Here is a 57,500-nt window from a genome sequence, read left to right as displayed (position 1 = left end):
ATCAAGCTACACACAAGACCTCATAGTGATAAAATTAAAACATACTTTTAGAAACTTTAGCAAATGTATAAAAAAATCTAAAAATTAAATACCTTATTTACTTAAGTATTTTTTTATTTATTTCACCTTTATTTAACCAGGTAGGCCAGTTGAGAACAAGTTCTCATTTACAATTGCGACCTGGCCAAGATAAAGCAAAGCAGTTCGACACATACAACAACAGAGAGTTACACATGGGAGTAAAACAGTAAATAATACAGTAGAAAACTAAGTCTATATACAATGTGAGCAAGTGATGTGAGATAAGGAGGTAAAGGCAAAAAAAAGGCCATGGTGGCAATAAATACAATATAGCAAGTAAAACACTGGAATGGTAGATTTTCAGTGGAAGAATGTGCAAAGTAGAGATAGAAATAAAGGGTTGCAAAGGAGCAAAATAAATAAATAAATACAGTAGGGGAAGAGGTAGTTGTTTGGGCTAAATTATAGATGGGCTATGTACAGGTGCAGGAATCTGTGAGCTGCTCTGACAGCTGGTGCTTAAAGCTAGTGAGGGAGATAAGTGTTTCCAGTTTCAGAGATTTTTGTAGTTCGTTCCAGTCATTGGCAGAGAGAACTGGAAGGAGAGGCGGCCAAAGGAGGAATTGGTTTTGGGGGTGACCAAAGAGATATACCTGCTGGAGTGCGTGCTACAGGTGGGTGCTACTATGGTGACCAGCGAGCTGAGATAAGGGGGGACTTTACCTAGCAGGGTCTTGTAGATGACCTGGAGCCAGTGGGTTTGGCGACGGGTATTCAGACCCTTTGCTATGAGACTCGAAATGGAGCTCAGGTGCATCCTGTTTAGAAATGATCATCCCTGAGATGTTTCTACAACTTGATAGAAGTCCACCTGTGGCAAATTCAATTGATTGGACATGATTTGGAAAGGCACACACCTATCTATATAAGGTCCCACAGTTAATAGTGCATGTCAGAGCAGAAACCAAGCCATGAGGTTGAATGAACTGTCCATAGAGCTCAGAGACAGGATTGTGTCGAGGCACAGATCTGGGAAGGGTAAAAGTGATAGGGTAATATTGTCACCCATCAGACTATTCTTGATTTAATCTTGGCTTTACATAAACTAAATAATATTCTGTAGTTTTTTTTTCACTTTTTCCTAATTGTAGAATAATAGTGAAGACATAAAAACGACTTTAAATAAGACACGGAATCATGTAGTAACCAAAAAAAAGTGTTAAACAAATCTCAATATATTTTAGATTTTAGATTCTTCAAAGTAGCCACCCTTTAACCAGAGCTTCCAATAGCCTAGAGTTAATAATCTCTTCCCGCAACCTGTTGAGGCTGGCAATTAAAGAGAATGCAAGAGGCTGAATTAAAGAGGTTCCAGTACTGCTGTATTTGAAGCACCACTCCTTTCTGTCTGTTTCTGTTTCACAACGACATTCATTACATGTTCTGTTTAAAGGGTGAACTGGCTCTGGAAGCCAAAACAGCCAAATACTCCATCTAAACGTCAATCAATTCTCAATTGCGGCACGGTTCTAGAAACATAAGTCACTCTACTTTCATATCACGTCAAAATAATTTCAGAAATGTAAAATACACACTTGTTGTACACTGTTTTAACTGGTTTTAACACAGTTGCAGCTGACAACACGTTTTTGGAGTCAGTATTTTATTTACACACAGGTGTTGGGAGACACAGATTGCTAATTAGCATAGGTAGTCCACTCTGTCTTCTGTCTGTTTTCCGCAAACAAGCGATGTACCATGGAACTATGGCCGTGTGTATCAATTGAACCTTTTTTAAAATTATTTCTCGCTCATATGTTTCCAAAACCGTACTGCAAACAATACGTGTTAATGTTTAGACCGAGCATTGCAACACTTAATAAAACTCCCCCATACAGAAGACGCCTTTGTCCAATGACTCGTATGTGTAATGGAATGGAACTGAGAGTCAGAATCAAGGGCTACAATATCCCTTTATTTTCAATCATTTATTTTTCAAGGTCTGAGGCACTTTGATCAAGCCAAGAAGCAAACACTTAGCTTCCTAGTACATATGGAAATTTAAAAAAGTTTATGAAACACTTTTTGGAGGGTTACTGTTAAAATTATTTATATTTAAAAATAGACAATGATGAATGGAGCATTGGCCCCCAGAGCTCATGGGCCCCACGCCTTGCGGAGGCTATAGGGGTGTCCGGTTCGCCAGACCCCTCCCAGACAGTCTAGCAAAATTCTTGCTTGAGAAATTGCTCTTTGCTAAGAAGCTATTTTAGTTTCTTTTTTAGTATTGTAATTGAAAGCAATCACAGTAAGGTACTTAAATGTTAAATAGCAATTATTTGATATTGAGATAAAATGGCTGCATTGGACCTTTAAAGAATGCATCAGTGATTTGTAAACTGAACAAAAATATTAATGCAACATGGAACAATTTCAAAGATTTTACTGAGTTACAGTTCATAGAAGGAAATCAGTCAATTTAAATAAATAAATAAGGCCCTAATCTATGGATTCCACGGCTGGGCATGGGCCCAGCCATGGGCCCACCCACTTAAGAAACAGGTCATCCCACTGGGGAGCCAGGCCCAGCCAATCTGAATTAGTTTTCCCCCACAAAAGGGCTTCATTACAGACAGAAATAATCCTGAGCACCTCCCTCCCCACGCTCATATGATCCCGCAGGTGAAGAAGCTGTGGAGATGTGGAGGTCATGAGATGGCGTGGTTACACGTGGTATGCGGTTGTGAGGCCGGTTGGATGGACTGCCAAATTCTCTGAAAAAACGTTAGAGGCGGCTTATGGTAGAGACGTGAACATTCAATTCTCTGGCAACAGCTCTGTTGGACATTTCTGCAGTAACCATGCCAATTGCACGCACCCTGAAAACGGCACATTTTAGAGTGGCCTTTATTGTCCCCCAGCACAAGGTGCACCCGTGTAATGATCATGCTGTATAATCAGCTTCTTGATATGCCACATCTGTCAGGTGGGTGGATTATCTTGGCAATAATTTTTTGCAACTTTCTGAGAGGTAACACATGGGAATGCCTGTGTCTACCACTTTGTGTAGCCAGTTAGTTATGCTGAAACAGTCATTTCTAAAGGCTTTCCCATGAAACTTTCTAAATTAAATCTTAACTGCAAAGTAGGCTTACCTGGTAGAACAATATGATATCAGGATCATGTGTAACAATCAGGTGGTATTTTGTTTTGCATGCTTGGGGCGGCAGGGTAGCCTAGTGGTTAGATCGTTGGCCTAGTAACCAGAAAGTTGCAAGGTCAAACCCCCAACCTAACAAGGTACAAATCTGTCGCTCTGCCCCTGAACAGGTAGTTAACCCACTATTCCTAGGCTGTCATTGAAAATAAGAATTTGTTTGTAACTTACTTGCCTAGTTAAAATAAAAAAATAGTACAGAAATACTGCTAGCAAAACACCAGTCCCACCAGTTTCGAAATCCAAATCCGGTGTTATTGTGGCAAATAAATGTATTGTCTGGTCATTTTTAAATTGTATCTACCTATCACAGTGGCTGGCGGAACAAAAACTCACGGGCATTTGTTTAGGCTACACCTTGTTCAGTCATGTTACCTCATTAGCAAGCTAGCTAACAGCCTGGTTATTTACCAATATATCTAAACATTTTGGGGCACAGAAATAAAGGAAAATGGATAGATTCTTTAGAAGATACACGGTTCAGAGCAATGAATGAATGACTGATCTCGTGAATGTCTTCACTCACATAATTTATGCTCTTAAGGAGTGAGTGTATAATTTTCAAGGAGTACGTTTACGGTATACTAATGATTAGATATTAAACTGATTATGGCTGAAGGCCAAGTTTGTCATTAGTCATGTAAAACACCCTTCTCTGCTTATTTTAATTGGCGTGAGGTTTTCTGAGCAATCTTTCTAATGATTAGGACATGTAAACACCTTAATCAGATTTACAGCAGTGTATTTGATCATGAGCAGCACAAGCTTCCTTCCATTTGCGCAAGTGAAGTGAATTTGGATAAACTGAAAGTATTGATCTTAGAAATATTTTTCACATATAAACTGTATATGTCTGAACTCAAAATCAAATAGGCTTCACAAAAATAACATGGTCGCTGTGGTAGAACATGTATTTTGATACAGTGTCTTCGCAAGGTATTCAGACCCCTTGACTTTTTCCACATTATATTACATTACAGCCTAATTATAAAATGTATTAAATTGTTTGTCCCCCCTCATCAATCTACACCAAATACCCAATAATGACAAAGCGCCTTTGGCAGTGATTACAGCATTAAGTCTCCTTGGGTATGACGCTACAAGCTCGGCACACCTGTATATGAGGAATTTCTTCTCTGCAGATGCTCTCAAGTTCAGCTATTTTCAGGTCTCTCCAGATATGTTCGTTTGGGTTCAAGTCAAGGCTCTGGCTGGGCCACTCAAGGACATTCAGAGACTTGTCCCGAAGCCACTCCTGCGTTGTCTTGGCTGTGTGCTTAGGATCATTGTCCTGTTGGAAGGTGAACTGTCGCCCCAGTCTGAGGTCCAAAGATGAACTTTGCTCCGTTCATCTTTCCTCGATCCTGACTAGTCTTCCAATCCATGCCACTGAAAAACATCCCCACAGCATGATGCTGCCACTACCATGCTAAACCGTAGAGATGGTGCCAGGTTTCCTCCAGATGTGATGCTTGGCATTCAGGCCACAGAATTTCAACCCTGGCTTCATCAGACCAGAGAATATTGTTTATCTTGGTCTGAGAGTCTTTAGGTGCCCTTTAAGAAACTCCAAATGGGCTGTCATGTGCCTTTTACTGAAGAGTGGCTAAAAACCTGTTTTGCTTTGTCATTATGGAGTATTGTGTGTAGATTGATGACAATTTTTTTTCATCAATTTTAGAGTAAGGCTTTAACGTAACATAATGTGGAAAAAGTCAAGGGTTCTGAATACTTGAACAATTGTTATCAATTCCATAAACTTCATTGAGTCTAGCAGAGACTGCAAAAGAGAGAACAGCTCTCATCAGATAGTGGCTTTATCACATGCAAGGAGATGCAATAATCATATCATCCAAATACAGAAGTAAACTATCACACAGCCAAAACACTAAGAGATAAAGTGTGCTGCACGCATTATGGAGACACAGTTTCTATAACAGTCGCAGAGAGCGTGAGACAGCAAGACCGGCATACTGCTGAGATGCTGCAGAGAGAAAGAGGGGAGGAGAGGATGAAAGATTGTTCTTACCCCTGCGTGTCTGTCTGTTTTTAGGGCTAAGCATGGTTGTCATTGCAGCGCTAGTCCCATGTCTGGATCCCCCCAGTCACACGCACACTGCTCTCTCCTCTCACTCTGCTGCCTCACCCTGTTTCTTATTCCCTGAGGCACCACCCTTTCTCTATCTCTCTTCTTTACTGCCACTCAATCTCCTTCCGGTCAAGCACCCTCCGGGCTCTCTTTCCACTCTCCCTCTCTTTCTCCTTTCCAGTTACACTCTCTCTCCATTCCCTTTTCTCTCTCCCCTGCTCTCTCTGTCTCACTAGCCCAGTGTACTTACAGCCCTGCCCAATAAGAGAGAGAGAGAGAGAGATAAAGAGAGAGAGATAAAGAGAGAGATGTATATGTTTAGAGGGATTTAGAGGTTTTGCGAGGGGTAGACATCTCCTGCACATGCTCAGTTCTAATATTACTCCTGCTGCATGATTCAGACAGACACAGAAGGGTGCACACACACTCAAGCACATGCACAAACACACATAATCACAGTTTGCCATAGTCCACTTCATGTTACTAGCCAGGTATGTAAAACTATTCTACTCTTGTTTTCAGGTAAACCATTCACCATCACCCAGAAAAGACTACAAATGCTGTCCGTATCATTTTAGAACAGCAAATTCTGTGGACACCAAACACTCTAGAGCTGTGTTTCGAATATTCATACTAACTGCACTAACCGTACTATTTGTGATGTAAATTGAGTATGTAGTATGCGTATTGGTTATAGTATGGATAGAGTTAGTATGCCAAGAGTTCTAGGATGTCGTACTAAATTCGCCAAAATACGAAGTATACCAGCTCTGGACACTCTGTGCTTTTAGGGCCGATAATACAATTCTTCAGAAAATGGGCGTGGCTTCACAACATTTTCAGATTTCAAGAAAATGGCAGAAAATATGCAGCCGAAGTCCGACGAGAGCGGATACAATTTCTTTGCTTTAAGTAATTATGACAAATGTTAAGAACATGTTCAGCAATGTAAATAAAGTAATGACTTTTTCAAATCAGTTAGCTTGGCTGACAATTTGTTAGCTACGTTATCCTTGTAGCATATCATTACAGCAGTACGTACTGGTATGTTAGCGAGCTACCTAACGTTAGTTGGCTACTAATACATTGAACTGCCAGTATATTAACTATATGTCATTCTTACCTTAGCTAAGTGGTATAGTTGTTGTGCGTTCTCAATGGTCATTGTTAATTCGCTCTGGCCTTCTACTCCGATTTCAGAGCACTCGTGTCTGAGTGTGCCAGAGAGCAGAATAACTGATGAATTTACAAACGCTCAACATCCGTTGAATATGGCCGGTGTCAGTAAATGTCGACAAATAGGGTAATTAAAAATTGTTGCCAGCAGCAGAGTTACAGTCACCAACTCTCCAAATAGCATGAAAACAGCCTAACCAGCTCTGCTAGGGGGAATAAAATACATATACTCATTAGTATGTAGTATACAGTATGTTAGTATGGGTATTCGAACATAGCTCAGGTCTTGTTAGAACAGTGAGCTGGTCATTACCTGAGTCTCGTCTCTGTCTGTCCATGGGTAGAGTCTTGGAAAGGTTAATCACAGACACTACTCCATCTGTCTACTGCTCGGTACCACTATCTGGAATGCTGACCGGACACACAAACATTCAGAGTCAACACACACACAGTGAGAGAGAGAGAGAGAGAGAGAGAGAGAGAGAGAGAGAGAGAGAGAGAGAGAGAGAGAGAGAGAGAGAGAGAGAGAGAGAGAGAGAGACTGAGAAAAACTACAACAGAAAGTCAACAACTATCTCACACCATGACCCTCACTCCAACTTACAAGATGTATTCAACAGCCTGAATGCTCAGTCGGTCAGTCATATAATTGATAATTGTGAGAGGCATTCAGATGATAATGATAGCGCTAATGCTCTATACCCAGAGTTGACACCAGCACAACAGAGCAGTGATAGTCTGGAGCTATAGAAGGCTATGCTCAGGACTGATGATGCTACTAAATAGAAGAGACTATTACCTGCCACGTCATCTCAGACAGAGTGAGAGAGAGACGCCTTTCAGTCCTCAATAGCTCACTGTGGAGATAGGAGACACACATACACACACACACACACAGACCTACATACACATAGGCATCCACACACACAGAAAGAAACACACAGCTCGGAGACAGTGGTACGAAATGCAGACACAGGTCTTCACATAGTGTGGGGTCAGAATCATGTGCTTCCTCTCTCTCTGTCTCAGGAAGTGGGTAGTCAGCATGGAGAAGTGAATGTGCAGCCCTCTGGCTAAACACATGTTGGTTCCTCTGGGTATTAATAGACAGTCCATACAGACAGTCGTAGCATTTACATTCCCATTTTCGTCTGTGCCAGGGATAGCAAACCCTCATCTTCCTGGGATATTTGCTGGGTGTGCAGGATTTAGTTCCAAGTCCAACCCTGCTCTTACACCTAATTCTAATCAGCTGCTCATCAGGATCTTGATGAGCTGAATCAGGTGTGTTAAAGCAGGACGGGGAAAAAAGTTTGCACATGCCATCGCTCTCCAGGAAGAAGGCTGACCACCCCATGGTTGCAAAACCTGCAAACATAAAAGTTACGTCTGTTCTGAAAGAGAGGTGGAGTGATCTGCAGTGCTGGTAGTCGCTCAGTTGAGTCGGAGAAAATAGGAATCTGCTTTAATTTTCAAGAGGTGCCATCATTGTTGACCAATCAAAATAGAAAACGTAGCCTGCATGGTGACACGTCAGCACCAGTGGAGGTTCCTCATAGGAGGAACAGGAGGACCATCCTCCTCAGTGAATGTCATTGTAGCGGGTTTACTAACGCATTAGTTCTAATAGCTACAGTATGTTTAGCATGACGTTATGTTAGCTAATATAGTGACAACGATGTAGGTTGTGTGTTGTTGTCAACATTTATGATACGGTTTGGCTTTGCCATGTTTTTATTCGCCTGGTTACAGGCAGCTGATGTGTTGTGCATTGAAGTCCACAAGCGAAGGGAAAAGGTGAGAGTGTAAATGTGAAAAGGAATACAACATTGCTGCTATGAAAGTGAACTGTCTTTTTATTTTTTTCCTTTATTTAACCAGGCAAGTAAGTTAAGAACAAATTCTTATTTTCAATGATGGCCTAGGAACAGTGGGTTAACTGCCTGTTCAGGGGCAGAACAACAGATTTGTACCTTGTCAGCTCAGGGGCTTGAACTTGTAACCTTCTGGTTACTAGTCCCACGCTCTAACCACTAGGCTACCCTGCCACCCCAGGTGCCCCCTGATCAGGGGTGTATTCATTCCACCGATTCTGTTGAAAAACTTTTCTTGGAACGGAAGCAAATGGAACGAAACTGGGCTAAGCACACCTGAATGTGGCCAATAGAAACTCTCGTTTGCAACTGTTGGACAAATGATTACACCCTATATCAACTAGATGCAGCCAAGAGTGTGGTTGATTCTGATATTTTCCAATTGGGAAACTCTGAGGTCATTTTTCTACAACGTCTTTCTAAGTCGGAAATTTCCAAGTTGTCTTGAAAGCTTCATAAATTTCCCACTCTAGCAAGTTTACCAATAAAAATCTATTTTTGGATGAGTCATTTCTGTTGCATGTAAATACATGTATGCATGCTTATCAGTGGAGGATCCTTAGAGGAGGAAGGAGAGGACCATCCTAATCAGTGTATTTCAGAAGTTATTAAAAAAACATTAAAAAGTTATCATTTAAGATAAAACTATACTAAATATATTAAATAAAACACACTGTTTTGCAATGGCCTACAGTAGTCTCAACAGCACCCTCTAGGCTAGCATGGCTTAGCCGGAGGACAGCTATTTTCTGTCCTCCTCCGGCTACATTGACTTCAATACAAAACCTAGGAGGCTCATACTTCTCACCCCCTTCCATAAACCTACTTGGTAATTGAGGATTTCCGGAGGATGTCCAACCAATCGATGCTTTTGCAATATGAACTGACACGTTGTCCATCCAATCATAGGAACAGATCATTAATCTAGTGTGATGTATTGGGGTTGGGCTGTAGAACATCATGGGGGTCCTATGTGTGGAGAAGCTTGGTGAATCGGTGACATTGTTGGACAGTTAGAGACTGAGATAATATCCTCAAAAAACTATTAGATTAAAATGAGTTTCTTCAAATTAGGTAAATTATATATATTGTTTTCTTGGTTTTAGAACTTCATTTTTTGTTGAGTTTATTTATTTCAGTTTGCTTTGCTAACTTTTGTAACAAGAAGCTAGATAGCTACCAGAATGCAGTTTTCTCTGCCAGAATGCCTTCCTTCAACAATGTAGCGCATTTATTTGTTGTTTATTTTATTGCCCAGATCAGATTCAAGCTTCAAACTGCATCGATCATGTAATGCACGAAGGTCTGTATATTCCAACTGCGCAACACAATGAGAAGGTACTGTAAGAATAAACTGGGAGGTTCTCAAGCAGTTTATCGACACTACTGTATTTCTGGCCAAGTAATTTTTGGCTTTTCGGGGGCACGATGAAAGGGAAGTTCCTCTTACAAGGAGCTTGCAGAGGAAATTGCACTTTACAATGCTTTACTTACTGAGCATGTGGAAGATCCTACGGTCTTCTCTGTAATGTCGAAATCAATTCAGAATGATTTAATAGCTTTCATTGCATCATCCATTAAAAGTGAGATTAAGAGGTTGACTGAGCGCATTTTTTCACATGGCAAATGGATTAAACCACAGACATCAGTTGTAGCTCGCAGTTGTCAGTTTTCATCAGGTATGCGGATGATCAGTGCTTTATTCTAGAAGGTTTCTGGGCTACCTTGATACGTCAAGAGGGCGAGATGCGCAGTTTGAGTTTGACTTTGTGAATTCTCAGATGTCTGAGTTTAATTTAATGGAGAAACGTGTTTGCCCGTTATGAAGACGTTGCTGTAACGGACTGTAACCGCTAGTTCTATTTGCAGCGGAGTAAATTACTTTATGGAGAGCGAATTGCATTTTCAAATCAGTGATTCATGTGTAACTCAATGTATCTGCTATTTGTATTTACAGCTAAGTCCCCTCCTGTTCCCTGACTAAGCCATGATGGCCCTCTCCACTCCACTACCAGTGTCAACACTCCCCTGACAGGAACTGAAACCCTGTCTCATGTGCCCTCTCATCCACTGGTGCATTGAATGTTTCATCTCCATGCACTGTGAGTAGCCCTGTCAATTGACTCTACATACAGTGATGAGAGAAAATCAGATAAACACCATCACATTATTACACATCAATGGGATTAAAAAAAAAAATCTTTGCTTGGACTAATTAATTCTTAGCATTTTTGTCTAACTGTGTTGTGTTATGTCTTCCCAGTCAAATCCTGTCCTGCCCTCAGTGGAAGAGTTGAGCTCTTCTCCAACACCATCCATCCATGATGAGCACTGAAGCCTCTGAACACCTCAACCCCTGTCCTGGACTGAAGTCAAGCCTCCGAACACACACCAACTCATACTCTCATTCAATCACTGCTGTGATATCTTCCTAACACTAAGTAGCCATCTCATTGCCCATAATATTTTAATATACATGTCTTTATTCAATGTTTTAGGTTAAAATCATTTCTTTTTTAAACCGCGCATTATCACTTCCGTTGCGGTCTGCATCTATACCGTGGGTCTCTCATTCACCTCCATTTTTTAAATCACTAGCCTCCGCTTATGGTGTTCTAGCTATTCAGTTTTCACACTTTGTTAATTTTTGTTTATTCCATTGCTATGGTCACTGGCAGCAGTCCAAGACAATATTCACATCATGACACATACAATCCCCTCTGATCCTGGAAACTCAACCAGACCAGCTCACCAATAAGACAGAGATAATTAACATTATATGATTTGATTGGCTAATGGAAAAGGACCAGATGGAATAGAATGCCAGGAACAGAGGCGATGCCACGTCAGAAAATTGCTACTGCTAGAATCCATAATGCCGATTTAGGGAGTGTGTGTGTGTGCGCATAAGAGAGTGCAAGTGAGAGTGTTTGTAAGCGAGTGACAAGAGAGAGAGAGAGAGTGGTAGAGAGTAGAATGAATGTTAGGTCTTCTGGCCTCCTCAACCTGTACAGACTGCTTTCTCCCATCTTAAACACTCTGTATATAGAGCAGGCCATGCAGAGGACATTCAATAATATTGCATGTGACACAAATGGCTAAACCGCTCAGATACAGTGCCTTCGGAAAGTATTCAGACCCCTTGACTTTTTCCACATTTTTGTTACAGCCTTATTCTAAAATGGATTAAACAAATAAAAATACTCAAATCTACACACAATACCCCATAATGACAAAGCGAAAACATGTTTTTAGAAATGTTTGGAAATGTATTAAAAATGAAAAACAGAAATACCTTATTTACATAAGAACCCTTTGATATCAGAGACTCGAAATTGAGCACAGGTGCATCCTGTTTCCATTGATCCTCCTTGAGATGAGTCCACCTGTGGTAAATTCAATTGATTGGACATGATTTGGAAAGGCACACGCATCTATATAAAAGGTCCCACAGTTGACAGTGCATGTCTGAGCAATAACCAAGCCAAGAGGTCAAAGGAATTGTCCGTAGAGCTCTGAGACAGGAGTATATCGAGGCACAGATCTGGGGAAGGGTACCAAAAAAGTTCTGACAGAGCTCAATAGTTATTTTGTGGAGATGGAAGAACCTTCCAGAAGGACAAACATCTCTGCAGCACTCCACCAGTCAGGCCTTTATGGTAGTGGCTAGACGGAAGCCAAATCCTCAGTGAAAGGCGCCTGGCAGCCCACTTGGAGTTTGCAAAAAGGTACCTAAAGACTCTCAGACCATAAGAAACAAGATTCTCCGGTCTGATGAAACCAATATTTAACTGTTAGGCCTGAATGCCAAGTGTCATGTCTGGAGGCTACCTGGCACCATCCCTACGGTGAAGCATTGTGGTGGTAGAATCATGCTGTGTGGATGTCTTTCAGTGGCAGGGAATAGAAGACTAGTCAGGATTGAGGCAAAGATGAACAGAGCAAAGCACAGAGAGATCCTTGATGAAAACCTGCTCCAGAGTTCTCATGACCTCAGACTGAGGTGAAGGTTCACCTTCCAACAGGACAATGACCCTAAGCACACAGCTAAGACAATGCAGGAGTGGCTTCAGGACAAGCCTCTGAATGTTTTGGGAGTGGCCCGGACTTAATCCTAATCGAACAGCTCTGGAGAAACCTGAAAATAGCTGAGCTTTGCTGCACCCCATCAAACCTGACAGAGTTTGAGAGGATCTGCAGAGAATGAGAGAAACTCCCCAAATAAGGTGTGCCAAGCTTGTCGCGTCATACCCAATAAGAATCGAGGCTGTAATCGCTGCCAAAGGTGCTTCAACAAAGTACTGAGTAATGGGTCGGAATACTTATGTAAATGTAATATTTCATTTCTTTTATTTTATTGGGTATTGTGTGTAGATTGAGGGGAAAAACAATTTAATACATTTTAGTATAAGGCTGTAACCTAACAAAATGTGGGAAAAGTCAAGGGGTTTAGAATACTTTCTGAAGGCACTGTACAGTATATTCATTACCTGACTACACCACACTTAGATGGCTACTGAATCATCATCCTTTAATCTAGCAATATGTCCCCATGGGATATTGAGGAAATCAGTGAGAGTAACGGGAGATGACTGGATGTGGTCTGTTAGCAAAACCAAGACTCAGCACTGCTATCAGAGTAGGTCAGAGTCACGACATGTTATTAGCCAATGTTAACATGTGACGAAGGTGGTTTTACATGTCGAACCACTCTTGCCTAATAAGTCATGTTGCCTGAGACCTGTAGACTTGTGTTAGCTCCCTGAACTAACATAGCCATACGATTAGCCAAATTACATTGTACTTATAAGCTAAAGTCTAGTCACTGTTAGCTATGGTTTACGCCACCAATAACATAAAGGCACGCATCACATCATCATATTACTTTTTATTTAAGTAAAAAGAAACCGGCCACGTTTCAAGTGACCAGTTATCTCCCATGAAACACTGTTTTAAATACACCAATACATAAAAAATGTAAAACAGAAAGCTAACTCCACATTTTACTGTAGTAAAATAGTGGGATCCTTCACAGGACAGCGCAAGATCAGTTGTTCATAAACTAGCTACATTGTTGTAGAAGTACTGTCAGCTTTAAAATAGCTCAGAGCATCACATAAAACTAGCTCTACATGTACTGCATACATAGGAAATGCTTAACCAGGACATAGTGTTAAGTCAGTGCGTTATGTGAGGAGTGTGACATGTTGATTGGTTAGCTGGCAAGATTTCCGTATTCAGTCTAATGTAGTCTATATGTTAAAAGTATAATTTTTCAATACCTATGTTCAAGTATAAAGTTTAAACAGATGATGACCACACCCCCAAAGACAATCTAAGGAATCTCTAATGTTAAGATCTATTAGAACCAATTCTGGTCTACACACCACTTGTTATATGTTGAATAGCGGTATTAGCTTCCCAAGGTAATGCCTAGACTCTAGCTCACCATGCTAACAGTGTCACAGATGATCCAGTTGGTTTCAAGAATGGAATATAGAATTCATATATACATTGTTCTTCATTATACCACAGGTTTTAGAGTGCATATTGTCTAAATGTCTATGGAGATATTGTCCTCCGTCTGTCCATAATCTAACCGTCTCCTCCCTCCAATAGGAAGGTAAGAACCGTTGTCCAGCGGTGTCCTAGTGACCGTTGCCGAGTCTCGCAGGTAGGTTTGAAGTAGGTTGTAGTCCCCATGGCGATGGCATCAAACTGTTCTGTCAACAGCCAAGCCTCCCAAAGGATTGTCAGAGCGTTCATTATTGTCAATGTGACCACCCAGAACTGTGCAGCTACTGCCCTAACCAACGACTGGTCCTCAAGGGACACCACCACCACATACAGGTGGTAAATTGCCGCAGCCACAAAAAGGAGGTGTGCTGCGGCCATGGAGAGGATGAAGATGATGAAGAGGCGGTGGTTTCCCCTACCAATGCAGCGGTTCAGGAACAGGCAGTGGTGGTCGTAATCCCTCACACACACATCACACAATTTGCAGTGTTTAGTATGGTCCGGCTGGAACAACTAGATAAGAGAGGGAACAGCAGTGAGAAACACTTCCTGTTTGAGTGGTTAACTTGAGAAGGGATAGACGTGGACCAGATTGGTGCACATTTAGCACATTTGATCTGGCAAAGTGGATATGTCAAATCCGTCACGATTTATGTATTTAAGTTATATATCCAAATGTGTCTGTTTTCGTGCATTAAAATGTAGAAGATGTCCCTTTTCAGATTTAGAAGAAGTGACTACTAAATGCTAATTCCCGTTCGTATAAAAGGATGGTGGTAGTCAGTTGTTTTTTTTAACCAATGCAGTTGATTGGTAATGATATGAACATGTGTTGGGGTTGACATCTATACAAGCATTATACTCCAATTTGTGCCTTAACATAAGAGTGAAATATGCCTAAATGTAGGCAAATTATGCTGGAGGGCAATGGGGAGACTGGTTCTTTCCCCCACGTGTTTCCATGGCAATTCCATGGTTATGTTCGAGTTCGATTGACTTGTTTATCGCATCTGCACTTCTATAAATCATATCATAAACAACTGTTTTAAGCAGGGGTTGGAACCGGTTCAGGGAAAATAACTGAAAACCGTAAAATAACGAAATTTGAGGAACAGAACCAGAGCGAAAGTGATCTATACTATTCCATAACAGAACAGTTATTTTAAAAGCATGGGAACCGGTTAACGTTCTGGGCATTATTTTTTCAGTCCCACAAAAACGCAACAAGGAGTCTATGCAAAGCCCTTGCTGTCACTCAAACTTATTCCAGTGTCTGCCTGCCAGCTGGACGTTTTTAACAGTGTGTAGGTTACCTGCCTCTACCCTCCATCGGAAGCATAGTCTATGGCAGCTACTGACGTTACAAGCATGATTCAAAAATTAGGGATGTTTTTTTATTAGAAGAATGGATTTACTTTTCAATGCTAGTTACAGATACCACAGTTACCACGTTTCACAATGGATTTATTAACTACAGAAAGGTAAGGCGTGTTATGTGAATTCTCTAAGTCCAACGTTAGTTAAACCAACTCGCTGAAGTTCAGACATTCAAAAGTTCCTTCATAGAAGCCACTCCACCGCATGTATAATTCCATGGGCCTTGTTCAGATAATGTATGTCATAACAACAAGATGCCCAGTGCGCTCTGCGAAATTTCAGTTGCATCTCGCACACTCTACACTTGTTGTCCAACGCATGTAGCTACATAGCAAGCTGTTCTATCCATTGGTTAAGTAATTTAATGTCTAGCTAAATGTACAAAAATATAGTTTTGAGGTTTAAAAATGAACAGAAAGAAACGATATAAACCGTTAATATGTTTTGGTTAGAACCGATTCAGAACTTTATTTTTCTGGTCGGAACAGAATCCCCCAAAAAGTATGGTTTCGGTCCAAACACTGAGACACACCCTAACCCCTCAGCCTTCAAATGAAGTGGACATTTCTGTTGACGTCGCATGACGCCTGAGGAGTAGACACTTGGAGGGCTAAGAAGGAAGGAGTCCCTATATCTTGACAACAAAATAGGTAAAGCGGTTGACCAGGTGCTTTTCAACTTCACCTGGTAAAATCGTACACATTATATTAGGAAAATTGTCGTTATGAACACATGAATATGGTGGACAAAATGTTGTAGATTTTCCTACTTTGAATAATACTTTTAAGATTAATTGTAAAGAATCCTACTTCAATTTGGATTATTTCTTCTCCCGTTTTGGTGGCTTCAATTTTGTTACTTTAACTATAACATTGATAAGATTCCTGCAAAATGATCTGCTTTTCATAGACAAGTATTCGTAGCGTGGTCGTTAATATATAAACATAATTTTTCCCCTCATAGGTATTTCATTTGGAACAGTAAGGACATTTTGTATAGAAAGTCTTTATTTTTTTAACAACTGGTTCAATAATCATATCCTGCTGGTGAGTTAACTTTTTAATGCAGAAAGATTGTTACTCAATTATGAGGAATTTTTATCTTGTTACAATATCCCTGTAACACCTAGAGAGTTCGCCATAGTCTTTGATGCTATTCCATCTGGAACTCTCATGTTATTTAGAGGTGTAACCAGACCTCACCTTCCTGACCTACCCTTGCTTAATCCAGTTGACTCTCCAATAGGGAAAATATGTTTCTCTCCTTGCTCCCTCAGAACAACAGATCTATATGTGCTTTATTTCAAAGGGATATCGTATCCCTCCTTTATGTCACAAGTTAATGGAATACATTATCTGTTGGTAAAAAAAGTCTGGTTATTACCACACATACTTGCTTGTTAACAAGGTCAAAGGAGGTCCCTTTCAGAATGATCCATAAGTATTACCCAGCGAATCATTACCTGAAGAAAGTCAAAAAATACATTAACATTGATTGTACTTTTGTGTTGAGCACCCAGAAACAGTTTCACATTTATTTTGGCATTGTCTACATGTAAAACAATTATGGAAAGATATTCACGGTTTTATAATTGTTAATATTCTTGATGACTTTTGTTTTTTTAATGGGAGAATGTGCTGCTCGGTTTCCTTAACCATAATAAAGATAAAGAAAAACAATTTTACCTTATGAATCTAATTGTGCTAATGGCAAAATTTCATATTCAAAAATGTAAATTCACTAATAAAAAAACTGTTCTCTATAAGGAATTCAAGCAGTACATTAAGACCATTATACATTATTTTAATAAGAAAGCTGTTAAAACAATCAATATGTGTGCATCTTTTAAGGTCTTTCTATAATCTGTTGTACCCCCTAGCATATGTTATCATGGTCTGTATAGTTATTGTATGTATACTGATTTTTCTCCAAAAAAAGAAAAAGACAGGAATGATTTTTTTAAATGGGCCACCTTTGGCTGGAAATTTGTCACTTATTCATTACGCGATGATTGTGTTTCCAGCCACCGGTAACTTGTGGGTGCTTTATATGCACTACAGTCAATTATGAGTGTATGTTTACATATTAAATATTTCATTATTAATATAAGCCTACTGTATAATAAATTAGCTAACTAACGTTAGCCTGCCTAGCTGGAACTTCAGAACAAGGGAAATGTTTCATCTCTACAATTTCCAAAAGATAACCAAACAAAACCATTTACTTTTTACGTAGTAGCAAAATGTCTAACTTATTTGCATTTGTTTATTCTTGTATGTTGACTTCTCCATTGATATTTTTTTTATTTTAAATTTTCGCGGACTTTTCTTAGCGGATGTACAATCGTTGCGAATTGAATTATGGGGAGTTTCAGGCCAGGAGTGAACATAATGGTACACTCACAAAGCTGACTAAAAACGAGGGCTGAGGGGCTTATGTTACAAACTTCCCTTGCTTGGCCAATCATTTGGAACACCCGCCAAGATGGCGACGGGGATTCCCCAAGGGCATAAGGCGAGGGTAAGTGGATGAGGGTCTGTCTTTTAAGTGTTTGGACTGCAACCGATGGTTCTGTTCAGAATGAAACGATTGGAAAGTAATTTTTGGTTCCAACCCCTGGTTTTAAGTGACAGTGTTGGCAATTCCAAAAAATACAAGTAACAATATATTTTACATTTGAACAAAACATTTACAGAAAACTCAGCTTATTACATCTGCTGCTATTGATGAACACCACTGTAAAACATTTTTTGATTTATTTTTCAAGTTGAGTTAAGTTTTAAATCAAGGCAATCTGCTGCAACACGATTTTTAGTTAACTACATTTTGTGGCAGGAAAGTTCTGGGTACATAGATTCCTTTGTTGTCTCAACACATTTACCAAAGTTGAGTAATCTAGATAAAGAAAACTGCTGACTGGATCGAGGCGCTGTTTGGTGAGCATTTAGGAAATGTAGTTCTCTGTGGATATGCACAGTTTTGTTCGGGAATATGGAGGATGGATGAAAAAAAGATGTGGGAAAAGGCATTGATTAATGGATTGGTTCTCCTCACCTCACAGTAGATGCAGAACCTCTGAGGATTCTGTTTTTTCTCCAGCAGGTCGGCTATGGAGGAGAAGCGAGGATCTGCATCTCCCGGTCCCAGCTCCCCAGGATCCTGGGTTAGAATTTTCCAGAACATGGCCAAAACCATAGAGAACTGGACCAGCGACACATGACCCAGAACACTATCCCCCCACAAGCGTCACAGCGGGTTAAGGCTCAACCAACAATATACTACACGTAGGCCACACATTTTTTTATATACATTGGGGCAAAAAAGTATTTAGTCAGCCACCAATTGTGCAAGTTCTCCCACTTAAAAAGATGAGAGAGGCCTGTAATTTTCATCATAGGTACACTTCAACTATGACAGACAAGATGAAAAAAAAAAATCCAGAAAATCACATTGTAGGATTTTTAATTAATTAATTTGCTAATTAGGGTGAAAAATAAGTATTTGGTCAATAACAAAAGTTTCTCAATACTTTGTTATATACCCTTTGTTGGCAATGACAGAGGTCAAATGTTTTCTGTAAGTCTTCACAAGGTTTTCACACACTGTTGCTGGTATTTTAGCCCATTACTCCATGCAGATCTCCTCTAGAGCAGTGATGTTTTGGGGCTGTTGCTGGGCAACACGGACTTTCAACTCCCTCCAAAGATTTTCTATGGGGTTGAGATCTGGAGACTGGCTAGTCCACTCCAGGACCTTGAAATGATTCTTACGAAGCCACTCCTTCGTTGCCCGGGTGGTGTGTTTGGGATCATTGTGACGCTGAAAGACCAAGCCACGTTTCATCTTCAATGCCCTTGCTGATGGAAGGAGGATTTCACTCAAAATCTCACGATACATGGCCCCATTCATTCTTTCCTTTATACGGATCAGTCGTCCTGGTCCCTTTGCAGAAAAACAGCCCCAAAGCATGAAGTTTCCACCCCCATGGTTCACAGAAGGTATGGTGTTCTTTGGATGCAACTCAGCATTCCTTGTCCTCCAAACACGACGAGTTGAGTTTTTACCAAAAGTTCTATTTTGGTTTCATCTCACCATATGACATTCTCCCAATCTTCTTCTGGATCATCCAAATGTTCTCTAGCCAACTTCAGATGGGCCTGGACATGTACTGGCTTAAGCAGGGGGACACGTCTGGCACTGCAGGATTTGAGTCCCTGGCGGCGTAGTGTATTACTGATGGTAGGCTTTGTTACTTTGGTCTCAGCAGGTCATTCACTAGGTCCCCCCGTGTAGTTCTGCGATTTTTGTCACCATTCTTGTGATCATTTTGACCCCACAGGGTGAGATCTTGCGTGGAGCCCCAGATCGAGGGATATTATCAGTGGTCTTGTATGTCTTCCATTTCCTAATAATTGCCCCCACAGTTGATTTCTTCAAACCAAGCTGCTTACCTATTGCAGATTCAGTCTTCCCAGCCTGGTGCAGGTCTACAATTTTGTTTCTGGTGTCCTTTGACAGCTCTTTGGTCTTGGCCATAGTGGAGTTTGGAGTGTGACTGTTTGAGGTTGTGGACAGGTGTCTTTTATACTGATAACAAGTTCAAACAGGTGCCATTAATACAGGTCACGAGTTGGAGGACAGAGGAACCTCTTAAAGAAGAAGTTACAGGTCTGTGAGAGCCAGAAATCTTGCTTGTTTGTAGGTGACCAAATACTTATTTTACACCATAATTTGCAAATAAATTAATTAAAAATCCTACAATGTGATTTTCTGGATGTATTTTTCTAATTTTGTCTGTCATAGTTGAAGTGTACCTATGATGAAAATTATAGGCCTCATCTTTTTAAGTGGGAGAACTTGCACAATTGGTGGCAGACTAAATACTTTTTTGCCCCAATGTAGATATTTATACACATATATATTTACATACACTCAATTAGTATTTGGTAGCATTGCCTTTAAATTGTTTAACTTGGGTAGCCTTCCACAAGCTTCCCACAATAAGTTGGGTTAATTTTGGCCCATTCTTCCTGACAGAGCTGGTGTAACTGAGTCAGGTTTGTAGGCCTCCTTGCTTGCACACGCTTTTTCAGTTCTGCCCACAAATTTTCTATGGGATTGAGGTCAGGGCTTTGTGATGGCCACTCCCAATACCTTGACATTGTTGTCTTTCAGCCATTTTGCCACAACTTTGGAAGAATGCTTGGGGGTCATTGTCCATTTGGAAGAAAAGTAATTTTTCCAACAATTGTTTACAGACAGATTGTTTCACTTATTATTCACTGTATCACAACTCCAGTGGGTCAGAAGTTTACATACACAAAGTTGACTGTGCCTTTAAACAGCTTGGAAAACTCCAGAAAATGTCATGGCTTTAGATGCTTCTGATAGCCTAATTAACATAATTTGAGTCAACTGGAGGTGTACATGTGGATGTATTTCAAAGCCTACCTTCAAACTCAGTGCCTCTGTTTGAAATGGTTAAATCAAACAAAATCTGCCAAGACCTCAGAAAAAAAATAGTAGACCTCCACAAGTCTGGTTCATCCTTGGTACCAAGTTCAATAGTATGCAAGTATAATCACCATGGGAACACGCAGCTATCATACCACTCAGGAAGGAGACGCATTCAGTCTCCTAGAGATAAACTTACTTTGGTGCGAAAAGTGCAAATCAATCTCAGAACAACAGCAAAGGACCTTGTGAAGATGCTGGAGGAAACCGGAACAAAAGTATCTATGTCCACAGTAAAACGAGTCCAATATTGACATAACCTGAAAGGCAGCAAAGCAAGGAAGAAGCCACTGCTCCAAAACCGCCATAAAAAAAGCCAGACTACGGTTTGCAACTGCACATGGGGACAAAATTGTACTTTTTGGAGAAATGTCCTCTGATCTAATTAAACAAAAATCGAACTGTTTGTTGTGGGGGTGCTTTGTTGCAGGAGGGACTGGTGCACTTCACAAAATAGATGGCATCATGAGTGAGGAAAATTATTGAAGCAACATCTCAAGACATCAGTCAGGAAGTTAAAGCTTGGTCGTAAATGGGTCTTCCAAATGGACAAATGACCCAAGCATACATTCAAAGTTGTGGAAATTGGCTTAAGGACAACAAAGTCAAGGTATTGGAGTGGCCATCACAAAGCCCTGACCTCATCGTGTAGAAATTTTGTGGGCAGAACTGAAACAGCGTGTGCAAGCAAGGCCTCCAAACCTGACTCAGTTACACCAGCTCTGTCAGGAGGAAAGGGCCAAATGTCACCCAACGTATTGTGGGAAGCTTGTGGAAGGCTACCCGCATATGTTTGACCCAAGTTAAACAATTTAAAGGCAATGCTACCAAATACTAATTGAGTGTATGTAAACTTCTGACCCACTGGGAATGTGATGAAAGAAATAAAAGCTGAAATAAATCCTTTTCTCTACTATCATTCTGACATTTCACATTCTTAAAATAAAGTGGTGATCCTAACTGACCTAAGACAGGGAATTTTTACTATGTTTAAATATCTGGAATTGTGAAAAACTGAGTTTAAATGTAGTTGGCTAAGGTGTATATAAATGTCCGACTTCAACTGTATGTGTACATTAGGCAGTACAGTATCACTGTAAGATAAAGGATATTAGGCGGCAGTATTTTGTAGTAGAAACAGACTAGAGAGTGGAACAGTCCAGCTATCATAGTCCCTAGGTAGACGGGGTTGGCCAACCTGCAACACAACAGTTAATGGAACAAAGAACAATACAATGGATGAATATAATGTATAACGCAGACATACACAAAGACACAGTTAGCACGCACATAGACACACAGTCTGTACCTCTGGTAGGTGGTCATGCGGTGTAACTGGGAGAAAATACTCCTGGCCAGCCAAGGGAAGAGGACGGCGCACGTTATCCCTCCGTAGCCGCCCAACATCGCTGCGATAATCAGAATCACTCCTCCGATCAGACACGGGAAGAATAATGTCCAGTAGTACAGGACTGGACGCACGCACACACACACACACACAAAGATCCACGCATGCACGGATACACACAGAAACAATTATACACATGAACATGATACGTTGGCACACAATGTTTATTACAGTTAAACTTATCACAGCCTCATTAGAGACTAAAGGCGTAGCACTAACTTGGGGACTCGTCAGGTTTGCTGAAGGGTGGCTCCTTCATGTAGCGGGTCAGTAGTTTGGCCAGCTGCAGATGTCTGTGGAAATACAACCCCAACACAGAAAGTGATGGTGGTATGGCAATGGGACAGAAGAGGTTGACAGTGTGATATATTCCTGGGTGGTAATTGTCACACAATGGAAAACGTTTAAAAACTTTTTGCAACTGAAAATAAAAGTCCCTGTTTGTCTGTTGTCCTCCGTTTTGTGCCTAATTAATACCCAGGTAAAGGTTAGAGCTATTGCGACCCACCTGAATGTCCTTCCCTGTCTGCAGAGGTCCAGAGGCGTGTGTCCGCTGTAGGTCTTCAAGTGTAGTATCCTGAAGCCTGATCTCTGTAGCAGCGTCCAACACATCTCTATACAGCCTCTCTCTGATGCCACATGGACCGCTGTCAACCCATCCTCATCCACAGTCTCCACCATACACCTCTGACACACACACACACACACACAAAACATATTTTAAATAGTGAGGCAGCAATCCTAAATAGTTGAAGGGTACTGCAGCCGAGTGCTCCATCGGGCCCCAGCTCTTTCAGCAAGCAGCGTATGTTACATAGGTTGTGGACTTGTTCACCTCTGACTGACTTGAACAGACCTGCCTGGAAATATGGTGGAACTCCCACTTTCCTCCGCCTTCACTAATTTAATGATTTTACATTTGTGGGAAGTAGTGAATGAGTGCACACTCCAGGAGAAAGGAGATATCGTGACACACCTAACTCTGTAAGGTAAACTCCATAGCGAAACTCCCCAATAGAAGGGGAACATGGAAGTCATCATCAGACTTACTCTCCAAGCAAGTAAGTGTGTCCACCTCACCTTGTTTCGGAGCAGGTAGCGGATCACCTCGGTGTTGCCAGCATCAGCAGCCAGGTGTAGAGGTGTGACATTGTACATGTCTCCATCGCACCACCTGAACATTCCCGTCTCCCACAGGTACTGCATCGCAACACTAGGAGACACGACGCGGGGTAAGTGTGCGCGTTTGTGTGTGTGCGTGCGGGCGTGACATATGTCACTGATGCACAACACACATACATACGTGGTTCGAGAAAAAGTATGTGAACCCTTTGAAATGACCTGTACTTCTTCATAAATTGGTCTTAACATTTGATTGGATCTTCATCTAAGTCACAACAATAGACAGTCTGCTTAAACTAATAACTCAAACAATAATATGTTTTCATGTCTTTTTGAAAACACTAAACATTCACAGTGCAGAGTGGGAAAAGTATGTAAAACCTTGGACTTAATAAACAGGTTGACCCTCCTTTGGCAGCAATAACCTCAACCAAACATTCTGTAGTTGTGGATCAGACCTGCACAATGGTCAGGAGGAATTTTGGACCATTCTGCCTTACAAAACTGTTTCAAGTCAGCAATATTCTTGTGATGTCTGTTGTGAACTGCTCTCTTGAGGTCATGCCACAGCATCTCAAATCAGGTTGAGGTCAGGACTCTGACTGGGCCACTCCAGAAGGACTATTTTCTTCTGTTGAAGCCATTTAGTTGATTTACTTCTGTGTTTTGGGTCGTTGTCCTGTTGCATCACCCAACTTCTGTTGAGCTTCAATTGGTGGACATATAGCCTTACATTATCCTGCAAAATGTATTGATAAACTTGGGAATTCATTTTTCCGTCGACAATAGTAAGCTCTCCAGGCCCTGAGGCAGCAAAGCAGCTCCAAACCATGATACACCCTTCACCATACTTTACAGTTGGCATGAGGTTGATGTTGGTGTGCTCCTTCCAAACAACTCAACTTTTGTTCCATCTGTCCACATAATATCTTGCCAGTAGCACTGTGGAACATCCAGATGCTCTTTTTCGAACTTCAGATGTGCAGCAATGTTTTTTTTTAGATGGCAGTGGCTTTTGTTCCGTGGTGTCCTCCCATGAACACCATTCTTGTTTAGTGTTTTACGTATCGTATACTCATAAACAGAGATGTTAGCATGTTCCAGAGATTTCTGTAAGTCTTTAGATGACACTCCTAGGATTCTTCTTAACCTCATTGAGCATTCTGCGCTGTGCTCTTGCAGTCATCTTTGCAGGACGGCCACTCCTAGGGAGAGTAGCAACAGTGCTGAACTTTCTCCATTTATAGACAATTTGCCTAAGTGGACTGATGAACATCAATACTTTTAGAGATGCTTTCGTAACCCTTTCCAGCTTTATGCAAGTCAAATTTTTTAAATCTCGGGTCTTCTGAGATGTCTTTCGTTCGAGGCATGGTTCACATCAGGCAAAGCTTCTTGTGAAGAGCAAACTCAACATTTTGTGAGTGTTTTTTAAAGGGTAGGGCAGCTCTAACCAACATCTTCAATCTCGTCTCATTCATTGGACTCCACATTAGCTGACTCCTGACTCCAATTAGGTTTTGGAGAAGTTATTAGCCTAGGGGTTCACATACTTCTTCCAACCTACACTGTGAATGTTTAAATTATGTGTTCCAATATAGACAAGAAAAATACAATCACCTGTGTGTTTTTAGTTTAAGCAGACTGTGTTTGTCTGTTGTTGTGATTTAGATGAAGATCAGATCTAATTTCATGACCAATTTATGTAGAAATCCAGAATTTCATGACCAATTTATGTAGAAATCCAGATAATTTCAAAAGGTTCACATACAGTTGAAGTCGGAAGTTTACATACACGTATGTTGGAGTCATTAAAACTCGTTTTTCAACCACTCCCCAAATTTCTTGTTAACAAACCATAGATTTGGCAAGTCGGTTAGGACATCACTTTGTGCATGACACAAGTAATTTTTCCAACAATTGTTTACAGACAGATTATTTCACTTATAATTCACTGTATCACAATTCCAGTGGGTCACTAGTTTGTATACACTAAGTTGACTGTGCCTTTAAACAGCTTGGAAAAATCCAGAAAATGATGTGTACCTGTGGATGTATTTCACCGTTACTGAACCAGACAGGACTGGCAAAAAAATGCTCTTCACTGACGAGTCGCGGTTTTGTCTCACCAGGGGTGATTAGAGTGGTTAGAACGTTGGACTAGTAACCGAAAGGTTGCAAGATAAAATCCCCGAGCAGACAAGGTAGAAATCTGTAGTTCTGCCCCTGAACAAGGCAGTTAAACCCACTGTTCCCATCCAGTCATTGAAAAAAAAAAGTTTAAAATTGAAAACAAGTTGCGGTTTTGTCTCACCAGGGGTGATGGTTGGATTCACGTTTATCGTCAAAGGAATGAGCGTTACACCGAGGCCTGTACTCTGGAGCAGGATCGAAGGTCCATCATGGTCTGGGGTGGTGTGTCACAGCATCAATGGACTGAGCTTGTTGTCATTGCAGGCAATCTCAATGCTGTGCATTACAAGGAAGACAACCTCCTCCCTCATGTGGTACCCTTCCTGCAGGCTCATCCTGACATGACCCTCCAGCATGACAATGCCACCAGCCATACTGCTCGTTCTGTGTGTGATTTCCTGCAAATAAGGAATGTCAGTGTTCTGCCATGGCCAGCGAAGAGCCCGGATCTCAATCCCATTGAGCACGTCTGGGACCTGTTGCATCGGAGGGTGAGGGCTAGGGCCATTCACCCCAGAATTGTCCGGGAACTTACAGGTGTCTTGGTGGAAGAGTGGGGTAACATCTCACAGCAAGAACGGGCAAATCTGGTGCAGTCCACGAGGAGAAGCACTGCAGTACTTAATGCAGCTGGTGGCCACACCAGATACTGACTGTTACTTTTGATTTTGATCCCCCCCCCTTTGTTCAAGGACACACTATTCCATTTCTGTTAGTCACATGTCTGTGGAACTTGTTCAGTTTATGTCTCAGTTGTTGAATCTTGTTATGTTCATACAAATATTTACACATGTTAAGTTTGCTGAAAATAAACAGTTGACAGTGAGAGAAGGTTTCTTTTTTTGCTGAGTTATATATATATATATATATATATAATATATATATATTCATTCATTCAGTGGGGCAAAAAAGTATTTAGTCAGCCACCAATTGTGCAAGTTCTCCCACTTAAAAATATGAGAGAGGCCTGTAATTTTCATCATAGGTACACTTCAACTATGACAGACAAAATGAGAAAAAACATCCAGAAAAATCACATTGTAGGATTTGTTTATGAATTTATTTGCAAATTATGGTGGGAAATATTGTATTTGGTCAATAACAAAAGTTTCTCAATACTTTGTTATATACCCTTTGTTGGCAATGACAGAGGTCAAATGTTTTCTGTAAGTCTTCACAAGGTTTTCACACACTGTTGCTGGTATTTTGGCCCATTCCTCCATGCAGATCTCCTCTAGAGCAGTGATGTTTTGGGGCTGTTGCTGGGCAACACGGACTTTCAACTCCCTCCAAAGATTTTCTATGGGGTTGAGATCTGGAGACTGGCTAGGCCACTCCAGGACCTTCAAATGCTTCTTACGAAGCCGCTCCTTCGTTGCCCGGGCGATGTGTTGGGGATCATTGTAATGCTGAAAGACCCAGGCACGTTTCATCTTCAATACCCTCAAACCAAGGAGGTTTTCACTCAAAATCTCACGATACACGGATCAGTCATCCTGGTCCCTTTGCAGAAAAACAGCCCCAAAGCATGATGTTTCCACTCCCATGCTTCACAGTAGGTATGGTGTTCTTTGGATGCAACTCAGCATTCTTTGTCCTCCAAACACGACGAGTTGAGTTTTTACCAAAAAGTTCTATTTTGGTTTCATCTGACCATATGACATTCTCCCAATCTTCTTCTGGATCATCCAAATGCTCAGACAGGCCTGGACATGTACTGGCTTAAGCAGGGGGACACGTCTGGCACTGCAGGATTTGAGTCCCTGGCAGCGTAGTGTGTTACTGATGGTAGGCTTTGTTACTTTGGTCCCAGCTCTCTGCAGGTCATTCACTAGGTCCCCCGTGTGGTTCTGGGATTTTTGCTCACCGTTCTTGTGATCATTTTGACCCCACGGGGTGAGATCTTGCGTGGAGCCCCAGATCGAGGGAGATTATCAGTGGTCTTGTATGTCTTCCATTTCCTAATAATTGCTCCCACAGTTGATTTCTTCAAACCAAGCTGCTTACCTATTGCAGATTCAGTCTTCCCAGCCTGGTGCAGGTCTACAATTTTGTTTCTGGTGTCCTTTGACAGCTCTTTGGTCTTGGCCATAGTGGAGTTTGGAGTGTGACTGTTTGAGGTTGTGGACAGGTGTCTTTTATACTGATAACAAGTTCAAACAGGTGCCATTAATACAGGTAACTAGTGGAGGACAGAGGAACCTCTTAAAGAAGAACAGGTCTGTGAGAAGTTAAAGAAGTTACAGGTCTGTGAGAGCCAAAAATCTTGCTTGTTTGTAGGTGACCAAATACTTATTTTCCACCATAATTTGCAAATAAATAAATAAAAAATCCTACAATGTGATTTTTATTTTTATTTTCTCTCATTTTGTCTGTCATAGTTGAAGTGTACCTATGATGAAAATTACAGGCCTGTCATCTTTTTAAGTGGGAGAACTTGCACAATTGGTGGCTGACTAAATATTTCTTTTGCCCCACTGTATACACACACACACACGTGTAATATTATGTAGCTGTGTGTGTGTGTGTGTGTGTGTGTGTGTGTGTCCTTACATGTTGCCTCCAGACACTCCATGGTGTAGGGCGGTTTTTCCCTGATGGTCTACTATGCGTAGATCAGCTCCATGCTGCATAATCTGGTGCATCACATGTACATTACCATGCCTGGAGAGACACAGACATTACAGTCAATAATAATTACTAGCATTAATAGTACAATTAATTTTTTACTAGTGCTAGGAACACAAGCTTTTCGCTACACCCGCTAAATATGTGTATGCGACCAATACAATTTGATTTGCACTTGATCACTCCCCCTCAAGGATTTCAAAGCATTGGACTGATGTAAGCACAGGCTGGAGGGAGGTTCCACCATATTTCTTACACAGGTCCATTCCTTTCACATCAATAAGGGGGAGTGTACAAGTACACATTTCAGGGAGAAGAGGGAGAGACAGGGGCATTTCTAGATGCTCCAGGGGCCAAACACTCTTCCCCTAGTCCCTTTCCATAGATCTAATAGGACTGGATAGGGGGACCTATTCAATCCATTAAAATCTGCAGATACTGACGTGGTAGTAGACAGGTAGTGTTACTGACCTGCAGGCTAAATGGAAGGCCGTCATTCCTGCATCACAGGTCAGGTTGGGGTCAGCTCCATTGCTTAGCAACAGGTTAACTATCCAACGGTTACCTTGGAGGGCCGCAAAGTGGAGAGGAGTGAAACCACCCCAGCCTACACACAGACGCAGATACAGACCGACACACAAAGATGATTAGGGTGCTCTAATTGTAAATGATCACATTTATTTTATTACTTAGTCACTTCCAACCTAACCACCCAAAGAGCAGTAGGTCTACTATTGTCTCTATACCACGGTCTTTTTAGCTGCTGTGACTTCCTGCCATACTGTCACAGGAGGTCTGTCTGAAAGGATAGACTGATAATCAATGATCTGAGATGAGTAGTTAAACTAGACATGACAAAATCCCAACAAGAGACATCAGCAGTCAGCTTTCAGCAGTCATCTAAGAACAGTGAGTGGTGATGCATTCTGGAACTGTGATGGAATGCTGGACCTTAAATTTTGTATGATTTTAAACCAGGTGGAATATGGCCAGTAGTGGTGATAAGATGGTAAGATTGTGTGTGTGTGTGTGACAACCACACACACACACACACACAAACACAGCTCAAAAAAATAAAGCAAACACTAAAATAACACATCCTAGATCTGAATGAATGAAATATTCTTATTAAATACTTTTTTCTTTACATAGTTGAATGTGCTGACAACAAAATCACACACAAATTATCAATGGAAATCAAATGTATCAACCTATGGGGGTCAGGATTTGGAGTCACACTCAAAATTAAAGTGGAAAACCACACTACAGGCTGATCCAACTTTGATGTAATGGCCTTAAAACAAGTCAAAATGAGGCTCAGTAGTGTGTGTGGCCTCCACGTGCCTGTATGACCTCCCTACAATGCCTGGGCATGCTCCTGATGAGGTGGCGGATGGTCTCCTGAGGGATCTCCTCCCAGACCTGGACTAAAGCATCCATCAACTCCTGGACAGTCTGTGGTGCAACGTGGCGTTGGTGGATGGAGCGAGACATGATGTCCCAGATGTGCTCAATTGGATTCAGGTCTGGGGAACGGGCGGGCCAGTCCATAGCATCAATGCCTTCCTCTTGCAGGAACTGCTGACACACTCCAGTCACATGAGGTCTAGCATTGTCTTGCATTAGGAGGAACCCAGGGCCAACCGCACCCGCATATGGTCTCACAAGGGGTCTGAGGATCTCATCTTGGTACCTAATGGCAGTCAGGCTACCTCTGGCGAGCACATGGAGGGCTGTGCTGCCCCCAAAGAAATGCCACCCCACACCATGACTGACCCACCACCAAACCGGTCATGCTGGAGGATGTTGCAGGCAGCAGAACGTTCTCCACGGCGTCTCCAGACTCTGTCACATGTGCTCAGTGTGAACCTGCTTTCATCTGTGAAGAGCACAGGGCGTCAGTGGCGAATTTGCCAATCTTGGTGTTCTCTGGCAAATGCCAAACGTCCTGCACGGTGTTGGGCTGTAAGCACAACCCCCACCTGTGGACGTCGGGCCCTCATACCACCCTCATGGAGTCTGTTTCTGACCATTTGAGCAGACACATGCACATTTGTGGCCTGCTGGAGGTCATTTTGCAGGCCTCTGGCAGTGCTCCTCCTGCTCCTCCTTGCACAAAGGCAGAGGTAGCGGTCCTGCTGCTGGGTTGTTGTCCTCCTACGGCCTCCTCCACGTCTCCTGATGTATTGGCCTGTCTCCTGGTAGCGCCTCCATGCTCTGGACACTACGCTGACAGACACAGCAAACCTTCTTGCCACAGCTCACATTGATGTGCCATCCTGGATGAGCTGCACTACCTGAGCCACTTGTGTGGGTTGTAGACTCCGCCTCATGCTACCACTAGAGTGAAAGCACCGCCAGCATTCAAAAGTCACCAAAATATCAGCCAGGAAGCATAGGAACTGAGAAGTGGTCTTTGGTCACCACCTGCAGAACCACTCCTTTATTGGGGTGTCTTGCTAATTGCCTATAATTTCCACCTGTTGTCTATTCCATTTGCACAACAGCATGTGAAATTTATTGTCAATCAGTGTTGCTTCCTATGTGGACAGTTTGATTTCACAGAAGTGTGATTGACATTGTGTTGTTTAAGTGTTCCCTTTATTTTTTTGAGCAGTGTATGTACACATATACATATGTATCAATATCTGCTGCCTGTAACAAAGCAATTTGCTCATGCATGTTTGTTGCTGCAAAGAGATAGCTGTGTGAAAAAGGCTTCTGGAAAAGCTCCGACAACAATTATCTCAGTATGATCACCTCTGACATACTTATTATTCAGCATTTACTTATAGAAGTTAACAACAAATTCCCGAGAATAACGATATGATAATTTAGGCACAGTACCCGGATGTGGCCTTAGAATAGTGTGGTTAGCCCAAAGTCGGTTTCCTCCTTAACTGAAGAAGGCGGGAGAAAATGAAAAAAATATGCATACATTCTTTATGGAACACCATTTTCCACTACCATGCTAGAGTGGCTATTGCTAGTCCCGGATGTCGCGTACCGCGTTAAGCCAAGTACCGCGTTAAGCAAATCAAGTTGCAGCAGTCTGTATTTTCACCCCTGGTTGACAGCAGCCACTCAATGTTAGTGACGGCTGTTTAACAGTCTGATGGCCTTGAAATAGAAACTATTTTTCAGTCTCTCGGTCCCAAGCTTTGATGCACCTGTACTGACCGCGCCTTCTTGGGTTTTTGTTGTCCTTGATGATCTTTTTGGCCTTCCTGTGACATCGGGTGGTGTAGGTGTCCTGGAGGGCAGGTAGTTTGCCCCCGGTGATGCTTTGTGCAGACCTCACTACCCTCTGGAGAGCCTTACGGTTGTGGGCGGAGAAGTTACAATACCAGGCGGCGATACACCATTTCAGTTTGTCCGTGATGTGTACGCCGAGGAACTTAAAACGTTCCACCTTCTCCACTACTGTCCCGTCGATGTGGATAGGTGGGGTGCTCCCTCTGCTGTGTCCTGAAGTCCACGATCATCTCCTTTGTTTTGTTGATGTTGTGTGAGTATTTTCCTGACACCGCACTCCAAGGGCCCTCATCTCCTCCATGTAGACCGTCTCGTTGTTGTTGGTAATCAAGCCTACCACTGTAGTGTCATCTGCAAACTTGATGATTAAGTTGGAGGCGTGCATGGCCACGCAGTCATGGGTGAACAGGGAGTACAGGAGAGGGCTGAGAACGCACCCTTGTGGGGCCCCAGTGTTAAGGATCAGCGGAGGGAGGCCAGTCAAAGTCCAGGACCCAGTTGTACAGGGTGGGGTCGAGAGCCAAGGTCTTGGCTGATTTCTTTTGATTTTCCCATGATGTCAAGCGAAGAGGCACTGAGTTTCAATGTAGGTCTTGAAATACATCCACTGGTACACCTTCAATTGACTCAAATTATGTCAATTAGCCTATCAGAAGCTTCTAAATCCATGACATAATTTTCGGGACTTTTCCAAGCTGTTTAAAGGCACAGTCAACTTAGTGTATTGTAAACTTTTGACCCACTGGAATTGTGAATTATAAGTGAAATAATCTGTCTGTAAACAATTGTTGGAAAAATTACCAGATGTCCTAACTGACTTGCCAAAACTATAGTTTGTTAACAAGAAATTTGGGGAGTGGTTAAAAACGAGTTTGTGTATATACACTTCTGACTTCAACTGTATAAAGAAACGTCCTCTCACCGTCAACTGCGTTTATTTTCAGCAAACTTAACATTTGTAAGTATTTGAATGAACATAAGATTCAACAACTGAGACATAAACTGAACAAGTTCCACAGACATGTGACTAACAGAAATGGAATACTGTTCCCTGAACAAAGGGGGGTCAAAATCAAAAGTAACAGTCAGTATCTGGTGTGGCCACCAGCTGAATTAAGTACTGCAGTGCATCTCCTCCTCATGGAGGCACTAGATTTGCCTGTGATGTTTGGTGAGGACCTGCCTTACAACAGGCCTACAAGCCCTCAGTCCAGCCTCTCTCAGCCTATTGCAGACAGTCTGAGCACTGATGCAGGGATTGCGCGTTCCTTGTGTAACTCAGGCAGTTGTAGCCATCCTGTACTTGTCCGGCAGGTGTGATGTTCGGATGTACCGATCCTATGCAGGTGTTGTTACACATGGTCTGCCACTGCAAGCACGATCAGCTGTCCGTCCTGTCTCCCTGTAGTGCGGTCTTAGGCGTCTCACAGTACGGACATTGCGATTTATTTCCCTGGCCACATCTGCAGTCCTCATGCCTCCTTGCAGCATGCCTAAGGCACGTTCACGCAGATGAGCAGGGACCCTGGCCATCTTTCTTTTGGTGTTTTTCCAGAGTCGGTAGAAAGGCCTCTTTTAGTGTCCTAAGTTTTCATAACTGTGATCTTAATTGCATACCATCTGTAAGCTGTTAGTGTCTTAACGACCGTTCCACTGGTGCATGTTCATTAATTGTTTATGGTTCACTGAACAAGAATGGGAAACCGTGTTTAACCTTTTTGGGATAGGGGGCAGCATTTTCACTTTCGGATGAATAGTGCACCTACTCTGTCCCAGATGCTAATATAATAACATATTATTATTAGTATTGGATAGAAAACACTCTGAAGTTTCTCTAGAAAGGGGTGAATCTCACGAACATGTTTTGCTCTATGAGCCCCCCCCCCCTCCCAAAATGACACGGGACTCGTTTAAAGGTAACCCATATAAATGAATGGAAGTACGTCGGTAGTTTTGTGACTGTCTTTTTTAATGAATGTGTTATTCAATGTAGTTCTATGGGCTATACTGTAGTAGTAAAGGCCAAATTGTACATTTTAACTTTTATTGTTTTTAAATATATATTTTTGATACCTAAAGGGGTCCCACAATTCCAAATCAAATAGCTAAATGATCCATGGTATGACCTTCTTAAAACAATTCCATATGTCAGCTTAGAACCAACAACATTGTAGTTACTCCACAATAATAGCCTAAATGACAGGGTGACAAGAAGTATATATATTCCAAAAATTAATACAAAGCGTATATTTTGGTCAAATCCAACACATCACAGTGCAATTCTTCATATTTTCAAGCATGGTGGTGGCTGCATCATGTTCTGGGTGTGCTTGATGTTGGCAAGGACTATAATATTTTGGGGGATAAAAATAAACAGAATAGAGGTAAGCACAGGCAAAATCCTAGAAAATCTGGTTCAGTATGCTTTCCAACAGACACTAGTAGAGAAATTCACCTTTCAGCTGGACAATAATCTAAAACGCAAGGCCAAATATATGCTGGAGTTGCTTACCAAGACAACATTGAATGTTCCTGAGTGGCCAAGATACAGTTTACATTGGCTTGAAGATCTATTGCAAGACTTTAAAATGGCTGTCAAGCAATTATCAGCAACCAACTTCACAGAGCTTAAAGGGGTTTTAAAAGAATAATGTGCAAATATTGTACAATCCAGGTGTGCAAAGCTCTTAGAGATTTACCCAGAAATACTCACAGCTGTAATCACTGCAAAAGGTGATTGTAACATGTATAGACTCAGGGCTTGAGTACTTATGTAATCAAAATATAGTGTGTATGTATGCATGTATATATATTTTTTTTTAACAAAAAAGTTAGAATTTTTCTTCCACATTACATTATTTTGTATAGATCGTTGATGTGTGCAGAGGGTCCCTGGTTCGCGCCTAGGTATGGGCGAGGGGACGGTTAAAAGGGGACGATTTAAAGTTATACTGTTACAATAGGAACACAATTTGTTGTGTTACAAGGTCGGATTAAAATGGATTTAATTGTAATTTTTTGTGAAAAAAGTCAAGGGGTGTAAATACTTTCTGAAGGCATTGTACAGTGCCTTGCGAAAGTATTCGGCCCCCTTGAACTTTGCGAACTTTTGCCACATTTCAGGCTTCAAACATAAAGATATAAAACTGTATTTTTTTGTGAAGAATCAACAACAAGTGGGACACAATCATGAAGTGGAATGACATTTATTGGATATTTCAAACTTTTTTAACAAATCAGAAACTGAAAAATTGGGTGTGCAAAATTATTCAGCCCCTTTACTTTCAGTACAACAAACTCTCTCCAGAAGTTCAGTGAGGATCTCTGAATGATCCAATGTTGACCTAAATGACTAATGATGATAAATACAATCCACCTGTGTGTAATCAAGTCTCCGTATAAATGCACCTGCACTGTGATAGTCTCAGAGGTCCGTTAAAAGCGCAGAGGGCATCATGAAGAACAAGGAACACACCAGGCAGGTCCGAGATACTGTTGTGAAGAAGTTTAAAGCCGGATTTGGATACAAAAAGATTTCCCAAGCTTTAAACAGCCCAAGGAGCACTGTGCAAGCGATAATATTGAAATGGAAGGAGTATCAGACCACTGCAAATCTACCAAGACCTGGCCGTCCCTCTAAACTTTCAGCTCATACAAGGAGAAGACTGATCAGAGATGCAGCCAAGAGGCCCATGATCACTCTGGATGAACTGCAGAGATCTACAGCTGAGGTGGGAGACTCTGTCCATAGGACAAGAATCAGTCGTATATTGCACAAATCTGGCCTTTATGGAAGAGTGGCAAGAAGAAAGCCATTTCTTAAAGATATCCATAAAAAGTGTCGTTTAAAGTTTGCCACAAGCCACCTGGGAGACACACCAAACATGTGGAAGAAGGTGCTCTGGTCAGATGATACCAAAATTGAACTTTTCGGCAACAATGCAAAACATTATGTTTGGCGTAAAAGCAACACAGTCAATCACCCTGAACACATCATCCCCAATGTCAAACATGGTGGTGGCAGCATCATGGTTTGGGCCTGCTTTTCTTCAGCAGGGACAGGGAAGATGGTTACAATTAATGGGAAGATGGATGGAGCCAAATACAGGACCATTCTGGAAGAAAACATGATGGAGTCTGCAAAAGACCTGAGACTGGGACGGAGATTTGTCTTCCAACAAGACAATGATCCAAAACATAAAGCAAAATCTACAATGGAATGGTTCAAAAATAAACATATCCAGGTGTTAGAATGGCCAAGTCAAAGTCCAGACCTGAATCCAATCGAGAATCTGTGGAAAGAACTGAAAACTGCTGTTCACAAATGCTCTCCATCCAACCTCACTGAGCTCGAGCTGTTTTGCAAGGAGGAATGGGAAAGAATTTCAGTCTCTCGATGTGCAAAACTGATAGAGACATACCCCAAGCGACTTACAGCTGTAATCGCAGCAAAAGGTGGCGCTACAAAGTATTAACTTAAGGGGGCTGAATAATTTTGCACGCCCAATTTTACAGTTTTTGGTTTGTTAAAAAAGTTTGAAATGTCGTTCCACTTCATGATTGTGTCCCACTTGTTGTTGATTCTTCACAAAAAAATACAGTTTTATATCTTTATGTTTGAAGCCTGAAATGTGGCAAAAGGTCGCAAAGTTCAAGGGGGCCGAATACTTTCGCAAGGCACTGTATATACAGTGCATAGTTATCTTATTCTAAAATTGATTGGAAAAAAATCCTGATCAATCTACACACAATACCCCATATTGATAAAGTGAAAATGGGTTTAGCATTGTTTGCTAATTTATATATATATATTTATATATATATATATATATATATATATATATATATATATATATCTTGATTATATATTGATTACATATTGATTACATATATATCATTAGCTCAATTTGGAGTCATAGCAAGGGGTCTGAATACTTATTTAAATATGGTATCTGTTTTTATATATATATGGTATCTGTTTTTATATATATATATATGGTATCTATTTATATATATAAAAATATATATATATATATATATAACAGATACCATATTTAAATAAGTGCAGCCTGTTTCCATTGATCATCCTTAAGTCCACCTCTGGTAAAAATGGTCAATTCAATTAAGTCAAATCAATTACGAACACATTCTTATTTACAATGAAGGGGATGGGGGCTGGGATTAAACATTTAAATATAGGACAAAACACAGATCATGACAAATGACACCACAAATCTACATAAAGAGAGACCTAAGACAACAGCACAGCATGGCTTGGGGGTAGAAGCTGTCTCAGAGCTTGTTGGCCCCAGAGCTGATGCTCCGGTACCGTTTACCGGACGGTACCAAAGTGAAGGTCTATGGCTTGGGTGGCTGGAGTCTTTTATAATGTTTCGGGTCTTCCTCTGTTTTAGTAGCAAAGCGGTACTGTTAGGACTAATGATTACACCCCAGGGTTGAAAAAAACCGGACCGCTGCAACCTGATTGAAAGAACACAGTATGCGACATCCGGGACAAGCATTGTAGCATGGTGTTTCATAAATACAGTATGCGTATTTCACTGTTTTCTTCTCGCCATTAAATCGAGTTAAAGAGGAAAGAGACACCTTTGCATCCTGAATGGACAATGTTATGTACGAACCGCTCCACGGGGATACATATACTTGAATAGCCGGCTGCGCATGAAAAGGGTTGGGTTTGTCGAAATTGTCTCCGAAGCGAAAATATCTAGCTACCAGGTCTGTCCTGAGAACAGTCTTGGTTTCCACAAATGCTCTTCTGCAATGTGGTAGGCTTTTGGATTAATAAAAAAATCGAAAATAGCATTCATTCCCCAAATGTGTGCACAGTAAATGGTTGGCTAATGCATACTACAAAAATGCATAGGCAGGCCTATAAACGTACCTTTCTCTTTGAGGATAGATCGATCATGTTGAATGAAATGTGCACACTGATCAATGTTCCCTCGTTGGATACAGTCAAAAATGTCCCCGTCGATCCTAGGGATTGGATGCATAATGCGAATACTGTGACGCCTGACTATCACTCTGTCAATGTAAACAACATATCTTTACAAAGACGATACATTGTAACAACAATCATACGTTCATTTAGTAAAGACCCTTGTCTATCAAGGATTTAGATTTTTTTGTTGTCTTTAAACTGTCTGCAGTCACGCATGCTACGTTCACGTTAGATTAGACTGCAGTTGGCAGGACAGACCCCGCCTAGCGCATCTGAATAGATATAGACACACGTGACCCGGCTCTGAGTTTTCCTCATCACGATTTGTGTTCCTAGAATATTTTATTTGAAAAGAAACGACTATTAAATGTTAATTTGAGAGACTCTGATGTTTATGTTTTATTTCGATCCAAATGATATGTACCCTGATTTAACTTTCATTGTTAATTTGTTTATCTTTCATGGGAGACTATTTATCCATAACATGAAGTGGGTTTGAGAACAAACCCCTCTTCACATTATTTAAGATATAATTTAAATATTATTTTGAAATGATCAGTAAATGTAAAAACAAAAAGCATTACGCACCATAAAAGTATTTAACAAATTTAAAATAAATCTTGATATGTAATACCCCTGTCTGTTAGGTTTATGTACTCTTGTTTGTATATTTCTGTTTTTTGTATTTGTTGTATTCATAATATATATGTATTTTTTAACTTGTGTTCCTAGAAATAAAACCATGCAGTGCTGGCTGCAACCTGGTCACAGAGCATTTAGTATTATTCTGTATGTAAATCCAATACTCTCCATCTACTATGATATATGGTATTTTTTTGTGGATGTCCATCATCTATTACTTACTATGTTACGAATTACAATTTGTATGATATGTTATGAATTTGCTAAAGCTACAAATGTTACAATTTTGCTAAACATATGACATTTTACTAATTACAGTTTGTTGTGGCTAACGTTAGCTCACGCTGACGTTAGCTAGCTGGCTAACATTAACTAGGCTAGGTGTTAGTATAAAGGGTTAAGGTTAGGGAAAGGGTTAGCTAAAAGGGAAAAGGTTAGGGGAAGGGTTAGCTAACATGCTATGTAGTTGTAAAGTAGCTATTTAGCTAAATGCTAAAGTTGTCCATGAGATTTCAATATGCAACCTTTGATTGCTAGACGTAACCTTCTGTCATATTTAACCATGTCAAACATAACATATCAATCATACTATTTTTACAGTCCCGATTTACTTTTACTGTTACGTCTGGTCTATGAGACGAGGCTGCGTATATGGATTTGTTGATTTATATCAGAGAAACTGAAAATCTCAACAATAAATCTCTTCCATTGAAAGACATATTTAAAATGAATGTTGCTGGCATAGCCAACACTATGTTTAGCTAACTGTACAAAAAGTTTCTACCGTAGCTCGCAAAGTAAACATTATCAGCCAACAGTACATTGGCAAATGCGCCCTTTGCTGCTTGACAGGCGGAGCCTACAAAGTATGGGAAATTAACCTAAACCACTCATACTTGTCAGGTATAGTTCACTTTTATTTTATATCCCTCAAATATCAAATTAATGGAGGCCAATATTGAGAAATATCATGAGGCTACCCTCACAAAATTTTCAATGAGCATAAAAAGCTTTTTTTCTCTCAAATGTTTAAATCCCTGTTTGTGCGAAATTTATCCATTGTCAGGATAATCCATCCACCTCACAAGTGTGGCATATCAAGAAGCTTATTAAACAGCATGATCATTGCACAGATGCACCTTGTGCTGGGAACAATAAAAGGCTACTCTAAAATGTGCAGTTTGTCACACAACACAATGCAACAGATGTCTGAAGTTTTGAGGGAGCATGCAATTGACATCTTGACTGCAGGAATGCCCACCAGAGCTGCCCACCAGAGATTTTATGTTCATTTCTCTACCATAAGCCACCTCCAACGTCGTTTTAGAGAATTTGCCAGTACGTCCAACCGGCCTCACAGCCCTTTTGTGTGGAAAAACTAATTCTGATTGTCTGAGCCTGGCTCCCAAGTGGGCGGGTGTATGCCCTCCCAGGCCCACCCATGGCTGTGCCCCAGCCCAGTCATGTGAAATCCGAAGATTAGGGCCTAATTAATATATTTAAATTGACTGATTTCTTCATATGCACTGCAACTCAGCAAAATCTTTGCAATTGTTTCATGTTGCGTTTATATTTTTGTTCAGTATGGTTGTCAATGGTTTTAGCGGAGCTGGGGGTCTACTTGCCCCTCGGTTCAAAACCAGTAGAACATTCCAACCCATATGGACAACGCTGTAGAGCTGCCTGTTTTATTGAAATAATAAACTTTGAAGAAATACAGTATGTTGGTAATGTTTAATAATAACCACTTGTTGAATTTACTGTTAAGAAAGTCAGTGGCTAAAAGTAGGGGATGCGAAAGACATAGTTAATGGTAATTTTACTGGACAGTTTGAGCGAAAGATACAATGTATAGGCCTCAAGCCTATTATTTTATGATAATCCAGGGTTGTCATTCTCATCAGTACCCGCTGCTCATTTGAAGTTTACACACCACAAGATGGTGCTATCTACCAGGACTAGTGGCAGGCTTCCCACACAGCACGACTATAGTGAGAGCCATGTACTTCTTCACCCATTGAAAAAAACTACAGCATTACACAAAGTGATTGCCTTTGATGTACAGTTATTTATTATCTATTTTATAGCCCCTAGAGTGTATATTAAGTGAGAATAAACTATCAGTACTTATAAAGTAATGATTCATATGGACATATTTCCATACCTTGAGGTGTATAGGGAAGTGCAATATCACAGCAAGTATTGTTGTTGATGTTTGGCAACACTTTTCCCCTGCTATCATCATCATCAAGATTAGTAACATGACAGGTCTATAACAAGCCAAACAGGTCTCAATGTGGAGTGAGGGACCAGAGGGAAAAAAGGAGCAGCAGGAGGCTTCCACGGGATGAAGGAGGAAGATGGTGGAAACAGATGTTCTGTTCGAAAACTAATGGTGGGTCGGGTGAAGATGAGAGTACAGAGAGTGAGAGGGAGAGGGCTACAGTCGTAAAAAGTAAAGGAAACAAAATCAATGTTGCCTGGAGGATTCGTTCGACGTCACGAGGAGTATCATGGAAGAGTTGGGTAAGGTGACGTCGGTGAGAAGAACAAGACCTGTTCTTACTCGGATTTCGTGTGTGTTCCGCGGAACAGAAGAAGTGTGCTTTTGTGACATGGTGGGTTTGGGCCCAGGTACAGAGAATGGACCAGGAATCAATGGTTCAGGATAAACATAAATACTTTCCTGAAAATAAGGTAAAAGAAGGATCACAGTAATACTGAAAAACCAACTAGGACTCGAAAACTTACTCAGGCGACAAACACACAGAGCAACCGAAATCACGCTTCTGCAAACATGGACAGAAACACAGCTCTTTTCAAAGGGAAATCATAATGAAATGATAAGCAACACCTGAGTAAACAAAGAAAGTATCTAGGGTAGTCTCTGCCACCCTCTGGTGCCTGAAAGAACCATGACAGCTTTGTGCCCCAAAAATATTTTTTAATGGAATGTTTTGTGTATGGATTTCCAAAGCAGGGCGCCTGTCAAGGGGGTTATTTATGGAGGTTGCGCAGGAATTAGATCGGGAAATCACATACAATATGCCACATCCACCTTATCAAGATACGTTTTGTTCCGTAAGAGATAAAACAACTCTCTATAAACAACCTGGTTACAATACATTTGCATGGTGAACATTGCATTTCAATAACACATTTACATTTCTTCAATCAGCCTCTGAGGTGCCTTTAATACTCTACCTGACTGTCCTGTTTCATCAGGCTGCCCTGGTGTTGACTGACACAGGAGTGGCTGGGCTGGACATTGTCTGACTTGTAATTTCACTCTCTTGCCTGTCTGTTTTCTCACACTCAGGTACATGTACAGTAACAAGTGTCTCCTATTTATCCTGTGTGTAACTCTCTTTTCTCTCTGTTTGTTAATTTTAAGAATGGCCTTGTCATCCTTTTCTGTTTCTATAGTAGTACTGGCAACCTAGTATTGAGTTTCCTGTTGAACAACAGCTCTCCAGGAGAGTAGTCCGGTAGATTAACAAAGCCAGATATGGATCAGTCTTTGAGTCAAGAGCTTTCTTAAGCAGTAGTTTCACTATTCGGAGATCTTTCTCGACTAATCCATTAGACTGTGAGTACAGTAAGTTTGATCTGACATACTTGAACCCCTACAGTTTAGCAAAATCACTGAAAGCCGAACAGCTGAACTGTGTAGTGTTGTCCGTATGGACTACCCCTGCGACCCCATGGCGAGCAAAGATTGACAATGTGAGTTATCATCTGACTAGCAGTAGTGTCCTTCAGTAAGGGTAGGAAACAACACATTTGCCGCACTGATCCTCCACACGGGGGCCCCTCAGTGGTGCATGCTTAGTCCCCTCCTGTACTCCCTGTTCACCCATGACCGCGTGGCCAAGCACGACTCCAACACCATCATTAAGTTTGCCAACGACACAATGTTACGTTCGTCAATGGAAGGATCGGACCAAGGTGCAGCGTGGTAGGCATACATTTTAATATATTAAATGAACACCAAAAAAACAACAAATACAAAACGAAACGTAACGTAATGTCTAGTAGGGCTAAACAGCACAGTACCAAAAACAAGATCCCACAAACTACAGGTGGGAAAAGGCTGCCTAAGTATGATCCCCAATCAGAGACAACGATAGACAGCTGCCTCTGATTGGGAACCATACCCGGCCAACAAAGAAATAGAAAACATTGATTGCCCATCCTAGTTGCACCCTGACCTAACCAAATAGAGAATAAAAGGCTCTCTAAGGTCAGGGCGTGACAAAAGGAAATCGTGGACTACAGGAAAAGGAACGCAGAGAATTCCCCCATTCTCATCGATGGGGCTGGAGTGGAGCAAGTTGAGAGCTTTAAGTTCCTTGGTGTTCACATCACCAACGAACTATCATGGTCCAAACACACCAAGACAGTCCTGAAGAGGACATGATAACACCTTTTCCCCCTCAGGAAACTGAAAAGATTTGGCATGGGTCCTCAGATCCTCAAAAAGAGACACCACCTGGTATTGCAACTGTTTGGCCCCCGACAAGCAAGGCACTACAGAGGGTAGTGCATATGGCCCGGTACATCACTGGGGCCAAGCTTCCTGCCATCCAGGACCTCTATATCAGGCGGTGTCCGAAGAAGGCCCAGAAAATGATCAAAGACTCCAGCCACCCTAGTCATAAACTTTTCTCTCTGCTACCGCACGGCAAGTGGTACCGGAGCGCCAAGTCTTGGTCCAAGAGGCTTCTACCCCGAAGCCATAAGACTCTGAACAGCTGATCAAATGGCTACCTGGACTATTTGCTTTGACCACCACGCCGCTTTTTTTTTACGCAGCTGCTACTCGCTGTTTATTATCTATGCATAGTCACTTTAACCCTACCTACATGTACATATTATCTCAATTACCTCGACTAACCTGTACCCCCGCACATTGACCCTGTACCAGGACCCCCTGTATATAGCCTCGCTATTGTTATTTTATTGTTTCTCTTTTATTTATTTTTTTACTTTAGTGTATTTGGTAAATCTTTTCTTTTCTTAACATGGATCACTGGTCTATTTGGCTGCTGTAACTTGATTTCGTGCTGCACCTTGAGTTTTCCTATTCTCTCAAAAACCTCAGCATATGCATTCTCAAAATGAGTCATTTGGCAATTCACTGTAAGTACTGGATTCACTAGATCCAGTAAGTTACATGACTTTAACCCAATGATGAGTGGTTTGTCACTCTTTAATATGGCAAAAGGAACCTTTTAATATTTACCATCTACCTCCAGCACCAATTGAAGTTGCAATTACTTCACCACTGTAAGATTGAAGTCCTTAGACTTTTTTGGGAGGCTCCCCTCTTGACTGTGAAGAGAAAAATGCAATTCTCCACATTCTGCCATGGGGCGGAGAGAACCTTGCAATTTTATAACAAATTTCCGGCAATTCTACACATTTTGCAATGACTCATGCCAATATAGCATAAGATATTTTTTTGTTTTGTTTTACAGCTAATTTCCTGCAAATCTACCCATTTTGACATGGGGTGGAGATAAATGTTTGCAGTTTGAAACACATTTCCTGCAATTCTACACATTTTGTAATGACTTATGCCATGTTAATATGATATACAGTATATTCGGAAAGTAATCAGACCCCTTGACTTTTTCCACATTTTGTTTTAAGTTACAGCCTTATTCTAAAATGTATTAAATACCAAATGTTCCTCATCATTCTACACACAATACTCCATAATGACAAATCAAAAACAGGTTTTTAGAAATGTTTGCAAATGTATTAAAATCACAATTCCAGTGGGTCAAAAGTCTACATACACTAAGTTGACTGTGCCTTTAAACAGCTTGGAAAATTCCAGAAAATGATGTCATGGCTTTAGAAGCTTCTGACACAATTTGAGTCAATTGGAGGTGTACCTGTGGATGTATTTCCAGGCCTACCTTCAAACTAAGTGCCTCTTTGCTTGACATCATGGGAAAATCAAAAGAAATCAGCCAAGACCTCAGAAAAAAAATAGTAGACGTCCACAAGTCTTTCAAGCAATTTCCAAACACCTGAAGGTACCACGTTCATCTGTACAAACAATAGTACGCAAGTATAACCACCATGGGACCACACAGCCGTCATACCGCTCAGGAAGGAGACTCGTTTTGTCCCCTAAAGATGAACGTACTTTGGTGGGAAAAGTGCAAATCAATCTCAGAACAACAGCAAAGGACCATGTGAAGATGCTGGAGGGAACAGGTACAAAAGTATCTATATCCACAGTAAAATGAGTCCTATATTGACATAACCTGAAAGGCCACTCAGCAAGGAAGAAGCCACTGCTCCAAAATAGCCATAAAAAAGCCAGACTACAGTTTGCAACTGCACATGGGGACAAAGATCGTACTTTTTGGAGAAATGTCCTCTGGTCTGATGTTGTGGGGGTGCTTTGATGTAGGAGGGACTGGTGTACTTCACAATATAGATGGCATCATGAGGAGGGAACATTATGTGGATATAATGAAGCAACATCTCAAGACATCAGTCAGGAAATTAAAGCTTGGTTGCAAATGGGTCTTCCAAATGGATGATGACCCCAAGCATACTTCCAAAGTTGTGGCAAAATTGCTTAAGGACAACAATGTCAAGGTATTGGAGTGGTCATCACAAAGCCATGACCTCAATCCCATAGTGTCAGGATTTGGCCAGGGTTGTTCCGGGTTTTGGTCACTAGATGCCCCCATTGTGCTTTTTGACCTTATGTTTTTTCCCTTGTTCCCCATTATTATTTGCACCTGTGCCTCGTTTCCCCTGATTGTATTTAAACCCTTAGTTTCCCTCAGTTCTGTGCTCTGTGTTTGTATGTTAGCACCCAGCCCTAGTGTTCTGTGTATTCTTGTCGTTTCCGGTGGATGCTCTTGTGGAATTCTGTTTTTGTTTTTGAGTATCTCTTGAGGCTTTTTTGTGCTATACCTACCACCTTTTGGATTTGCCATTTTGTATTGAAGGACTTCTCCTTTTTTTACTTTATTAAATACACCGTCTTAAGTACTGCTGTGTCTGCCTCATCTTCTGGGTTCTGCTGACTATTCGTGGCTCAGTTGGTTAAGTGACTGTTTCTCACTCCGGAGACCCAGGTTCGTAACCGGGTCCTGACAGAAACACAGAGCCAAAAATGAACCCAGAGGCAGCCAGTTCCCAGGACCTTTTTGCCATGCTGTCCCACCACCAGGAGACTGTCCAACGCCACGAAGCCTGGTTCAGCAAGAGGCCTTAATGGCTAGACATTCTCATCTTCTGTCGGAGATGCTGACTTCCATTAAGCAAATATCTGATCGTCTTACCCCGGCAACAGTTCCCGTCCCAGTACCTCAGATTCACGTACCCATGGCAGTTAACCCCCTGGCTGAACCTTGTCTTCCACCTCCCCAACGGTTCTCAGGTGATCCAAGTGCTTGTAAAGGGTTTCTCACCCAATGTTCTCTCTCCTTTGAGCTACAACCTCGTCGTTTCCCACCGACCGGTCTAAGATCGCTTATATCATCACCCTGCTGTCGGAAAAAGCCCTGGCCTGGGCTACTGCTGTGTGGGATGCCCATAGTTCCTGCTGTGCCAGCTACTCTGCCTTTGCTGAGGAATTCAAACGAGTGTTTCAAGGCCCAAGCAGTGGTTCTGACTCAGCCAAACAGCTCCTGACTCTCCACCAAGGTTGGCGCAGCGTGACGGACTATGCCATCCAGTTCCGCACGGTGGCAGCAGCAAGTGGCTGGAACAACGAGGCGCTCACGGTGTGCTTTCTGAAAGGCCTTTCCGACACTATCCAAGATGAACTGGCCACTCGGGAACCACCGGACAATCTCGAGTCCCTGATCAAGTTGGCCTCACGCATTGACCAGCGTCTGAGAGAGAGAGAACTCAACCGTAGACCTCTAGCCCCTATCAGTCCCAGCTCCGAGTCCCCACCTTTATCCTCGCTGGCTCCATCGGAACCCATGCAGATTGGACGCATCTCCCAGGCTGAGAGAGACCGCCGGATGAGGGAGCGACGCTGTCTATATTGCGGCAAACCGGGCCATTTCCGTTCCACGTGTCCCGGGCTCCAGGGAAACGCTCTGTCCCGTACAGACCGGGGGGAACTGTAACGGGAAACATAACCTCCTCCCATCCGTCCAACTCCCGTCTGCTCATTCCAGTCACCCTCTCCTGGGACAACCACAAGCTTCACCTTCAAGCCTTGGTAGACTCTGGAGCCGCAGGTAACTTCATGGATGGTGTCTGGGCGAAGGAGAATGGCGTTCCCTCTGAACCTCTAAGTGAACCCATGAGGGTCACTACGTTGGATGGAAGCCCTTTGGTGGAAGCCTGTCCCGTGTGCTGCCAGGGCAAATCTTCTCACCTCCGCCCTCAAGGACTCCTTCACCCTTTACCTGTTCCCCACAGACCCTGGTCCCATATCTCATTGGACTTTATTACTGGACTTCCTCCATCCCATGGCAATACTACTATCCTAGTCATAATCGACAGGTTTTCAAAGGCGACCTTATGTTTTTTCCCTTGTTCCCCATTATTATTTGCACCTGTGCCTCGTTTCCCCTGATTGTATTTAAACCCTTAGTTTCCCTCAGTTCTGTGCTCTGTGTTTGTATGTTAGCACCCAGCCCTAGTGTTCTGTGTATTCTTGTCGTTTCCGGTGGATGCTCTTGTGGAATTCTGTTTTTGTTTTTGAGTATCTCTTGAGGCTTTTTTGTGCTATACCTACCACCTTTTGGATTTGCCATTTTGTATTGAAGGACTTCTCCTTTTTTTACTTTATTAAATACACCGTCTTAAGTACTGCTGTGTCTGCCTCATCTTCTGGGATCTGCTGACTATTCGTGGCTCAGTTGGTTAAGTGACTGTTTCTCACTCCGGAGACCCAGGTTCGTAACCGGGTCCTGACACATAGAAAATGTGTGGGCAGAACTGAAAAAGCGTGTGCGAGCAAGGAGGCCCAACTTATTGTGGGAAGCTTGTGGAAGGCAACCTGCAATGTTTGACATTGAGTTTAAATGTATTTGGCTAAGGTGTCTGTAAACTTCCGACTTCAACTGTAAGTTTTCAGACCCTTTGCTATAAAACTTGAAATGTCCATTGATCATCCTTTAGATGCCCCTTCAGCTTGATTGGAGTCCACCTGTGGTAAATTCAATTGATTGGACATGATTTGGAAAGGAACATACCTGTCTATATAAGGTCCCATAGTTGACATTGCATGTCAGAGCAAAACCCAAGCCATGAGGTCGAAGGAATTGTCCGCAGAGCGCCGAGACAGCATTGTGTCGAGGCACAGATTTGGGGAAGGGTACCAAAACATTTCTGCAGCATTGAAGGTCCCCATGAACACAGAGGCCTCCATCATTCTTAAATCAATGAAGTTTGAAATTTGCTCCAGAACGCTCGGTCCTTAGACTGGGGCGAAGGTTCACCTTCCAACAAGGCAACAACCTTAAGCACACAGCCAAGACAATGCAGGAGTGGCTTCGGGACAAGTTTCTGAATGTCCTTGAGTGTCTCAGACAGATCCCGGACTTGAACCCGATCGAAAATCTCTGGAGAGACTTGAAAATAGCTCTGAGAGGATCTGCAGAGAAGAATGGGAGAAGCTCCCAAAATACAGGTGTGCCAGGCTTGTGATGTCATACCCAAGAAGAATCAATGCTGGAATCGCTGCCAAAGGTGCTTCAACAAAGGGTAAGGGGTCTGAATAGTTATGTAAATGTATTTTCTGTTTTTTATTTTTAATAAATTAGCAACAATTTCAAAAAACGTGTTTTTGCTTTGCTATTATGGTGAATTGTCTGTAGATTGATGCAAAATGTTGTTATACTTTCCAAATGCAGTGAATTTGGTTAATGAATCCCTGGCTGTACAAGTGGAAGTGGAAGCACATTAGATACTTTGGTCATCTCTCACTGATCAGAAATATTTAGCATGCAACAATGTCGTCTAAATCAAGTGTATTTTTTTAAATCTATTGACTCACAAACTAGCCTTATATTGCTGTGATTAGAGCTTAGGCTATTTTGCTATCGTCCCAATCCCACTAAAACCCCAAATCACTAGATTCTAAAAACGTAATTCTATAATCCATAGGTCGCATTATTAAAGCTTGTCAAAGTTTGTATGATTCGACAATGCTATATAGCCTACTCAGGGTGTGCTCTGTGCGTCCTGAGTGTGCTCTGTGTCGAGATAGCTTAGGCCTACTGCTGAAATGTGCTGAATTAATTGAGGAACATGATAACGCTCTGAATTTATGAACAGCCTGTTTCAAAAATTCACAACAATGTCATTGGCAATCAAAGTTACTCTATCATTGCTAAATATCAGTTTCACTTGTCGTGAAATGTTTACATAGTGGCGCAATCAAGCTAGCATTGTGTTGCAGCAACAATCTTATTTTGGAGAAGCATGGCATAATGAACATGTCTTGGTTTTAATCGTTTTAAATTGGCACTTATGATTTTTGCGGTATTTGCTGGGAAAGATTTTCAGGAAAATATGAATCCCAAGTGTGTTACCAAACATTAGGAACACCTTCCTTTATAGAGTTTCTTGAGCGGATGGTCGGGGAACATAATTACAAATAATAACTGTCTCTAACCCTAGGAAACTCGTTTCCACCTTCTCCATATGACTGAATATTTGGTGTTTTGTGTCACTTCCACGTTTAGAGGCCTTAACAAAGGCTTCCAAGCTGGCAGCAACTACAAGGCAAAGCAGACCAAAATGACATGGCAAAATGCTCAAGATTTAAGACTTTCTGTCACCCCAATCTGTACCCTATACATTTTAAGTTGATGGGGCACTACTACCACCACGGGAGAACAGGCTCGTTGGAATGGCTGGTGCGGAAAAGGTGGAATGGTATCAAATGCATCAAACACGTGATCTCCATATGTTTGAAGCAATTCCATTCGCTCCATTTCAGCCATTATTATGAGCTGTCCTCCATTTAGCAGCCGCCACTGACTACCACATACAGTTATTACATTGCTACAGCACTCTCACTAATGGGTGGAACAAAAAAAGCCTCTTTACAAGGCACGTCTCAAAATACAACCTTGTGTGCCTCCCACCACCAGATGGCTCCTCTCCTCCCCGCACTCATCCCTTGTACTCTCTAAACAACCCCCTGCACCCCTCCCTACATTCTCCCTCTTGCCCCCCAGCCACCCTCTCAGGTTAACAGGCCATGAGGTGATTATGTCTAAGATGATGAAGTAGAGTCTGTTGTCGTAACTCTGTTAACACACACACCGCATTCATAAAACACCACTGTACAGAGGCTACGCATCGATCTCACACACTTACACACAGATATGTCCATGTGCACGGGCAAACACACACACACACACACACACACACACACACACACACACACACACACACACACACACACACACACACACACACACACACACACACACACACACACACACACACACACACACACACACACACACAGCCCATCTATCACCTAGAGGAGCACATCTCGCCAGCGTAGAGACCACATTGTTTTAAGATGATCTTATTTGCCTGTGATGTGATTTTGATTACAAGTAAAAATGTAGGGTATTACAAACCACTTATATATTTATATATATTTGTTTACCACAAATATCTCCACATCTCAGCTCCTAAATAGAAAACCCTCTCATAATATTCGGACAATTCTGCGCTTCCAACTTGATCAGTGCATTCAAGAGCAAACATTGTCATTGCAACTTGACATTATTTTTTTTTATACCCCAAATTCATCAGGGGGGATTTCAATGGCTGAACTTTGAGTACTTACACCCAGTATTTGACCTGTCTAACAAGGAAAAATAAGATCGTTGACTTATGTAACGGCTCGGTCCCCAAAGCGTATTCATCCGTGGCCAGACCTCCACTGGGTGGATCAGATCGTATCAGATCGTAACACTGTTTTTCTACGACCAACTTATGTGGTGTGTTAGGACAATCAGAAATCAGACATTGCCAAATGGGTACTTTCCTACATTTCCACGCAGCAGGCCAGTTAGATCTACTTCTATGCTTGCACAGGCACGCATGCTCCTTCAATGTTATCAGGACAGAGAAACCAGACTCATACTCATTGCTCATGGAGCACTCCAAACAAAAAGTCAATGAAAAGGTTGACAAAACTCGTAATGGTTATGAAATAAATAAAAAGCTTGCTTCTCACAAGTATAGTAGGTTGTGAACTCTACAAATAACATTTCCACACCGATAATGTTAAATGACTGTAATTCTTTTGAGTCATAAAAGTGCATTGAAATGACTTAGGAACTGTGCATGCTTTGCAGAGGTGTGTGGCGACTTGGAGACACCAGTTAGTCCTCTCTCAAACCCTTGTACTTTTTTGTCTTATGTTGCAGATACCCCATATTTTCCAGGAATATTCTTATCATGTTACTGAATGTATCCCAGAGTATTTTCAGATTTTGTTATCAACAAATGCGGCAAAAAGTACAGCAAATGCTAAATGTACATCAAATCAACAGTGTAATGTTTGGATTCAGCCTTGTGTCAGGTGAACTGTTCTGTCCTCACCTTTGGTCTAATACATGATCTCCAAACTGTTCCCTTTCATTTAGTACCATGGTTATGCATATGCTTTCCATATTTCTTCTGTAAGAAACATTTAAATGTAGCCCTATCCATAGAGGCCAATTCCCACGAGTGTTCCGTTTAAAAAAAAATGTGGTTGTCATATTGTCAAGTTTTCTAGCTAGCTTCTAGTCTAGTGTGTTTGATATGCAATGCGATCTCCTCCTAATGAACAGTGTCGAGTGTCCTGATGAGAAGGCAAACTTTTCTAGCTTATGCCAGGTAAAAATCGTACAACATTAGCTCATTGTTACGGAAGTATCCAAATGGATGTAAATAGAAAAACAGTTCAAACGCTCCATCTGCAGAGGTAGGGACTGTGTTAGCAGTAGCTAGTGGACTCGCGTCCTTAAGTACAGTACCTCCAGAAAGTATTCATACCCATTGACTTATTCCACATTTTTCTGTGTTACAGCCAGAACTCAATATTTGTTTTCTCTCACCCATCTATACAAAATACCCCATGATGATGTAAAAACATGTTAGAATCACCTTTGGCAGTGATTACAGCAGTGAGTCTTTCTGGGTAAGTCTCTAAGAGATCTGCACACCTAGATTGTACAATATTTGTTCAAGACTTGCCATAGGTTACCATGCCAGTTTAAGTCAGAACTGTAACTAGGCCACTCAGGAACATTCAATGTTGTCTTAGTAAGCAAGGCCATGTGTTTTAGGATATTGTCCTGTCCAGTGTCTGTTGGAAAGCAGACTGAACCAGGTTTTCCTCTAGGTTTTTGCTTAGCTCTATTCCATTTATTTTTATCCTAAAAACTCCCTAGCCCTTTTGACAGTACATGGGTGTGATCATTCTACAGTGTTCCCTGCAGCTTACGCTCAAACCGGTTTGATTAGAACGCTTATTTAGAACATCCGGTTTGTAGCAACAGTAACTGTTTGAGCTGGCAACACTGTTTTTTCCACATAAATATTTTGCAAGAACACATTCCTTACAACGTTATGTCCTGAATGTGACCGTTTATTTTTGCATGCAATGTTCAGACATTGACATATTTATCTAGCTCTTGACTGACAGAAACCATAATATGAATTAGCTAATATAAATGACTATTTACAATTCATCACATCACGGGTGAGTTCATCATTGATCTAAATAATCTGACGTTGGGTAGTTTGTGCACGCCGCCATGTTTGTTTTTTCAGGTCAACCAAAGATAAGAAGAGGAGACAAGATGAGTTTGGTCTGTTTTCAGTATGCATGTTGAAGGGGGTGTGTCATCTACCATCATTCACTTCCCTTTCACACTCCGGAAAGTTTACTCGAAAGATGAGTGAACCATTACTCACCTCATTTTGTTATAACATCTTTTGTCTGATAGACATTTACCTGACACCCAGAATGTATTGTATAATGTCAACAAACATGGTGCCACACATAGCTTAGCATTAGCTCATCGTAATCAGTACAACCTTCAGAAAGTATTTTACACACATCATATGTCCATTACAATCCATGCAAGAATCGTAAAGCATGATATCAGTACTGTCACCAGTACTCTAAAACATGTGAATAAAATGGTAAATACAATATGCTCCATACATACATACGGTATACTACAGAAGAAATAACAACAAGATATACAGAACATAAGGCACTTTGACTGGAACACATACATGTCCAAAGTTATTATTTGTACAGAAAACAACAATGAAGGTATTAAGAGCGCCATCCAAAAAAATGTGACAGGGGGAAAAAGTTTGTGCTAGATTGTGCAAATGTCTGCATACCTGATCGGGGGAAACAATGGGGAGGTGCTTGGGCTCCCATTGAAGAGAGAAGTTTGTCCCATTCAGCAAAGCCTCAACTGTCAGGATTTGGCCAGGGTTGTTCCGGGTTTGGGTCAGTAGATGCCCCCATTGTGCTTTTTGTCCCTATGTTTTTCCCTTGATTCCCATTATTATTTGCACCTGTGTCTCGTTTCCCCTGATTGTATTTAAACCCTTTGTTTCCCTCAGTTCTGTGCTCTGTGTTTGTATGTTAGCACCCTGCCCTAGTGTTCTGTGTGCTCTTGTCGATTCCGGGTGACGTTCTTGTGGTATTCTGTTTTTTTATTTTTGGTGAGTTTCTTTTGAGGTCTTTTTGTGTTTTACCTACCACCTTTTGGATTTGCCATTTTTTGTATTTTAGGATTTTTTCTTTATTAAATACACCGTCTTAAGTACTGCTGTGTCTGCCTCATCTTCTGGGTTCTGCTGTCTATTCGTGGCTCAGTTGGTTAAGTGACTGTTTCTCACTGCGGAGACCCAGGTTCGAAACCGGGTCCTGACAGAAACACAGAGCCAAAAATGAACCCAGAGGCAGCCAGTTCCCAGGACCTTTTTGCCACGCTGTCCCACCACCAGGAGACTGTCCAACGCCACGAAGCCGCCCTGGTTCAGCAAGAGGCCTTAATGGCTAGACATTCTCATCTTCTGTCGGAGATGCTGACTTCCATTAAGCAAATATCTGATCGACTTACCCCGGTAACAGTTCCCGTCCCAGTACCTCAAGTTCACGTACCCATGGCAGTTAACCCCCTGGCTGAACCTCGTCTTCCACCTCCCCAACGGTTCTCAGGTGATCCAAGTGCTTGTAAAGGGTTTCTCACTCAATGTTCTCTCTCCTTTGAGCTGCAACCCTCGTCGTTTCCCACCGACCGGTCTAAGATCGCATATATCATCACCCTGCTGTCGGAAAAAGCCCTGGCCTGGGCTACTGCTGTGTGGGATGCCCATAGTTCCTGCTGTGCCAGCTACTCTGCCTTTGCTGAGGAATTCAAACGAGTGTTTCAAGGCCCAAGCAGTGGTTCTGACTCAGCCAAACAGCTCCTGACTCTCCATCAAGGTTGGCGCAGTGTGACGGACTATGCCATCCAGTTCCGCACGGTGGCAGCAGCGAGTGGCTGGAACAACGAGGCACTCACGGTGTGCTTTCTGAAAGGCCTTTCCGACACTATCCAAGATGAACTGGCCACTCGGGAACCACCGGACAATCTCGAGTCCCTGATCAAGTTGGCCTCACGCATTGACCAGCGTCTGAGAGAGAGAGAACTCAACCGTAGACCTCTAGCCCCTATCAGTCCCAGCTCCGAGTCCCCACCTTTATCATCGCTGGCTCCACCGGAACCCATGCAGATTGGACGCATCTCCCAGGCTGAGAGAGACCGCCGGATGAGGGAGCGACGCTGTCTATATTGCGGCAAACCGGGCCATTTCCGTTCCACGTGTCCCGGGCTCCAGGGAAACGCTCTGTCCCGTACAGACCGGGGGGAACTGTAACGGGAAGCATAACCTCCTCCCATCCGTCCAACTCCCGTCTGCTCATTCCAGTCACCCTCTCCTGGGACAACCACAAGCTTCACCTTCAAGCCTTGGTAGACTCTGGAGCCGCAGGTAACTTCATGGATGGTGTCTGGGCGAAGGAGAATGGCATTCCCTCTGAACCTCTAAGTGACCCCATGAGGGTTACTACATTGGATGGAAGCCCTTTGGGATCTGGACTTGTCACTCATGTCACTACCTCCTTGAGACTTTCAGTTTCACAACACCAGGAATTGATGAACTTTCATTTGATCTCCTGTTCCGAGTTCCCTCTCGTCCTTGGATACCCCTGGCTTCACAGCCATAACCCTCACATCGACTGGTCTGTGGGCACTATCAAGCAGTGGGGTCCTACGTGCCAAGCTACTTGTATTTTCCAGAATTCCCCGAGTTCTACTCCCGAGTCTTTAGAATCCATCGACCTGACCCGAGTTCCCGAGTGTTACCATGACCTCAAACTGGTGTTTAGCAAACAGAGGGCCACCATGCTACCACCCCATAGACCTTACGATTGCCCCATCGACCTGTTTCCGGGCACTTGCCCCCCAGGGGTCGGATCTTTTCCCTATCTCCACCCGAACGAGCTGCTATGGATACCTACATCAAGGACGCTCTGGAAGCAGGCCTCATGCGTCCATCCACCTCCCGGCGGGAGCAGGGTTTTTCTTTGTGGCCAAGAAAGACGGTGGGTTACGTCCTTGCATCGACTACCGGGGACTCAATGCCATAACCGTCCGTAACCGTTACCCGCTACCCCTTATGGCCACAGCCTTCGAGCTGCTCCAGGAAGCAGTTGTTTTCACTAAGCTTGACCTGCGGAACGCATACCATCTTGTGCGGATCAGACCTGGTGACGAGTGGAAGACCGCTTTCAACACGCCTACTGGTCACTATGAATACTTGGTGATGCCCTTCGGCCTGACCAACGCCCCAGCGGTGTTCCAAGCGCTCATAAACGATGTGCTTAGGGATATGCTTAACATATTTGTGTTCGTTTACTTGGATGACATCCTCATCTTTTCGAGCTCCCTTCAAGAACACACTAAGCATGTCAGACAAGTACTCAAACGCCTCCTGGACAGCCATCTGTACGTTAAGCCGGAAAAATGTGAATTCCATTCATCCCGAGTACAATTCCTGGGATTTGTAGTGGAACCCGGTCGAATCCAAATGGACCCCAGGAAGGTAGGGGCGGTAGCGGATTGGCCCACCCCCAAATCCGTTAAGGATGTTCAGCGTTTCCTGGGCTTCACAAACTTTTACCGCAAGTTCATCAAGAACTTCAGTTTGGTGGCAGCTCCTCCCTCAGCTTTAACCAAAGGTGGCAATGCAAGGTTTTTTTGGGAAGAGAAGCTGAGACGGCCTTCCAAGGACTCAAGCAGCGCATCCTCTCTGCTCCCATCCTGATACTACCGACTACGGATGAACCATTTGTGGTGGAGGTAGACGCATCAGAGGTTGGTGTTGGAGCTGTCCTGTCTCAGAGGGGTGAAGACAAGAAGCTTCATCCATGCGCTTTCTTCTCACACCGGCTTACCCCGACTGAGAGGAACTACGATGTGGGGATCGTGAACTCCTAGCGGTTAAGATGGCATTGAAGGAATGGAGACACTGGCTCGAGGGGGCTTCTCACCCGTTTCAAGTGCTTACGGACCACAAAATCTGGAGTATATCCAGCAGGCGAAGCGATTGAACTCTAGACAAGCTAGATGGTCTCTTTTCTTCAATCGATTCCAGTTTATCCTCACCTATCGGCCCGGGTCGAAGAATCTCAAACCGGATGCCCTGTCCCGAGTCTACGCTCCTGCCATTCGAGATGACACGGACATGCCTGTCCTTCCTGCTGCTAAGATTGTGGCTCCGATCTCGTGGCAAGTTGAGGATACCGTGAGACGTGCTCAAGCTAGCGAACCGGACCCTAAAGGAGGCCCTGCCAATCGGTTGTTTGTCCCCAAGGCAGTGAGGAATCAGGTCCTTCTGTGGGGGCACTCCTCTCGCCTCACCTGTCATCCGGGCGTAGGTCGCACCTTGGAGTTCATCCAGCGTAAGTTCTGGTGGCCTACCATAAGAGAAGACGTTGCCACTTTCGTCAATGCCTGCCCCGTGTGCTGCCAGGGCAAATCTTCTCACCTCCGCCCTCAAGGACTCCTTCACCTTTACCTGTTCCCCACAGACCCTGGTCCCATATCTCATTGGACTTTATTACTGGACTTCCTCCATCCCATGGCAATACTACTATCCTAGTCATAATCGACAGGTTTTCAAAGGCGGCCAGGTTCGTCCCTCTGACTAAGTTACCTTCTGCCAAGGAAACGGCTGAGTTGGTAATTAATCATGTGTTCCGAGTCTTCGGCATTCCTCAAGATGTGGTTTCTGACAGAGGTCCCCAGTTCGCCTCAAGGTTTTGGAAGGCCTTCTGCCAACTCATGGGGGCTTCTGCCAGTCTATCTTCAGGGTACCATCCGGAGTCCAACGGCCAAACAGAGGATGAATCAAGAGCTGGAAACCACCCTCCGATGTATGACTCGTGACAACCCGTCCACATGGTCATCCTTTATTGTTTGGGCCGAATACGCGCACAACACCTTGCGCTCCTCCTCCACTGGTATGTCCCCGCACGAGTGTCAGTTTGGCTATGCTCCTCCATTGTTCCCGGACCAGGAGGCAGAAGTCAGAGTGCCTTCAGCCTTGAGGTTCGTCAGACGCTGTCGGCTTATGTGGAGGAAGACCCGTCTTAATCTGATGCGTTCCTCACAGAGGTATCAACAACAAGCCAACAGACGCCGCCGTCCCGGGCCTACCCTGCGCCCCGGCCAGAGAGTCTGGCTCTCCACAAGAGACTTACCTCTACGGGTGGAGTCTCGCAAGCTGTCCCAAAATACATCGGTCCCTTCAAGGTTGCCAGGAGAGTTAACCCAGTTTCTTATCGCCTACACTTACCCAGATCCCTTAAGATTAATCCCACATTTCATGTGTCATTGTTAAAACCTGTTGTTTTTTCTCCCTTGTCCCGGCAGACAGACCTCCCCCTCCGCCTCGTGTCATTGGAGGCCAGCCGGCTTATACCGTCCACCGGATACTGGATTCCCGCCGGGTGCAGCGGTCCTGGCAGTATCTGGTGGACTGGGAAGGCTACGGTCCTGAGGAGCGCTCCTGGGTTCCTGCCAAAGACATCCTGGACCCTGACCTCATTCGTCAGTTCAGGGTCCTCCACCCTGAGAGAGCTGGTAGGAACGTCAGGAGCCGTTCCTAGGGGGGGATTCTGTCAGGATTTGGCCAGGGTTGTTCCGGGTTTTGGTCAGTAGATGCCCCCATTGTGCTTTTTGTCCCTATGTTTTTCCCTTGATTCCCATTATTATTTGCACCATTTGTCTCGTTTCCCCTGATTGTATTTAAACCCTTTGTTTCCCTCAGTTCTGTGCTCTGTGTTTGTATGTTAGCACCCTGCCCTAGTGTTCTGTGTGCTCTTGTCGATTCCGGGTGACGTTCTTGTGGTATTCTGTTTTTTTATTTTTGGTGAGTTTCTTTTGAGGTCTTTTGTGTTTTACCTACCACCT

The 57,500-nt window shown here is 42.4% G+C and overlaps 1 protein-coding gene and 1 long non-coding RNA gene across 3 annotated transcripts; both read right to left on the bottom strand.

The window, feature by feature from the left end:
* Positions 1-1,982: 1,982 nt before the first annotated feature.
* LOC135533403 (uncharacterized) lies at positions 1,983-7,532 on the bottom strand. 2 transcript variants are annotated; one of them, XR_010454490.1, is made up of 3 exons: positions 7,303-7,532; positions 6,817-6,914; positions 1,983-2,795 (listed from the first exon to the last, which is right to left on the bottom strand). It is a non-coding gene; the product is annotated as an uncharacterized LOC135533403 (long non-coding RNA). The 2 variants fall into 2 exon arrangements; XR_010454491.1 differs by lacking the exon at positions 7,303-7,532 and adding an exon at positions 7,108-7,291.
* A 6,408-nt stretch (positions 7,533-13,940) lies between these two features.
* On the bottom strand, positions 13,941-37,554 carry LOC135533402 (putative ZDHHC-type palmitoyltransferase 6). Its single transcript, XM_064960739.1, has 10 exons — positions 37,297-37,554; positions 28,608-28,743; positions 28,062-28,172; positions 23,274-23,406; positions 22,702-22,880; positions 22,413-22,486; positions 22,095-22,257; positions 21,898-21,983; positions 18,326-18,516; positions 13,941-14,407 (listed from the first exon to the last, which is right to left on the bottom strand). Exons 1-10 carry the CDS (start codon positions 37,406-37,408, stop codon positions 13,973-13,975), a joined length of 1,620 nt encoding a protein of 539 aa, XP_064816811.1. The 5' UTR covers positions 37,409-37,554; the 3' UTR covers positions 13,941-13,972.
* Positions 37,555-57,500: the final 19,946 nt, after the last annotated feature.

This window comes from Oncorhynchus masou, unplaced genomic scaffold (assembly GCF_036934945.1).
Source record: "Oncorhynchus masou masou isolate Uvic2021 unplaced genomic scaffold, UVic_Omas_1.1 unplaced_scaffold_2360, whole genome shotgun sequence".
Taxonomy (NCBI): domain Eukaryota; kingdom Metazoa; phylum Chordata; class Actinopteri; order Salmoniformes; family Salmonidae; genus Oncorhynchus; species Oncorhynchus masou.
This window is presented reverse-complemented; position numbering and strand designations above follow the sequence as displayed.

Bases quoted from the DNA above. Each gene is read 5' to 3' on its own strand.
- LOC135533402 (XM_064960739.1), bottom strand. From the start codon at position 37,408: ATGCATCCAATCCCTAGGATCGACGGGGACATTTTTGACTGTATCCAA. The intron at 28,744-37,296 runs GTACGTTTATAG...GTCTGTGTGTAG, and splicing joins ATCTATCCTCAAAGAGAAAG to GCTGGGGTGGTTTCACTCCT. The intron at 22,258-22,412 runs GTTAGTGCTACG...GCGTGCGTCCAG, and splicing joins CAAACCTGACGAGTCCCCAA to TCCTGTACTACTGGACATTA.